At 40.6% G+C, this 72,089-nt stretch overlaps 2 long non-coding RNA genes across 2 annotated transcripts; both read right to left on the bottom strand.

Moving 5' to 3' along the window:
• Positions 1–31,590: 31,590 nt before the first annotated feature.
• LOC132599694 (uncharacterized) lies at positions 31,591–33,677 on the bottom strand. Its single transcript, XR_009566945.1, has 3 exons — positions 33,514–33,677; positions 32,653–32,703; positions 31,591–31,673 (listed from the first exon to the last, which is right to left on the bottom strand). It is a non-coding gene; the product is annotated as an uncharacterized LOC132599694 (long non-coding RNA).
• Positions 33,678–35,564: 1,887 nt separating this feature from the next.
• LOC132599695 (uncharacterized) lies at positions 35,565–37,973 on the bottom strand. The gene is made up of 3 exons (XR_009566946.1): positions 37,810–37,973; positions 36,949–36,999; positions 35,565–35,969 (listed from the first exon to the last, which is right to left on the bottom strand). It is a non-coding gene; the product is annotated as an uncharacterized LOC132599695 (long non-coding RNA).
• Between the last annotated feature and the right edge of the window lie 34,116 nt (positions 37,974–72,089).

Genomic DNA, 72,089 nt, shown 5'->3' on the forward strand with positions numbered 1-72,089 from the left:
AGAATTGAAAGAATTAAAGGCATAGTTGAAAGATTTGCTTGAGAAGGGGTTTATTAGACCCAGTTCATCACCGTGGGGAGCACCAGTTCTATTCGTGAGAAAGAAATATGGTTCCCTACGAATGTGTATCGATTATAGGCAGTTGAACAAGGTGACGATAAAGAACAAATATCCTCTCCCAAGGATTGATGATTTGTTTGATCAACTACAAGGTGCCAAGTAGTTTTCCAAAATAGACTTGAGGTCAGGTTATCGCCAAGTGAGAGTTAAAAAAGAAGATATTCCCAAGACAGTTTTCAGAACGAGATATGGCCATTATGAATTCCGGGTGATGTCATTTGGGTTGACTAATGCTCTGGCAGTGTTCATGAATTTGATGAATAACGTATTCTGGCCTGTCTTGGATTCATTCGTAATAGTGTTTATTGACGACATTCTGGTATACTCTCGTACAGAATCAGAACATGCTGACCATTTACGTATTGTTCTTGGCATTCTTCGAACGCGAGAATTGTATGCCAAATTTTCAAAGTGCGAGTTTTGGCTGAATTCTGTGACATTTTTGGGCCATGTTATATCAGATGATGGCATTCAAGTTAACACTCAAAAAATTGAAGCTGTGAAGACTTGGCCAAGGCCTCCGACGCCTACAGAAGTCCATAGTTTTCTGGGATTAGCAAGGTACTACAAAAGGTTCGTAGAAGGATTTTCCTCTATTTCATCCCTATTGACGAAGCTAACCCAAAAGTCAGCTAAGTTTCAGTGGAATGATGCTTGTGAACGCAGCTTCCAACAACTAAAGGATACATTGACCTCAGCCCCAGTCTTGACACTCCCAGAAGGGCCAGATGGCTATGTTGTATATTGTGATGCTTCCGGTGTTGGGTTAGGATGTGTGTTAATGCAACACGGTAGAGTCATTGCTTATGCTTCGAGGCAGCTGCGGAAACATGAAAAGAACTACCCAACTCATGATCTTGAATTGGCCGCAGTTATTCATGCATTAAAAATGTGGAGACATTACTTGTATGGCGTGCATGTTGATATCTATACAGATCACAAGAGTCTTCAATACATTTTCAAACAGAAGGAATTGAATCTGCGGCAGAGGCGGTGGTTAGAATTATTAATAGATTATGATGTGAGTATTTTATACCACCCCGGAAAGGAAAATGTAGTAGCTGATGCGCTTAGCCGCCGATCGATGGGCAACTTATGTGAAGTTCCTCCGGAAAAGAAAGAATTAATTCATGAGCTACACCAACTAGCTAATCTTGGAGTACGTGTGATTGATTCAGGTAGTGTAGGGATTGGTATTAATGATCCCACAGTTTCGTCCCTGAATATGGAAGTGAAAGAGCGTCAGTATGAAGATCCTCAATTGAGTCATTACAGAGACACACTTCGTGAAAAAGAAAAGTCTTCATTTGAAATTTCTATAGATGGAATTCTTAGATACCGAGGCAGGCTATGTGTTCCGAATGTTGCAGAATTATGCCGTCAAAATTCTAGAAAAAGCTCATTATTCTCGGTATTCTATTCACCCAGGTGCAACGAGGATGTATCATGATCTCAAGTCGATATATTGGTGGGATGTCATGAAGAGAGACATAGCGGAATTTGTAGCTCAATGTCCAAATTGCCAGCAAGTGAAAATCGAACATCAAAAGCCAGGAGGATTATTGCAAGCAATGGAAATACCTACTTGGAAATGGGAAGTGATCAACATGGATTTTATTGTGGGGTTACCCCGCTCCCGAGGAAAGTATGATTCTATATGGGTGATTGTGGATAGATTGAGGAAAGCGGTTCATTTTCTTCCAGTCAGAACCACATACTCAGCAGACGATTATGCAAGGTTGTATCTCAAAGAGATTGTTCGACTCCATGGTATTTCGATATCCATTATTACAGATAGAGGAGCGCAATTTACAGCCATGTTCTGGAAATCCTTCCAAGAAGGTCTAAGTACTCAAGTAAAGCTCAGCACGACATTCCATCCGCAAACTGATGGGCAAGCCGAACGTACTATTCAGACCATGGAAGATATGCTACGAGCATGTGTACTAGATTTCAGTGGTAGTTGGGATGACCACTTACCTCTATTAGGGTTTGCATATAACAATAGCTACCATTCCAGTATCCAAATGGCTTCGTATGAAGCTTTGTATGGAAGGAAGTGTAGTCCCCAATCGGATGGTTTGAAATAGGAGAAGTACAACTAATAGGCCCTGAGTTGATTCAGCAAGCGGTAGAAAAATTCAAGGTGATCCGAGACCGATTATTGACAGCCCAAAGTTGCCAAAAATCTTATGCGGATAACCGCCGGCAAGACTTAGAATTTAAAGTTGATGATCGGGTATTCTTAAAGGTGTCACCAATGAAAGGTGTGATGAGGTTTGGAAAGAAAGGAAAGTTAAGTCCTCGATACATTGGACCTTATAAGATTATCCGCAAGGTAGGTCAAATAGCTTATGAATTGGACTTGCCTCCAGAACTTGAATTGGTCCATCCGGTTTTCCATGTCTCAATGCTCCGCAAGTGTGTTGGAGATCCTACGAGAATTGTCCCAATAGATGATGATCAAGTAACAGAAAATCTAGCATATGAAGAAGTGCCCATTGCCATATTAGATAGACAAGTACGAAGACTTCGAAATAAGAAAGTAGCCTCAGTTAAAGTCTTATGGCGGAATGACAACCGAGAGGAAATGACTTGGGAAACAGAAGAGAGTATGAGGTCCAGGTACCCACACTTATTCCAACCCCCAGAAGAAATCCACAATGAAACATCGAGACTATGAGGTATGTATGCTTTCTCTTTATGCATATGGGTCGTGTGTGGCCAGCTTATATTGTTATTGTCTTGTGGCCCTGTGAGGCAATGTTATTGTGGGATGTTGTGAACGGATAGTAGTGTCATATTACGGGGGAAACTCTGGCGAAATTTTAGTAGAATTCCCGAGTACTTAACATTTTGAGGACGAATGTTCCAAAAGGGGAAAGGGGGGGGGGGGGGGGAGAATGTTACACCCCGAAAATTTTTCATTAACGTACAGTGAGTAGACTAACGAAGGGCATGATGTATACTATGTTTTCATAAATAAGAAAAGAAATTTAATGATTCTAAATAATATTTCAAAGACATGGGAGGTAGGAGACGAAAGTTGTTAAGGAAAGCAAGATGTATGTTGTGTACCGGGTAGTATTTATGAGTATCGAATTAATGATGGTTTAATAATGTTTTGGAGAAGATTTATAATATCCCTTAGATTGGTAACGAGGTGTTAAACAAGTATCAAGAAGGTTCCATAAGGATTTGAGGTCAAACGAAGTGACGAGAACAAAATCGGAGAAGGAACAGACTATACGACCAATTATACGGTTCGTAAAATATTATACGGTCCGTATAATGGTCCGCAGAATCGTCACAGTGAAGGTCCCTCAAGGATGGGATTATACGGTCACTTATACGGACCGTATAAAATTATACGGACTGTATAATGTGCCGTATAATGGTCACAGAATGAGTTGTTGAATGGGGTGATTTCACGGTCACTTATACGGATCGTATAAAATTATACGGACCGTATAATGTGCCGTAAATTGACACAGAAAGGGATGTTGCTGAAGAAATTTCATGGTCACTTATGCGTACCGTATAAATTTATACGGACGGTATAAGTGTCCGTATAATTATGTCGGGACAGATTTTTATGTTTTAAATAAAGGACCCCAAGTTCATTATTTTCATTTCATTTTCATTCTCCACAACTCAAGAATTCTCTAGAACCTTCCACACACTCTATATACAAGAACTCATGAGAAATTGATGATCAACTTCATCAAATCAACAAAACTAAGTGTGAGAAATACATCAAAGTTCATCCAAGTCAAGAAATTCCATAGGAAGTGGAACTAGGGTTTTGCTCAAGTGAAGTATTTCCCACACTATCAAAGGTACGTTTTATGGTATTTACATGTTATTTAAGGTGTTGAAAATTTGAAACACTTGGATTGTGGAAGGGTATAGGAAATGGGTCATGAAAGTGGGAATAGTGTAAATTTTGAGTAGTAGTTTGGGGTGAATCATGAATATTGATATTTTGTGATTGTAACTACGTTATGAATGACGTCAAAAGCATGATAGAAGCATTAGATGAGAACGAATGTAATGTTGTACTATGATCATGATTATGGATGACCTTGAGAGGAAATTGTGGGGATTGGATAATGACGAATTGGATAAAAGTTATTGATGATGATATTATGAATGTTGTTATTGACGTTTGGGAGTTGGTATATGATATGGAGAAAGCAATATAAACAAAGGAGATGCTGCTAAATTTTCTCTAACTTAGTTCAAATACGCTTATGTTATCGATTATCTAATGTGAGTATGAACTCTCTTGAAGGTAGAAACGTGAATATTGGAAGAAGAACGATCGAACGATAGAGTAGCTAAACGAAAAAGGTATGCAAGGCTAGTCCCTTCTTTCTAAGGCATGATTCTTATGACACGAAATTATCTATCTCTTCATGACTTTCCTACATCCCGAAAATTATGAGTCAATCTTAGTAAAGACCTTCACATGAGATAAGATAAGAGATATGTTACGAGCATGATAATGATGAGTCTAAGTCTAAAGAGTCTAAGGCCCATGATACTATGTATCTACAAAGCAAATGATTCTTATTATGATCCAATGATGTTGTTCATTGTATACACTCACCTTATATGCTAATTCCTTCAAGGTGAGGCAGAATGCTTATGAATGCTCCATAACGGAATCGGGGGTTCACGACCTTATGTCACCCCGATAGAGTATAATTGTCTTACGTTTCCAATCATGCATTATGATAATAGTATAATTAGAATATGATAAGTCTATGAGATGTACATGATACTATCACACCGCGCCTACATGGTCGGGCAGACACTGCTAAAGCGGGCATCGTATATACCATGTCTAGATGGCATGGGCAGACACCACTAGTGGGCGGCATGAGATGGTATCCCGGACGCGGGAGGCCTGGACGCAGGCTAATCATTATCACACCGTACCTATATGGTCGGGCAGCTTATACATATATGCATACATGATATGATGATGATTATGAAGTAAGTTAGCATGCATTATTTTAGTTTTAAGTGACAGTCAGTTACAGATCGCTCTTCACTCGATGTCTCCGTATTTCATTGATATATCATTAATTTTTATGCCTTACATACTCAGTACAATGTTCGTACTGACGTCCGTTTCTTTGGACGCTGTGTTCATGCCCACAGGTAGACAGGGAGGTGATCCAGACTCGTAGAAGTTATTAGCAGATCTACAGGAGCACTCCATTATTCCGGAGGTGCTATTTGGTTTATCCTTTTGTGTATATATGCATATATGTATGTTGGGCGCGACGGGGTCTTGTCCTGTCTATATGTCTAGTACTCTAGTAGAGGCTCGTGGATGAGCTAATCTATGCTCGGGAAAGGGAGAAAATGCTGAAAAGACTATAACGACCAAACAAGTCATTATATCAGATACCAATTGAACCGTCGCTTGTCCTCGAGCGAAGAAGAGAAAGGAAGCGGGAAAATACCCGAATCTGCGAACCACTAGGGTTATCGGCTACGCATGTTGGACTCGGTCTTCCAAGTAGCCTCCTCAACAGGATGGTGCTTCCATTGCTCCTTTACAGAAGCAATCTCTTTCGACCTCAACTTTCAAAACTGCCTATCCAAGATCGTGATAGGCTCCTCCTCATAAGTCAAATTCCCATCAAGTAATACAGAATCCCAATGAACAATGTAAGTACCATCGGCATGGTACTTCTTCAGCATCGAAATATGAAAAAATAGATGAACTCCTGCCAAGCCTGGTGTCAATGCTAACTCATAAGCCACATCACCCATACAAGCAACAATCTCAAATGGATCAATATACCTGGGGCTCAACTTGCCCCTCTTACCAAACCTCATAACACTTTTCATGGGTGAAACCTTCAATAGAACCTCGTCACTAACAGCAAACTCCAAATCCCGGACCTTTCGGTTCGCATACATATTTTGTCGACTCTGAGCTGCCAAAAGCTTGGCCTGAATAACTCTCACTCTATCAAGGGACTCTCTCAACAGATCTGTACTCTAAGGTCGAGCCTCAAACCCATCAAACCAGCTAATCGGAGATCTACATCTCCTACCATACAAAGCCTCAAAAGGCGCCATACCAATGCTCGAATAATAATTGTTATTGTATGCAAACACTGCCAATGGTAAGTGCTGATCCCAATGACCACCAAAATCAATAACACACACTCTCAACATGTCCTTGAGCACCTAAATGGTCTTCTCCGACTGGCCATCGATCTAGGGATGAAAAGTTGTATTGAGCTCCAACGGGGTACCCAACTCCCCATGAAATGCCCTCCAAAATCGGGAAGTGAAGATAGTACCTCGATTAGATACAACAGAAATAGGAACCCCATGCAACCTCACAATATCCCGGTACATTTTGGCTAACTTCTTCGAGGTATAGGAAATCTGAACTAGAACAAAGTGAGCGGACTTAGTCAACCGATCAACTATCACCCAAATAAAGTCAAACTTACCCAGGGTATTCGGAAGACCCACAATAAAATCCATGGTAATCCTCTCCCACTTCCACTCAGGAATGGGCATCCCCTGAAGCACACCACTGGGTCGCCGATGCTTATACTTTACCTACTAACAATTACCACACTTAGCCACGAAATCAACTATATCTCTCTTCATCCGGCGCCACCAATAGTGTTGTCTCAAATCACGGTATATCTAAGTCACCCCCAGATGAATGGAATAGCAAATGCTATGAGCCTCAGACAAGATTAACTAGATCAAATCACCAATACGAGGAACGCACACGCGTCCCTTAATCCTAAAAATGCCCTCAGAATCAATCATGGACTCCTTGGCGTCACCTCTCAAAGCTCTATCTCGAATCGTGCTCAACTGAGCATCCTCTAACTGATGAGTCTTAATCCGATCAAATAAAGATGACCTCGCCTCTATACAAGCCAAAATCCTGCCTGGGGCTGAAATATCAAGGCGAACGAAACTGTTGGCCAGAGTATGAAACTCCATGGCCAACGGACACTCGAAAACGATCAATCGAGCTAAACTTCCCATGCACACTGCCTTGCGACTCAAGGCATCAGCCACTGCATTAGCTTCCCTGGAATGGTACAATATAGAGATGTCATAGTCCTTCAGGAGCTCCATCCATCGGCGCTGCCTGGAATTAAGATCTCTCCGAGTAAACACATACTGAAGACTACGGTGATCGGTGAAAACCTCACAATGGACACCTTATAAATAAAGCCTCTAAATCTTCAAAGCGAATACCACGGCCAACAACTCCAAATCATGGGTAGGGTAATTCTTCTCGTGAATCTTCAACTGACGGGAAGCATAAGCTATCACTCTACCCTCCTGCATCAACACAACACCCAAACCCACACGGGAGGCATCACAATAGATCGCGAAATCCTTACCCTCCACGGGTAATGCTAAGATCGGGGATGTCGTCAAAAGATGCTTGAGCGTTTGAAAGCTCTCTTCACAATCATCTGACCACTGGAAGGGAACCTCCTTCTGGGTCAATCTGGTCAAAGATGAAGCAATAGCAGCAAAATCATTCACAAAGCGACGGTAATAGCTAGCCAAACCCACAAAACTACGAATCTCAGTAACAGTATTGGGCCTCGCCCAACCCCTCATAGCCTCAATCTTCTATAGATCAACCATAATCCCATCCTTAGACACAACATGGCCCAAGAAAGCTACAGACTCCAACCAGAACTCACACTTAGAAAACTTGACAAATAGACTATGCTTCTTCAACAACCCAAGAACAGAATGAAGATGGCCCTCAGGCTCAACTCTACTCTTGGAATAGACCAAGATATCATCAACGAACAGAATCACAAAGGAATTAAGGAATGACCTAAAGATGCCATTCATAAAGGTCATAAATGCAGCTGGGGCATTGGTAAGCCAAAAAAATATCACTAGAAACTCATAATGGTATATCCTCCGCCCTGATCTTCAACTGGTGATAACCTGAGCGCAAATCCATCTTCAAAAACACTGAAGCACCCTAAAGCTGGTCAAATAGATCATCAATACGAGGCATAGGGCACTTGTTCCAAATATTGACCTTGTTCAACTGGCGGTAATCAATATATAACCTTATGGTCCCATCTTTCTTCTTCCCAAATAACACAGGAGCACCCAAGGGGAGACACTCGGTCTAATGAACCCTTTTCTCAATAAATCCTGTAACATCTCCTTAAGCTCGTTCAACTTGGCAGGTGCCATCCGATATGGCAGAATAGAAATAGGGCGAGTGCTCGAATCCAAGTCAATACAGAAATTAATGTCGCGATAGGGTGGCATACCCTGCAGATCCGATAGGAATACCTCTGCGGAGCAGGACTAAGAGTACCCCTCTGCTAAAGCCTAGGAATGCCCGGCATGGCTAAGGTAACTGTCTTGGCGTGACAGTCCAAGATCGCGTGATAAGGAGAAAGCCAGGAGATCGCCAAAATAATATCAAAGTCAACCATATCGAGAATCATCAAATCTACCCAAGTGTCATACCCCATAAAAGCAATCAAACAAGACCGGTAAACTCGATCAACAACCACAGAATCTCCAAATATATCTATGCTATCCCAAGGCATATCCCAACCAACGGCATGAAATGCAGATACATACGAATAGGTCGATCCAGAGATCAAATAACACAGATGCTACTCTATAACCGACAGAAGTGGTACCTGAAATCATAGCATCTGAGGCCTCTGCCTCGGGCCTACTTGGAAATGAGTATCAATGGGCTCCACCACGCCTAGTCTGAGAACCCCCTCTCGTATTCTGAGAACCACCTCTAGCTGGCTGGGAACCACCTCTAGAACCATCAGAACCACCGCGGCCTGACTGAGCACCGCCCCTCTGAGAAGTCCCACCTCGACCACCAGATGATATAGGAGTCCTCGGCGGCTGATAATCCCGCCTGGGTCGGGGACACCTCCTAGCAACATGCCCAACCTCGCCACAAGAAAAACAGGTAATAGGAGACAAATGCTTATACACATAAACGGAAGACCCGGATGAAGCAGCCCTATCCACTGGTCTAGAGAACGAACTCTCAGGAGCTCTCTGCCTAGGTGGCTCATAGGGGGAAGCCTGTAACGCTGAATGCACAGGACAATCGGAATATGGTTGATGCGGCCTCGAAAACTGACCGTGCCCGTCAAACTAGAACTACCATAACTCCCAGTCTGACGTGGCCTTTTGTCACCACCACTAAAATCACGGGCCTTAGTGCCCTTAACCATAGAAGCATGCTCGATAATGGACTGGAAGGAAGCCCCCATAGACTCCATATGAAGATAAGGAATCTGTAGAAAGCCCACTAGTCCCCCAACAAAACGCATGATCCTATCGGCCTCAGTAGGGATAAATGGAGTAGAATAACGGGCCAGATAAAGGAAGCGGGTCACATAGGACTCTAAAGACATGCCCCTCTGCTCAAGGTGTAAAAGTTCCTCCCTACGCGCCTCTCTCAAAGACCGGGGCACATACTTCTCAAGGAAGGCCTGGTAGAACTGAGTTCAAGTCAAGAGAGGGAAACCCTCAGGTCTGCACGCCACGAAATACCTCCACCGCGTCTTCGCATCGCCGCGAAAATGGTAGGACATATAATCAATCCCGTGGGTCTCCATAATCCCTATACGGTGCAGCAACTCGTGCATATCAAGAATAAACTCAGAAACATCCTCAGACGAAGCACTACAGAACCTCGGCGGCTCAAACTTCCTGAATCTCTCAATAAGGTCCTGATTGGACACAATCATAACAGCACCCTCCATGGGCCTCAAATCATCACCAGCAGCGGGTATCACATCAATGCGAGGAGCTATAGCTGAAGCGGGATGTACTTCCCGCATAGGTCCCTGCTTAAGGGTCTGCGCCCCAACCTTAGTCTATGAAGCCCCACCAGGAGTAGTAACATTGACTGTCGCCTGCCGGGCATCAAGATGAAGTAAGACCCTAGCATAGTGTCCTGCATGGCCTGACCAGAAGTAACCTCGGGCTGGGTTTGTGTTGGAGCCACATGCTCGGGGTCAGGAGACGGAGATCTCTCTCGGTGCTGTCCTACCGCAGGAGCACTACCCTTGGCTGGGGCAGCCCCGTGGCCTCTCGCTCCGCCGCGCCCTCTAGCTGTCGCTCGCCGTCGAGTGCCAACAGTAGTTACTGGCTCTAGCACCTGAACTCGGGCCATAGTAGCTCGAGTGCTCACCATCTGTGAGAGAAGAGATAAGAGTCAGATACCAATTTGATCTTTGCAAATACTAATTAGAATAAAGTAGCATGAAAGGAAGAAAGAAAGTGAGATTTCCTAAATGTCCTATAGCCTCTCGCAGATAAGTATGAAGCTCATCATACCGATCCACGAGACTCTACTAGACATGTTCTTGTATTATAGACCGGGTAACCTAGGGCTCTAATACCAACTTGTCACGACCCATTCTTGCTTAAGCCGTGCGGGCACTCATCTCTCCCACCTCGGTAAGCGAACCCTTAACCCAACGATAATTAAGACATGAATAATTATATCAAGCAACGGAATAGAATAAATACGTAAGTCTCACATTACACACACACACACACACACACATATATATATATATATATAGTAGAATAGTGTGGAATACTACTGATAGCCCTAGGGTCTAGTCTAAGTAATACAAGAGCATCTAAAAGGGAAATAATACAAGTCTGGAATAATAATAATAATAATAATAATAATAACAATAATAATAATAATAATAATAATAATAACAATAATAATAATAATAATAATAATAATAATAATAATAATAATAATAATAATAATAATACATAACGTGTCTATGTCTCTGAATAGAAATAGGACATAATGATAGAGAAGTCTTCAAGGCAGCGAACGTCCATGCTCACCCTGGAAACTCGAAAATAATGCTGAAGCGACTATCAACCACGTGCACCGGAAGAAGATCCAACCTGATACTTTGTATTCATAAAGGAATGCAGCAAGTGCAGGTCAGTACAAAACAACAGTATTGGTAGGCATAATTGGCCGACTAAGCATAGCTAACATAATTCAGCTAATAAAGCTAGATAGACAGATAAACTAATAAGTATAAATCCAACATAATCGAAGCCAAATATGTGTCATCACCTAAATAGAGCTTCTAATCCCAAATGTGCCAAGTCTCAATATATCAAGTCTGAATCCAACATCACAAATACAATCACCAAAAATCTCAAAGTAAGCCACGGTGCAATGCAATAATGTATGGATGCAATGCAATGCCATGCAAATGCTGCGTACACACGTACTCCAGACGGAAATATCGATATCTTGGTAGCACAACCCAGTGTGACTCGCAAAGTCTAAGTGCCACCCGTCCCGGATCTTTGCCCAACAGACAGATGGGATCCCGGATCTTTGCCCACAGAGGGTTCTCACCTGCACCACTCTGGGGGACCCGCGGAGTCCATGCACTCACTCAATCAACGATTCCAGAACTAACATCGGATATCGGCCTCTCACGTCACAAAAGTAAAAATCGAGCCCAGCTCATCACAGTATTTCATCAAGTATCATTAGTATCTCAACAATATATCATGAAGAATGAGAGTGCGTGCATTGCAGGTATCCACAACAACAATCATGCTCAATATCACAAGTACCAACAATAGGTACGCCAACAATATATCCGAATCACAAGTACCAACAGTGAGTACGCAAACAATATATCTGAATCACAAATACCAATAGTGGGTATGCCAACAGTATCATAATCAAGATGGAACAAGAAATGCCAATATCTACCAGCGACACGTGGCATTAAGCCAACAATATAGAACAATCAATCACAACATAACGGGATGGCTAGTCCCAAACACACAACAGGGCCAACCTAAGATAATATCCATCCCAACTTCATACTTGAATGTTCACATGCTTTCTCACATGATATAATCTAAATATATATTTCGCTATGCGAAGTCTCATAAGGGTAAGCCATAACCTACCTGGATGGCCGAACAACAACACCAATAAATCACTCTATCGCCTTCCCCTTCCGCTGAGCCTCAATATTGATAAAGTCTAGGCATAATCAAAATCTATATTAGAATTCATGAAGAACGATACTAATATTGACATCATTCAATTTAGGTCAAATCTAACACTAGAATTTGGAAAAAACGGGCCCACAAGGTCAAAACGGGAAATTCGAAAGCAAAATATCAAATTAAGCCCTAAGTGATCATAACCCAACCACTAATTGCTAAACTAACTCATAGATTTACTCAATTTCAAATTTGAAGCAAAACCCCTAATGTGGGTATAAACCCTAACTCTTTGATTCTGAAATTCAACACTAATAATGGAAGATATATCATTAACAACATTAGATTCATCAAAATCTAGTATGAACCTCATCAATTTCACCATTAATAAGCCTAGAGAAAATGTTCATCAAAACCCACTTTCATCTTTCATTACTAAGGGATAATTAAAGTAAAGGGGGAATCTATGATGAGAAGGATTAATGGAATAGAAAAGGGATAGAAAGATTTACCTCTAAGAGGATTCCCAAAATATCTCCAAGAACAGTTCCCCAAGCTCTAATTTCGAAATGGTATAAAATGAGGGTCTAAAGGCTTATAACACTTCATTAATTATACACACTGCCCGTCACCCGCTTTGGCGACACTGGGACCGCCCTAGTTGAGCCGCTTCAGCGGTCCTTCGAACGCTTCAGTGGTCAAGCCTAAAATGCTTGGACCACTCCAGTGGCAGCGGTGCCACCAAAGCAGGCACCAGACACCAGAAAACTCACCCAAGTTTAACATTTCAATCGGATTTTCTGACTAATTCCTGAGGCCATCTGCTCATATACCATACAGATAGACACACATAAAAACACGCTGCGAACGCACTCGTGGCCTCGAAATTCTCAACGGAGGTCTTGTTGATCGAGTCAACCCCCGATACCTTAATTTCGATTTCCTAACTGAAGTCCCAAAATGCATCTGAGTGCATTGAGATTCGAACTAGATATACACACAAGTTCTAAATGACCATCCGGACCTCTCGGAATTGACGAATTCCCGAAAAAGGTCCGTCTACCCAAAAGTCAACTTTGGGTCAATTCTTTTTCACTTTAAACCTATATTACACAAAAGTTGCCCGAATCCGGTCTAGACACCTCGGGAAGCATGCCAACAGTCCCCTCGGGTCAAAAATGATGAAAAGGCTATAACGACTAAACGGGTCATTACAAATCAATATTTTTCTCGGGTTTAAAATCGGTTCAAAACATTTGCTTAAGTCTGAATGATCTTTAAAGGGAACTGAATAGAGGATTTGGGCCTTTCGTCTTTGTGGAAAATTTTTGAAATAAGTTTTGGGCCTCAAGCCCGCGTCATAACATTGAAACTATTTCTCTATGCACTTAAACGTAAATTGGAACAAAAATAAAAATAAAAAGAATTTAAAGGCTGTTTGGGATAATTGGCAAAAGGGATACCTTTCTTAGAACATGGACAAAATTTTGAGAAGGTTAAAGATTTGGAATTTCAGGATCTGAAACAGACTGTGATTGCTTAATTTTGGATAGATTATATTTTTTGGCCAAAAGCCCAACTAAAGGGAAAAATCAAAGAGAATTATACTTGGGCCATTTTGAGGAAAGATGGCTTTGGAAAGTTGAATATTGTGGGACTATGAGCTTCAAGTAAGGATAAATGGACTTAATGAACTTTCAATTCCTATTATATACTTAATGTTAAAGAATAGGAGATATACTCCATAGTTTCTTATATATATATATAATAAAACCTATAAGAACTAAACTCATTTTATTAGGAACAAAATGGTAGTGACTCTACTCGGTAGAAATCTCAGATGTGTCTTGGTCCGGTAATAAAGTGAGTTGAACACTTATACGGATTTTTGAAACAAAAAAAAAAACCTTTTCTAAGGGGAAATTTTGCCAAAATTTTGAATTTATGGTAAAGAATGACATTTTGTGATAAAGTAAACACTTTGAGCAAATAATTACAATCGTCAAACATTGAGGCTCGTAGGTTAACCGTATTTTACGGATCCTTAATATTAGGGTGCTTAAAACCTTCCCTAGGGGGATCACCAGAACCCTTACCTCGAACTCTAGTCTAAAAAGATTTTTTCTCTTGCTTGAATAAACCATTTTATCCCGATTTTTCTAATTTTCCTTAAATAAATTAGGTGGCGACTCTAAAAAATACTAAAATCCAATTAGAGCACCAACAACCTCTTAGTAGTTTTTATGCACCCGCGTAAAAGTGAATCGTAACAGCTTAAAATTGCATAACACAAGACAACAAGTCAAAAAAAGCACCAACAGAGTAACTATTACCTCAGATAAAGAAATAATCAGTAGGGTACAATTCAATACAGAAGAAAAGGGTGTTGAAGAAGCTGGTAAAAGAGCAACAATCATTCAAAGAAGCAGCTTAAAGAAGGAAAATTGGAAGATGAACTAAGCACAACAGATTCTCCTTAAAGTTTGCTATGAAAGGGAGTGCTTGAGATGGATCTAAGTGAAATAACGTCTTACATAGTCTTGTAGCTTAACTAGTCTGCACTTATGGTATGATCAATTGAGCAAAAATGAAACATACAACAAGGAAATTTTTCAACGAACTTGATTCCTATGAATATCAGGTATGCACCTCCTTCTAAAAGAAAAGACACATAAATATGTCTATACTTCCAATCCACTCGATTAAGTAATATAATCGCTTTCCTGAAAGAAACCAACTTGAATTATCCCTATACCAAGTACCCAACATTACAAATCCCCTCATTTATTTACAAGTCCATATGTATTGGTCAGTAGACACCTCAACCCACCTGAGAGGATCACCAACAAAAGATTCCTAAAGTCACATATGCTAAGAAATTGAAATATTTATTACTATAGAACACAAACAGTGACCTAGGGGAATGATACAATGAGAGTTTGAAAAAAGAAGAGAAAGATGTTAAACATGGAGAAACATTGGAAGAGTTGGTAACAACTTGGGTAAAGAGATTAAGTAACAAAAGGGGTAAATGGATTAACAAGAGAGAAGTTCTCAATCAAGAATGTGATGAAACAAGGTTGACTCCAACTAAAGTCAGTAGGTTTGAAGAAAGAAGTAGACAAGGATGGTTAAGAGGGAGAAACACATGATCTTGGAGGTTGAGAGTATATAATAGAGGGGGAAATATGTACTCATCATAAAACAAGCTATAGGGACTCACATAAACCAATTGAGCTAAAATAGAGAACATGGTCCCTATCCCCCTCACAGTCAATATCAAGCCTAAATCCTACCAAATACCAACCTGATTTCCATATATTATTTAGCAGTATGTGATTGGTGTGTAGCAATCCTTTAGTTTGGGTCTTATAACTTAATGTGGTGCATGCAAATATTACTCCAAAAGTTTTAAATTGATTAAGTTGTTAGAGCTCTTGTATTATGTTCTTGATAATGCAACCTGAGTGTCCATGACTTTGATATTGATAGAATGAACTTGATGTTATTGATACAATTTTGTTCAAAATAGCGTCGAAACAAAAAACAAACACCATATACAACCCAAACACATCCGAAACTCATTGGAATGTAACCAAAATTTGTGAACAAGTCCAAAATCATCATAAGAACCTGGTCGAACTCTCAAAACATGCAAACGGGACCTTCTTGACCCGATGTTGACCGTGGTCAACTCCAAATCATACCCGAAGCTAGTTTCTCAACCAACTACCCAAATCACACCCGAACCTCTCGGGAATCGAACCAATGACTTGACTAAGTCATAAATGATATTTTGGACCTAATAAAACTGTCGAAATTCGATTACGGGCACGTTTACCCAAAAGTCAACTTTTGGTCAAACTTCTTAAACTTAAAGCCTTTAAAATTTCAAAACTTAGATTTTCTTCTTCGATTCTCATTCGATCACCTCGGGAATGGAGTCACCCATCCTCACAAGCAATAAACATCACAACAAAACTAACAGAAATAACAAATCTCAGATCCAGGTCTAATTTCTTCCCGTGACCATCTTTTCACCATAAATAGGCGTATTAAACATTAATCAACTTAATTGTCAAAAACCAACCAGACGAACTCTAAAATTAGCCCCGTAAATTTTCACAGATCATAACTAATATTTCAAACCTAACCAAATCTTCAGATTGACAATCAGAGCACGTTTTCCCAAAGTAAATAATTTATCCAAATAATTGAATTCCGAAATTTCCAAAGTGAAACCTTCTCTCGAGGTGAACCAAATGATATTTTTTTGCTTCAAATTTGGCTAGCAAGTCAAAATAATTATAACAGAGCTTCTGGAATAGACGACACGCAAACTAGAGCACCAGTTCTCAAAACGACCAATCGAGTCGTTACACATTCTTACTGATAGGGAACACTATGTTGTGGCTGCTGTTGACACCTAATTGTCGCCATCCAATAATTTTATTTAATTATTCAAAGTTCCTAAGTTACAAATGTAGTGAAATATACATTTTTCACAAGTCAAAAATGATTTTGGTGAAACTTTGCCATTTCATTTGGATAAATATCATCAAGTATATTATTGTATATCATCCTATGTATTTTGTATATTTTCTATAATTTTGAAACATATTTATCAAGATTTTAATTCAAAATTGTGAAAACAATTCTTTAATTAATTTTTTGAACTATTAATGTTCAATTGATAAATATTTTACTCTGAGTCAAGAAAAATATATAATTAAATAAATAATCAATTACGTCTCAATTTTACAATTTATGTATTTTTAATTGCAATTACTTTCAAATTGGTTAAAAATTGAAATGTCATTTTTTTCGTAATTGTGGTTATTATTGTAAATGACCAATTAATTTCTACAAATTATTATTTGCCATAATTGAAATGATTGATCTAGTTTCAAGCTTAAATTCATAGCCAACTTTGCACAAATAGCTATTTTTCTTTTAAATTGGTTGATTCAACAAAAAATGGGCCGAGCCAAGCCCAACCTCACCTTCAGGAAACCCGGCCCAAAAAGATCCGATTTCACTTCTTTGTTGAAAAGGGTTAGAAAACCCTAGCCGTCAGTGAAAGAAATACTCTCTCTTTGTTGATGTGGCCGGAAAGGGAAAAAATACGAGTCAAAACCTGTTGCTATAGTCTTGCTCGTCCATTTTAGGAAAGAGCATTGTCACAACCCAAATTACGGATCGTGCGGGCCCCTACCTTATTTACATTTGATAGGCGAACCCTCACCAACCAACCTGTTTCGTAAAGCTGTTTTGAAAACAAATGCACCCAATAATAGTAAATAAAATAAACCTTATGAAAACATTCTTTAATTAATTAGAACGATTCAACTTTTCCAAGGACCTGGTCTAGACCGGTACAAGAGCTTCTAAATTACAATGAGATAACAAAAAAAAATTCACAACTTTCGCCTTTGGAATGAGATGTACAGAAGCTGTTGGAAGATATCCGCCACTACAACTAAGTGAAAACTTCATAGCAATATCCCAAAACACATCTACACCCGAAAAGGATGTAGCAAGAGTAGTATCAGTACACCACATGTACTGGTAAGCATCATAGGTCGACTAAGATTAGTTCACGCAACACAATATAAAATCAAACAAAATAGATAGATTAGTACAGTCGTAACACCTCTTTATATCCTACTCATAATTAAACCGTTTTCGCTTAACATGCTCATAACTCATTACCACGCCAAGCAACATTAGGAAGTAAAGACCAACAGTTAATAATGATCATCTTCAAGAAGGACTCCTAAGCTAATTTAAACCACATCAATTTGTACAGAACAGAACTCAACCTCCCTACCAACCGACACTCAGTGGGACCACTAATTCTTACCTTAGTCCCGTTACTTTAACAAAGTCGGAATTTAACGATTAGACTCATTCAAACACCTAACCCACAATGGACACCAGAATCAAACCACTTATTAAGTATTAAGTAAGAATCATAAATTAATGGGTCAATGATAGCAAATTCATATAATTCCCAAACACATAGCCACGCAAACGGGGTTAACTCAACCTACCTTCCTTTATTTAGCAACAAATGCTGAGGTTAATTGTAAATGCCTCATTTTCACAACCATGAGGAAATCAATTGTAACTTTACCTGAATGAACCATAACTCTATGCCATCCAATTAGGATCGGCCCTGCCAACGACATAAAATATGAACACACAAGTATAATGCAATCAATGTTAGTATCGTATTCGTACACACATGCTAAATGGTAATGTTTGACCCATTAGCCGTAACCTACAGGGGACCCATGGTATCCATGTGCCACTCGCTCCGGAACTAGCCTTGGATCACGAGCCCATAACTAGGATACATCCTCACCCCCTGTCAAATGTACCTTTTCGTATTTATATTATATTTCTCATCACAATGTATTTCTGTTCCACAATCAATAAAGAATGTGAACAGTCAAAAATCAATATCAGTGAACATAAATCACCATGCCACAAGTCATATCAAGACTCACGAATCAATTTATCAATATTAGAATACGAGTCACCCCATCACGAGTCATAACAAGACTTAAGAATTCACCCTCCGAGCAATTGGGATACTCTACGCAGATGCATACAGTAAGAATACACGTCATCATGCAATAGCCTTACCCAGACTCTTACTGGACTCATCAATAATACGAATAAGGAAGGTCTCTGAAATCCACTAGGGAGTAAATGCTGATGATTCCCTCATTCTCAGTACATAGAATAATGCAACATGAATACTTGATGGGGACACCTACAATTTAGGAACAGGTCACCCCTACCTATGGTACAATAAGACTCTATTGTGGACGACTCGGTAATTGCACATACCCACCCTGTTATACCCCGTATTTTTATACGTCGAATTATTCGAAAGGGAATCGACGTGAGTTAAAGGCGGAACCCTTCCCGGACACGGAATAGGAACCCTTAATTTTTAAATTCTAAATTAGAATTAATTGTTATAAATTTTATTTAGTGTAAAAATATTATTATTGGAGATTAGGAATTAATTAATCGTGATTAGATCATTAAGTGGGAATTAGTAATTAAATAAGTTAATTAAAATTAATTAAACAAGTGGGCCCCACCCGATTTTTAATTAAAAAAAACAAAAAGGGGGGGGGGGGGGGGACAAATCAACAAATTAAGGGACACCTTAGGGTGCACGTGTAGGGCTTGGAAGGATCATATATAGCAACAAGAAGTCATGAAATGATCATTTTCACAAAATTGTTCAAGAACAAAGCAAAAAAAAAAGTGTGGAAAAAGGAAAAAAAAGGCTATCGGCCAAATCCAATTTGAGCCGAGATTTGAGAAATTATGGAAGTAAAATTGAGATTGCAAAATTGTATATACATTCAAGGATTCCAACGTGAATTGATTCTCGGAGTCGAGTTGATTAAGGTAAGATTTGACCTCTTTTTATACACATTTTGGAGGCAATTTAAACTTGTATAAATTTGTAGATACGTGATGAATGTAAGAAGTTGTAGATGTTGGTGTTGAATTGTAAATTGAGCCGTGTAGGGGGCTGCTCTAATTAGGCGTGGAGAATTAATTTTAAGTCACGTTATAGTTGTTGTTATCATGGATTATATGGTGAAAGAATTAGAAAGTTAAAGTTAAAGTTGTGTTGATATGAACATATTGTCATCCTTATTGAGTTGAAAGAATTGAAGATATGGTTATGTCTATATGTTGTTGTTGGTATTTCTGTGTTACAGGAGGGTAATTGGAATGTTGGGATAGGCGAGTATATAGGGGAAGTGCTGCCGGATTTTCGCTAAATCTTTAGAGAATAGAAAACCCTAAACGAGAATACATAAGCTGAAATATAGGTTCTATAAAAAAATGGGCTATAGATTGTGAACCAAAAAAATATAGTACTAACGATAACGTTACTCTTATATAAATAGGCTAAAAGAGCGACGAGGCGAAAGGATTCACGAATAGTCGCTAACAGGTATGTAAAGCTGTCCCTTCTCTCTTTTGGCATGTCTTAGACTTAAGTGATGACTGATACGAACTTTGGGGTAACTCTATTCTTAAGTTTCGAATTTGATTTATGATTCTTATTCACTTATTGATGTTAGAACTATTAAGTGATTGGGTTTTCCCCTCGAGTCCTTTATACGTTGGATAGTAGTTGATGCGTGAAGATTCCTATACTTAAAGGATTCTATATTGATTAGTGTCCTTGACTCCTATAAGCTATTTCACACTATAATGACATGTGTCTACGATTCCTAAGACTCTTTTGATATGAACTATAATGACATTCGAGGGATACTTGCTATAATAGTCGCTATTGATACTCAGGTATTAATCTCCTCTTCTTACTCTGTTTGAGTCTTGATAATGATTTAAATTGCATATGGTTTCTCACTACTCTGCTCGTGTATGCCTCAATAGGTCCTTCACTGAGTCCCGGGCCAGGATCTGTTATCGTGCACACTTCCACTGCATTGTTCACCGAGTCCCTCACTAGAGGGCCGGGTACTGTATATATATATATTATGGTGTTATGTTGTGTTATGGTGTTATGATGTGTTATGGTGTTATGCTGTGTTATGGGGTTATGCTGTGTTACGGAGTTATGCTGTGTTATGGAGTTATACTATATTCTGGAGTATGTTGTGTTATGGCGCCAAAGACGGGGTGGCGACCATGTTCACCGAGTCCCATAATGGGCCGGATATGTTATATGATATTGATATGCATGACTTATGTTTCAAAGGCACGTATTTTGGTATTCTGGTTATTGCGCTCGTTTTCTGTACTCCTTATTTCAGATATGATCTTATTTGCTGTATTTCATGCTTTACATGCTCAGTACATATTCCGTACTGATCCCCTTCTTCGGGGGGTTGCGTTTCATGCCCGCATGTGCAAATACTCGTTTTGGTGACCCGCCAGCTTAGGACTCCCTTTCTGCTATCCTGGAAAGCTTCCGGAGCCTAGATTTGGTACAGACTCCCTTTTGATGTATGTATGTATATGTTGTCTAAGGGTACGACGGGGCCCTGCCCCATCATATTTCACTGTTGAAACACTTAGAGGTCTATAGACATGTATGTGGGTTATGTTCAGATGTGATCAGTTGTGTTTATATGATCATTATGGATGTTCTATCGCTGTAGCAGCCTTGCCGGCTTGCATATATTGTCGTTTTGTTATAGTAGCCTTGTCGGCTTGTGTAATATTCCGATATGTAGCGGCAGCCTTGTCGGTCTGCGTAGTATGATGATATATACAGTGGCAGCCTCGTCGGCGTGCGTATGTTATTACGATGTGATCAATTGAAAACCTATGGTATCAGTTCGATTATGTTTTACAGGTACATATGGGTGTCCAGCTCGGGCACTAGTCATGACCCACGGGGCTGGGTCGTGACAAAAGTGGTATCGGAGCAGTTCATCCTCGGAGTGTCTACAGACCGTGTCTAGTAGAGTCTTTTTTATCGGTGTGTTGTGCACCACATCTATAATAAGGAAGCTACGGGTCATTTAGGATATTATCCTTCCTTCTGTCTTAGATCGTGCGATAGAGCCTGAACCTAGGAAAGATTTTTTCTGACCTCTTTTCCTATAGGTAGGTGCAGATTTGCGAGAGACGAAGAGGCCAGCTTCAGATAGTGGGAGTGCTAAGAAGGCCCCTAGGGTAAATTCGGGACCCCAGGCTCCAGGATCGAGTAGGAGGAGCCTCAGTTATTCTATCGAGACTGACCCCTCGGAGGACCCAGCGACAATTCCTCCAGAGTTTTTGATATCCAAGGAGGTGGTCCCTGAAGCCATACCAGTTGCTCCTATGGCAGGGCACCACGTCAGACCGGCTACCCCGGTAAGTGTTACAGATTATTCGAGCCCCCTGTCGTGGTTATCGGTAAACCAGGAGTTGCCCGGTTATCTACATTCCCCGGATTCAGATGAAGAAGACGATGAAGGTCAGACAAGTAGATGGCGGACAGGCGATGACGAGGAGCACACTTCACTTTCTAGATCACCGGATCAGACTAGAGACTGATCGACTACAGGTATATGAGACCTTATCAAAATTTCCTGTGTATGTGCATTTGTTATAGATTGTTACCTAATAGCGGCAAGCGGAAATCAAAGGAATCAGTAACTGTAAGCAGAATATATGTTAGACATAGTATGAATGCTGCAGGTATGTTTGAAACCTGCAGTTAAAGATGGAAAGGAAAAATAAACAGGAAAGAGTGACAGGTACAGTTTGGGTTAGATACACGAGGCAAGTTCGTCATTTTCATCTTGTGACTGATATAGGAAGCCCTGTGCAGGTATGATACGATATAATATATATGTGTGTATGTTGGCCCTGTGAGGCGTTGTTGGTATTTTCTGCGTGCAGGTTTTGGGATAGTAAGAAATACAGAGGAAACTCTGCCAAAATCTTCTGAGAAATAACAAGGAAATGACATATAAGTTCGTAATATTTTTGGAAAGTCGCGCCAACAGTAACGATAAGGTTTGACTAAGTCGCAAGTGCGTCTGACTTTGAGAGATAAGGATTAACCGATGAATTGATGGTAATAGTAATTATGAGGTCGGTATCAGTATGGTAAAAAGAAATGCTAGGATAATTTGGAAGGGTTTGTGATACTAAGAGATGATTTAGAAGGGGCCGGCAAAATCTTAATAGAATGTTATATTGAGGTATTGACGGAACTGATAAGCAGGGGTAAATTACGACGAGTTTATAGTTAAAAGAAGAAATAGTATGATTGAGACAAGAGTGCGGGGGAGGAAGAATTATGACAAACACGAATGTATTGATAAGACAGCTTGTGAGATATTATGGATAAGATTGACCAAAGGTTAAGTACGCCTACTCCACAGGGTGTAATTAAACCATAGTAAGAATCGTGAATAAGGCCAAGAAGTGTTACACTATAGGATTTATTACGGACAAGATATTACGTGAATATAACAAGTATTGTGATAAGAATGAGTAAAGCCTAGTGAGGAGGCGACTAAAGAATATGACGTGATTTATGTGACTAAGGTATAAAGGCAAATATGATATGGAAAAGCAGAATATAGGATGAATGAGGAAGATTTATGAAGTTCTATAGGAAAAGACCAGAATAAAGAGTATGCGGTGACGAAAATGAAAGCAAGCACATGAAAAGAAGGATGGGTCGCTGCGAATGTGTATTGATTATAGGTAGCTGAACAAGGTGCCGATAAAGAATAGATATCCCCTTCCCAGAATTGATGACCTATTTGACCAGTTGCAGGGTGCTAAGTGTTTTTCAAAGATAGACTTACGGTCAGGCTACCACCAGGTGCGACTAACGGAGGTAGATATCCCGAAGACTGCATTCAGGACCCGATACGGGCATTATGAGTTTCGGGTAATGTCTTTGGGTTGACCAATGCCCCAGCAGTATTTGTGGATCTAATGAATCGAGTGTTCAAGCCGTTCCTAGATATGTTCGTGATTGTATTTATCGACGATATTCTAATCTATTCACGGCCAGAAGAGGAACATGCAGATCATTTAAGGACGGTACTTAGAGTGCTTCAGCACCAGAAGCTTTATGCTAAATTTTCTAAATGTGAATTCTAGCAGACTTCGGTAGCATTCTTGGGACATATTATTGGAGCTGATGGCATTCGGGTAGACTCGCAGAAGATTGAGGCAGTGAAGATTTGGCCTAGACCTACAACGCCTACCGTGGTACATAGTTTTCTGGGGCTACCTAGGTATTACAAGAAATTTGTGGAGACGTTTTCCTCAATTTCAGCGCCTTTAACAAGGCTAACACAGAAGGCAGCCAAGTTTCAGTGAACCGACGCTTGAGAGCAAAGTTTTCACTTGTTGAAGGAGAAGTTGACTACGGCTCCGGTTCTAACACTTCTTGAGGGGCCAGATGGCTATGTTATTTATGGTGATGCCTCGGGTGTTGGGTTAGGTTGTGTGTTGATGCAGCATGACAAAGTTATAGCATGTGCCTCCCGACAGCTCAGAAAGCACGAAAGAAATTATCCCACCCATGATCTGGAGTTAGCAGCGGTGATTCATGCCTTAAAGATATGGAGACATTATCTATACGGTGTGCATGTTGACATTTATACAGATCACAAGAGTCTCCAATACATCTTCAAGCAGAAGGTGCTAAATTTGCGGCAGAGGAGATGGCTAGAGTTGCTGAAAGACTATGATGTTGACATTCTATATCACCCAGGAAAGGCCAATGTTGTAGCAGATGCAGCTCTTCAAAAGGAAGAGACCCCATTCAAGGTTGCACATGATGGAGTGCTACGATACAAAGGTTGGTTATGTGTACCTGAGGTTGCAGGGTTACGACAACAGGTTATGGAAGAGGCACACTATTCCCGTTATTCTGTACACCCAGGATCAACGAAGATGTATCATGACCTCAGATGCTTGTATTGGTGGGATGGCATGAAGAAGGATATAGCAGAGTTTGTTGCTCAGTGTCCGAATTGTCAACAGGTTAAGATCGAGCACCAGAAGCCTGGTGGACTATTACAGGAGATGGAGATCCCGACTTGGAAGTGGGAAGCAATTAATATGGACTTTATTACAAGGTTACCCCGCACTCCACGGAGGTATGATTCTATATGGGTTATTATAGATAGACTGACAAAATCAGCCCATTTCCTTCCAGTCCGGACTACTTATTCGTCTGAGGATTATGCGAGGCTATATATTAAGGAGATAGTAAGACTTCACGGAGTTCCCACATCTATTGTTTCAGACAGAGGAGCTCAGTTTACAGCTAACTTCTGGAGATCATTCTAGAAGAGGTTGGGGACACAGGTGAGTCTTAGTACAACATTTCACCCTCAAACCGACGGACAGGCTGAACGTACTATTCAGACACTGGAAGATATGTTACGGGCCTGTGCTATTGACTTCAGAGGTAGCTGGGATGATCATCTGCCACTTATTGAGTTTGCTTATAATAATAACTACCATTCTAGCATCCAGATGGCACCGTATGAGGCTCTATATGGCAGAAAGTGCAGATCACCTATAGGCTGGTTTGATGTTGGTGAGACTAGGTTAATTGGCCCAGATAAGATTCAGCAAGCAGTTGATAAGGTGAAGCTTATTCAGGAAAGGTTATTAGCAGCTCAGAGTCGACAAAAGTCGTATGTAGATAATCGACGTCGACACTTAGAGTTCCCGAGTGGTGATTGGGTATTCTTGAAAGTATCACCCATGAAGGGTGTTATGAGATTCGGCAGGAAAGAGAAGCTAAGCCCGAGATACATTGGGCCTTATCAGATTGTCCGTAGAGTAGGCCAGGTTGCCTACGAGTTAGACCTACCAGCTAATTTGGAAGCAGTACATCCAGTCGTCCACGCGTCAGTGCTTCGTAGATATATAGGCAATCCTTCCAGAGTGTTTCCCGTAGATGATATCGAGGTGACAGAGGAGTTAGCCTATGAGGAGCAACCTGTAGCCATACTTGATCGACAGATTAGGAGGTTGCAAACTAAGGACGTGGCTTCCGTCAAAGTGTTATGGCGAAACAACAACAGGGAAGAGATGACCTGGAAGGTCGAGGAGGAGATGAGGAACAAGTACCCTTACTTGTTCCCTACGCCTACAGGTAACTTAAACTCCTCACTTGCTTATATTGATGGCCTGATAAAACTAAATGTTATAACGATAAGTGAAACCTTTCCAAAATTCTTATAGGACCTTACGGGACCAATTCAACATTGGAGGACGAATGTTCTAAAGGGGGGAAGGATGTTATACCCCGTATTTTTATACGTCGAATTATTGGCAAGGGAATCGACGTGAGTTAAAGGCGGAACCCTTCCCGGACACGTAATAGGAACCCTTAATTTTTAATTTCTAAATTAGAATTAATTGTTATAAATTTTATTTAGTGTAAAAATATTATTATTGGAGATTAGGAATTAATTAATTGTGATTAGATCATTAAGTGGGAATTAGTAATTAATTAAGTTAATTAAAATTAATTAAACAAGTGGGACCCACCCGATTTTTAATTAAAAAAAAACAAAAGGGGGGGAAAAATCACCAAATTAAGGTACACCTTAGGGTGCACGTGTAGGGCTTGGAAGGATCATATATAGCAACAAGAAGTCATGAAATGATCATTTTCACAAAATTGTTCAAGAACAAAGCAAAACAAAAGTGTGGAAAAAGGAAAAAAAAAGGCTCTCGGCCAAATTCAATTTGAGCCGAGATTTGAGAAATTGTGGAAGTAAAATTGAGATTGCAAAATTGTATATACATTCAAGGATTCCAACGTGAATTGATTCTCGGATTCGAGTTGATTAAGGTCAGATTTGACCTCTTTTTATACACATTTTGGAGGCAATTTAAACTTGTATAAATTTGTAGATACGTGACGAATGTAAGAAGTTGTAGATGTTGGTGTTGAATTTTAAATTGAGCCGTGTAGGGGGCTGCTCTAATTAGGCATGGAGAATTAATTTTAAGTCACGTTATAGTTGTTGTTATCATGGATTATATGGTGAAAGAATTAGAAAGTTAAAGTTAAAGTTGTATTGATATGAACATATTGTCATCCTTATTGAGTTGAAAGAATTGAAGATATGGTTATGTCTATATGTTGTTGTTGGTATTTCTGTGTTACAGGAGGGTAATTGGAAAGTTAGGATAGGCAAGTATATAGGGGAAGTGCTGCCGGATTTTCGCTAAATCTTTAGAGAATACAAAACCCTAAACGAGAATACATAAGCTGAAATATAGGTTCTATAAATAAATGGGCTATAGATTGTGAACAAAAAAAAATATAGTACTAACGATAACGTTACTCTTATATAAATAGGCTAAAAGAGCGACGAGGCGAAAGGATTCACGAATAGTCGCTAACAGGTATGTAAAGCTTTCCCTTCTCTCTTTTGGCATGTCTTAGACTTAAGTGATGACTGATACGAACTTTGGGGTAACTCTATTCATAAGTTCCGAATGTGATTCATGATTCTTATTCACTTATTGATGCTAGACCTATTAAGTGATTGGGTTTTCCCCCCGAGTCCTTTATACGTTGGATAGTAGTTGATGCGTGAAGATTCCTATACTTAAAGGATTCTGTAATGATTAGTGTCCTTGACTCCTATAAGCTATTTCACACTATAATGACATGTGTCTACGATTCCTAAGACTCTTTTGATATGAAATATAATGACATTCGAAGGATACTTGCTATAATTGTCGCTACTGGTACTCAGGTATTAATCTCTTCTTCTTACTCTGTTTGAGTCATGATAATGATTTAAATTGCATATGGTTTCTCACTACTCTACTTGTGCATGCCTCAATATGTCCTTCACTGAGTCTCGGGCCAGGATCTGTTATCGTGCACACTTCCACTGCATTGTTCACCGAGTCCCTCACTAGAGGGCCGGGTACGGTATATATATATATATATTATGGTGTTATGCTGTGTTATGGTGTTATGCTGTGTTATGGGGTTATGCTGTGTTACGGAGTTATACTATATTCTGGAGTATGCTGTGTTATGGTTCCAAAGACGGGGTGGCGACCATGTTCACTGAGTACCATAATGGGCCGGATATGTTATATGATATTGACATGCATTACTTATGTTTCAAAGGCACGTATTTTGGTATTCTGGTTATTGCGCTCATTTTCTGTACTCCTTATTTCAGATATGATCTTATTTACTGTATTTCATGCTTTACATGCTCAGTACATATTCCGTACCGACCCCCTTCTTCGAGGGGCTGCGTTTCATGCCCGCAGGTGCAGATACTCGTTTTGGTGACCCGCCGGCTTAGGACTCCCTTTCTGCTATCCTGGAAAGCTCAGTTGTTCCGGAGCCTAGATTTGTTCCGGGCCCAGTCCCGTCACATTTCACTGTTGAAAATCTTAGAGGTTTGTAGACATGTATGTGGGTTATGTTCAGATGTGATCAGTTGTGTTTATATGATCATTATGGATGTTCTGTCGATGTAGTAGCCTTGCCGGCTTGCATACATTGTCGTTTTGTTATAGTAGCCCTGTTGGCTTGCGTAATATACCGATATGTAGTTGCAGCCTTGTCGGCCTGCGTAGTATGATGATATATACAGTGGCAGCCTCGTCGGCGTGCGTATGTTATTACGATGTGATCGATTGAAAACCTATGGTATCAGTTCGATTATGTTCTACAGGTACATATGGGTGTCCAGCTCGGGCACTAGTCATGGCCCACGGGGCTGGGTCGTGACACACCCTCTAACTGGATTAATAACAAATCATAACTACTACTTCTCTTCCTTTTTCGGCATATCAACTACACATCTTGCTTCGCTTATTTACGTAATGGCACGGTGCCCACAAAAATCAGCATTCATCTTACCCTACACACTATCCATTCAAACTTCATATCTGAAGACCTAATCATGCCTTCTCCGGTCAATTCTATAACAGATATACGATTTACTAATCAAAGTATAACTTAAGTAAACCATAACCTACCTCGTTGCCAAGCAGCTTTCACGAGCGTTCAAGGAATATCCACCATCCCGTCTTTGAGCCAAAAACTGTGTAACAAAAATCTTTAAGGAAGATAATGCGAAGGATGTTTTGAGGGCTACTCCTCCCTAGTCACCAAGTGGTTTACTCATGGAATACCCTAATGACGGCTTAGAAGAGGGGTTTTGTGGACAAGAGGGGTTAAATCCCAAAATAAGTCTTTAAACGCGGGTTCTGGTCCGCAAACATCGCTGCAGCGGACTGATCCTCCGCTACAGCGGTATCGCTATAGCGGTCATTTACCCGCTGCAGCGAGAACATACTTCCCGGGCCCACAACTCTTTAGCTCCTATCTAATTTCAACTAAGATTAAATATTACACTTAAAACTCCCCCGGGGACTAATCTTATGACGATACACTGGGTTTTCATAAACGGGCTGCAGAATGTCCAATAACGACCAGGCAGGTCATTACATCAGATACCAATTAAACAACCGTTCGTCCCCAAACGGCGTCGGGCGAATTAGGGTCACAAGGTTATATTATATGGGACGTTATAATTTTATGCACCTCGTACCACATCGCAAATTTTAATTCCTTAGTCCAGTTCACTTGCCACTGGGTATCAATACCTCAATCACATGGAACACGCATCACTAGAACGACCGTACTAACGAGGGGACGAGGATCCAGACTTGAAAATCTAAGTCTGTAAAATCAGAACAACCGGGGGACCAAGGACTCATACGTGATTAAATTCCCAATGGCTGAAATGGGCAAGACCACGAGCCGTTGTCGCGATTCGGAAACTGAAATAACACACGGTCCGCTGCAGCGGTAGCATTCCCTACTATATTGGTACCGCTGCAGCGGAAATACTCCGGCAGAATTAAAACGAAGAAGTGTGATATTTCACCTCCCCACTTCATACCTCTCCCTTACCCGAAAGGCTCTCCACTCCCAACGATATTTCTCCCCCCAATCTCTCCCCTAGATTCCTAATATTCCCCCTCTTCCCTTTTTAAACTCCCCACACTCTTCATTCAACTCCCACACTTTCAAACACAAATAAAAAAGGAAAATGTCTGGGTGAAAATATTCAGGGTCAGATTTTTGGAGCAAAATCTTGCAATCTTTTGCCAACTTAAGGTATGTACTCTCCTGTACTTCTCTATGAGGCTGTTAGACTCCCTTATTTCAAAATTTCCCATGCTTAAGTTGCTGGGTAGTGTTGGGATTTTGGGACAAAGGTCTTTGATTCCTTATGGAAGAGAGATTTCAAATTATGGCATGTTATTTTGACGTTCAGAAAATCTTAGCATCACTGATAACTTAAGATCTGCTTGAAAATAGGGGTGAAAACTTGTTGGGGTAGTGGGTGCATTTGGTAGAAGTATTTATTTGATAATTCTTGAATTTGTGAGCTATTTGTTGTTTAAAGGTTTTTTCATGGGGTATAAATGACATGCATGCTAACATATTACACGATCTATGTCGAAATATGAAGAAGTTTGGTCAAAATTTTGGGTCACCATTTTTGATGAACAGGGGTTTTTCTCGTTGGGGAAGACGGGTCCCCTGCAGTGGGTTCTTCTTTGCTGGCGCGGCCCCGCTGCAGTGGTTATACTACCATTGTAGCAAAGGCTGCTCGGGCAAAATCTAGTTTCTGGCAGTTCTGTCACCTAGGTTGAGTTTTGTTGGTTTTCCTTGGCTACACATGCCCTAAGGCTAACTAAACTTGGTGTAACATTGAACTAACACAGTTTCCTTTTATAGGTACACAGTCTTATTATGTCATAGCTGATCAACAACCAGCAGCTCCCACTTATGCCAGGTTCGCCAGCATTCAGTGCCAAAGGTGCTACATAGAGCAACAAAGCAAGAGGTTACTGCATGAGAGGGGCTTTATTATGGATAGGTGGATGAGATTTCCCAGAACACTACAACAATTTACAAGAGATTGGGTGAGCAGGTTGGTCCAGGACTCCAGCAATTGCAACGCCAACTAGGTCAGGGAATTTTATGCCATACTCCCCACTGTTGATTGGACCTCTCCAGAGCCGGAGATCATAATTCAGGGCGTCCCGATGAAAGTCAGGGCGGAGGTCATTAATGAGATTTGTAGGCTGCCCAATCCTCCCGAGGATGAGATTCTTGCTAGGGGCCACAATGGTAATGGCCCTTGGTTGGTGAGTATGCCGGTAAAGGTGAACATAAGGCGTAAGGTCACTTGGGTTGTTAGCCGGACCGAGATCAAGAGTACCTACGTCACCGCCGATGCTCAAAGATGGCTGAACCTAGTTTCCTGGAGGGTTGTTTCTTCGAGTAACACTATTGATGTCACCTACCCCCGGGCCCTTGTGATTGCTTGCATAGTGGATAGTGTTTCTTTAAATGTGGGTAAGCAGGTGATCGAGCAGTGGAGGAGTTTCATGGTCAAGGCTGGCCCCAATCTGATGTTTTTTTAAGCAAAACCACCAGAAAGGTGGAACTTTATTGATAAACAAAATATGTACAAATATTCCAAAAGTGATTGATTAAATACCAAAAACAAAAACAGAAATGAAAATGAACAAGTGGAAAATGAAAATATAGATTTTGTGTCACACCCTAATTCCGCTAGGGTGTGATGGGCACCCGACCCTTACCTAGGGCCGAGCGAACCCTTAGACTCTTGCTGTACATAAAATCACGTCAAACTTTTCAAATCAAATGAGATGAAATACATCGTAAATTTATTTTCAGAAATATTCTTCCACGTAGCTTCCAAGCATAACAAATCTATAATCATACAAAATTCAGTACATAACACAGACCGACATTTCGGCTGACGGAGCCGCTTACAGACTGACAACCAATACCCACGACACTGTCTGCAAAGTCTCTAACGTATTCCAGAAAGCATAACATACCAACTTTGACTCGGCAGCACTCCGGGAACAAATGGAGCTTGCCATCTGCACTGGAACATCTTCTATACTGTCTTCAACTCACCTGGGAGTACCTGCGCGGCATGAAACGCAGCCCCCGAAGAAAGGGGGTCAGTACGAAATATGTACTGAGTATGCAAAGAATAAAGTACAGAAAACGAAGTCATAACCGAAGTAAAATGTACAGAAGGTGAGCACAATAACCAGAATACCAAAGTGTTGCATTTGACGTACAAATCATACATAGGAGGTTCCGGAAGACAAATACGGCAATCAAAATGCCAACATGCTTGCTTTCCTTTGAAAAACATTTCCGTCTCATACACACAGAAAACCAGACACACAATTACCGCGACCAAAAGTCCAGCGGTCACTATCACATAGTGCGGCATACCGCGGTCAGGAGTCTAGCGGCCAATGTCGCACACACCGCGGTCAAGAATCCAGCGGTCAACATCACAAATGCGGCATACCGCGGTCAAGAATCCAGCGGCCAATGTTGCACACACCGCGGTCAAGAATCCAGCGGTCAATAACCAAATTTATTACTTTCCAAACATAAATCACATATGTCAGAATCAGGCATTACACATACATACAACGTGCCCCGGCCCTCGGTGAGGGACTCGGTGATTAGATTCATGTATGCCAAAATCGTATATCATAAAAATACAGAAGGCAAGTAGCTTATCCAGAATATCAAAATACTTACTTTTATATCATACAAGAATAGCTCAAGTGAGACAAGCGAAGGAAGTTTCGGAACTTGTGGGCCCACCTCGGGTCAAGTCGAGGTGGCGGATATAAATTACAAACAGTGGAATCTATGGAGTCATCCAAGAAAGTTTCAAAGCAATTCGAATACGCTTGTGGAAGTTATGGATGTTTAGACACTTTTCCAACAAAACATAAGAATTATAGTTCAATTACATTGAACGAATAGTATTCAAAATCAAACTCGGGTTTCGATGGACAGAATTGTTCCCGAGGCTCAAGTCTTGACCTAGTATACATAGGACATGCCAAAAGAAGGAAGGATAAAGCCTTACATACCTTTTCCGCTTCTTACGCTACTCCAAATTCAAGTCCCAAACTCTCCAAAATCTACAAATGGTCACATTTACCAAATATTAATTAGAGCTTTTAGGAATTCAATCTTGAATTAACATTTGTCTACAGAAATTTCGGCAGCATTTCCCCTGTAAATGCGCTATCCCCGAGAATTCAACTTGGCCAAAAGTACAACAACAAACCCGAGAATGGAACTCGGCCAAATTTACCAACAACATTACCAACAATGATACTAACAAATTCAACGATCAATCCCAAAATATATTCTAACATTAAAAACTCTTGTCACACAAGTCAACAGCATTCCATTTGTATTCAATTTAATCGCATATAATCAAGCCAATACCAATGATTCCACATTCAAGTATAAATCCGAAATCATTCTAACATGATTCAAGAGTACTTCAAACAATTCACATAATATTCCAAATAGCCCGACCAACATACCACTTCACCCGAAACCGTCCAAATTCAACAAGAACAATAACAACACATTTCCTTCTTTCAAATTCATGAACTACACCAACCATTCACATGCTAACAACATTATTTTCCAAAAATACAAGAAATTGTGTTAAAATCACATTAGCTTCTAAAACAGCCCACAACGATTACAACTTCCACTTGAACCATTAAACCTTCATTTTTACCATATAATCCACAACAACAACAACCAAAATGTCACATAAAACTCATTCACCATGTTCTACAAAAACAGCCCCTACACGGCTCAAACAAAGCTTCAACATTAACCCACACAATTTTTGCATTCAATTCCACATCCACCAATTCATACCAAGATTAATCATTTCCAAAACATGGAAAAAGGGAATGAAATCTTACCTTAGAAGCAAAACTCTTAAAGGAAGCATGTGACCTCTTCAAGTGCAGCCATGGCCGTGAGTTGCCATGGCTATTGTGACCTCCATCTTTTTCCTTCAATTTGCCATGAAACCCCTCAATTTAATTATGTAGAAAGGAAGGGAGAGGGGCTGAATTTTTCTGGAAATTTCTGGAACCTTTTTTTGCTGAAAAATGAAGTTTTTTGTCCCTTTAAAGAAAAGGCCAAAGTCGGTTTACTGTAGCTACAGTACTGTAGCGGTACTGCTGAAATGCTGTTTCTGCGTCGACAGTTCAGTTTGTAACGTCTATAATTCTCTACTCCGATGTGCTATCAATGAATGGTTTGTTGCATCACAAACTAGACTCGATGAAATTCAGTTTAGGCTTTTAAAACACCTTAAAACTCCACATATACTATGAGATATGCGCCTCCAGAGTTGACTAAAATTTCGTCCAGCATTCTTTTTCAAATTTTCGTCGCACTTATTTTCTTCAATTTGCTCGATCTATAAATATTCCGAAGCTCTCCATTGCTACGGTAAGGTGCATGTCATACTTATGCTCTGAAAACGCGGGGTATAACATCCTCCCCCCCTTTAGAACATTCGTCCTCGGATGTTCAACTGGCCTCATGGGGTCTTATAATACTTTGGGAGGGTCCTTTCTTTCTTTCCAAAATTTTCCAAACTACCAAGCGTTAGTACTTTTATTATGATAATTGTTATTGTCCGCAATATCCTTTGTGCACTTAGCTTGTCGGCCTTTCTTGCTTCACATTCCTTGTCATAACCACTATTCTTTTAGGCCCACTTATTGAAATCGATTTTCAGGCTTCACATATTCCTGTTTTGTCCCATGTTACCATACTTTATCCTTTTCACATGCCTACCTCTAAATTTTCATTCAAATAGTCTTGCATCTTTATTGGTAATTTCTCTCGGGGGTTTCACTCACTGAGATTTCCTTACTTTTCACCTTTTTCCGACACTTTGATCTCTTTATCTTCCATCTACACTCTTTCCTTCTTTTCCAAATATCATTACGCTAAGACTTTTCCATTCTTAACCTATAGCGAAAATAATATCAATTTATCTTATAACACTTGCGCCATTCCTTTTTTTTTTTTGTCATTTAAGCTTCGGTACCCTTACTCGATTGTTGTCTTCTTTACCGTGGCGCCGATTTTTTGAACTCACGTGTCCACCGGTACAAGTACATATGAGATTTCGTATGCATTCACATATACATATATACAATTATTATCAACTAGCCCACAAAATACTTCCAGACGTTATTCAAGCCTACCCTAACTCCAAAGTTGCGATGCACTTTTGTCTCTTCACCAGGCTAATCTGCCTAGTCCTGCGCGACCTCTTATTACATGATTTGGGGCCAGTCGAGGTCTTACAGATTCCGAAATGTTCTCGTAACACGTCCTTCCTTGTACATTTACTATTTCACCCTTTTTGATCCTCAATATTCACCTTTCACTTTCATGTATAATTACCTCCCATCCTAGATCCCCAGATTCCCGATGGTAATGATCACACCTTCATCGCCGTTACTTATAAGTACTCAGGTATCAATATGTTCAGATTTCCACTCGCCATCCGTACATAATAATTTACAGCGGGACTAATTGTCGACTTTCTCTGAATCCTTCGACAGACCTGGTTCCTCTTATACCATTCTTTCCTCTCAAAATCTGTACACAGCAAATATCAACAATGTCTCACAGAGCATACGGCTATGTATCACATTCTAGCCATCCGGAACTGCCAATTTCAGATAACAGATCCAATATCAATACTTACTGTAGTGACTTTCCATATCGTCATTTACCTCCTTCCGTCATATGTAAGGCTTACATAAGGGATCTCGTTTCCTATGACTTGGCTCTATCGCACGATCTATGACAGAAAGAAGGTCAACAATCCCTAAATGCCCCGTAGCCTCTTGTTTATAAATGTGGCGCGCTTCACACCATAAACAGGACTCTACCGGACACAACTTTGCAGACAACCCCTAGGACAGACCTGCTCTGATACCACTTTGTCACACCCTAATTCCGCTAGGGTGTGATGGGCACCCGACCCTTACCTAGGGCCGAGCGAACCCTCAGACTCTTGCTGCACATAAAATCACGTCAAACTTTTCAAATCAAATGAGATGAAATACATCGTAATTTTTTTTTCAGAAATATTCTTCCACGTAGCTTCCAAGCATAACAAATCTATAATCATACAAAATTCAGTACATAACACAGACCGACATTTCGGCTGACGGAGCCGCTTACAGACTGACAACCAATACCCACGACGCTGTCTGCAAAGTCTCTAACGTAATCCAGAAAGCATAACATACCAACTTTAACTCGGCAGCACTCCGGGAACAAATGGAGCTTTCCATCTGCACTGGAACATCTTCTATACTGTCTTCAACTCACCTGGGAGTACCTGCATGGCATGAAACGCAGCCCTCGAAGAAAGGGGGTCAGTACGAAATATGTACTGAGTATGCAAAGCATAAAGTACAGAAAACGAAGTCATAACCGAAGTAAAATGTACAGAAGGTGAGCACAATAACCAGAATACCAAAGTGTTGCATTTGACGTACAAATCATACATAGGAGGTTCCGGAAGACAAATACGGCAATCAAAATGCCAACATGCTTGCTTTCCTTTGAAAAACATTTCCGTCTCATACACACAGAAAACCAGACACACAATTACCGCGACCAAAAGTCCAGCGGTCACTATCACATAGTGCGGCATACCGCGGTCAGGAGTCTAGCGGTCAATGTCGCACACACCGCGGTCAAGAATCCAGCGGTCAACATCACAAATGCGGCATACCGCAGTCAAGAATCCAGCGGCCAATGTCGCACACACCGCGGTCAAGAATCCAGCGGTCAATAACCAAATTTATTACTTTCCAAACATGAATCACATATGTCAGAATCAGGCATTACACATACATACAACGTGCCCCGGCCCTCTGTGAGGGACTCGGTGATTAGATTCATGTATGCCAAAATCGTATATCAGAAAAATACAGAAGGCAAGTAGCTTATCCAGAATATCAAAATACTTACTTTTATATCATACAAGAATAGCTCAAGTGAGACAAGCGAAGGAAGTTTCGGAACTTGTGGGCCCACCTCGGGTCAAGTCGAGGTGGCGGATATAAATTACAAACAGTGGACTCTATGGAGTCATCCAAGAAAGTTTCAAAGCAATTCGAATACGCTTGTGGAAGTTATGGATGTTTAGACACTTTTCCAAAAAAACATAAGAATTATAGTTCAATTACATTGAACGAATAGTATTCAAAATCAAACTCGGGTTTCGATGGACAGAATTGTTCCCGAGGCTCAAGTCTTGACCTAGTATACATAGGACATGCCAAAAGAAGGAAGGATAAAGCCTTACATACCTTTTCCGCTTCTTACGCTACTCCAAATTCAAGTCCCAAACTCTCCAAAATCTACAAATGGTCACATTTACCAAATATTAATTAGAGCTTTTAGGAATTCAATCTTGAATTAACATTTGTCTACAGAAATTTCGGCAGCATTTCCCCTGTAAATGCGCCATCCCCGAGAATTCAACTCGGCCAAAAGTACAACAACAAACCCGAGAATGGAACTCGGCCAAATTTACCAACAACATTACCAACAATGATACTAACAAATTCAACGATCAATCCCAAAATATATTCTAACATTAACAACTCTTGTCACACAAGTCAACAGCATTCCATTTGTATTCAATTTAATCGCATATAATCAAGCCAATACCAATGATTCCACATTCAAGTATAAATCTGAAATCATTCTAACATGATTCAAGAGTACTTCAAACAATTCACATAATATTCCAAATAACCCGACCAACATACCACTTCACCCGAAACCGTCCAAATTCAACAAGAACAATAACAACACATTTCCTTCTTTCAAATTCATGAACTACACCAACCATTCACATGCTAACAACATTATTTTCCAAAAATACAAGAAATTGTGTTAAAATCACATTAGCTTCTAAAACAGCCCACAACGATTACAACTTCCACTTGAACCATTAAACCTTCATTTTTACCATAGAATCCACAACAACAACAACCAAAATGTCACATAAAACTCATTCACCATGTTCTACAAAAACAGCCCCTACACGGCTCAAACAAAGCTTCAACATTAACCCACACAATTTTTGCATTCAATTCCACATCCACCAATTCATACCAAGATTAATCATTTCCAAAACATGGAAAAAGGGAATGAAATCTTACCTTAGAAGCAAAACTCTTAAAGGAAGCATGTGACCTCTTCAAGTGCAGCCATGGCCGTGAGTTGCCATGGCTATTGTGACCTCCATCTTTTTCCTTCAATTTGCCATGAAATCCCTTAATTTAATTATGTAGAAAGGAAGGGAGAGGGGCTGAATTTTTCTGGAAATTTCTGGAACCTTTTTTTGCTGAAAAATGAAGTTTTTTGTCCCTTTAAAGAAAAGGCCAAAGTCGGTTACTGTAGCTATAGTACTGTAGCGGTACTGGTGAAATGCTGTTTCTGCGTCGACAGTTCAGTTTGTAACGTCTATAATTCTCTACTCCGATGTCCTATCAATGAATGGTTTGTTGCATCACAAACTAGACTCGATGAACTTCATTTTAGGCTTTTAAAACACCTTAAAACTCCACATATACTATGAGATATGCGCCTCCAGAGTTGACTAAAAGTTCGCCCAGCATTTTTTTTTCAGATTTTCGTCGCACTTATTTTCTTCAATTTGCTCGATCTCTAAATATTCCGAAGCTCTCCATTGCTACGGTAAGGTGCATGTCATACTCATGCTCTGAAAACGCGGGGTATAACATTTTGGTTTTATGACAGACTAGCAACAACTATTAATCCAAGGGCCTTGACTTGAAAACATCTATCACACCTCCAAAGTCTCACAGGTGGCATGTTTCAAATCAGTTGAATCATTCTTCAGGTCACTTAAATATAATTATGATCCTCTGAACAAACCATCATCTGTATGGAAGCAAACCACTTTAAAATATTGTACCATTGTCCAAAGAGTATGAATCCTAGCCTAGACATATGTAGCCTATAGCTACTGCAACTGTCCATGCTATTCCATGCAGCATTTGAGTATGATTCTTGTACATTTCATGCTTATTAGCCTGGTTATCTTTCTAAATCTGTACTATTCTTTCAATATTCCTGTCCCTAGCTTAATCCTTTGCATGAAACCAGGTCTGTATGATACTTGATGCTTGGTTAGTACAGTCTGCTATCTTGACCATGAGCATCACACCATTTATACTAAGGGATGAGCATGCTTAGCACACTGATACCACCCTAATACGGATGTTGCAATTACTCACAATCAGTTGGCAAACTGTACTGAGTAATAGTTGCAATTCTGATGTCAATCTGGTGCTTTATCTTGAATGGTTCTTGTTCTCAAGTTTGGAATTCCTCTCTTCTCCATATTTAGAATCCTCTTAGCTTGACTTGACCCCAATCTGATGTTCCCCTCCTTTATTACTTTTTTGTGCCGGCGGGTAAATATGTCTGCAGAGCCTACGGACCGAAGGGTTGAGTGCGATGTTGAATTCGACCTGTTAAGGGTGAAGGGTTTACGGACTCGCAATAAGAAGAGGAAGATAGACTCGGATGACAAGAAGAATGAAGGTCAGGAGGGAGGAGGAGATAACGCTGGCCCTTCGCAGACCTCAGGCCCCTTGGAGAAAATGGCGGCCATGAGAGGTAAGATATTAGGGTTTTCATGACCTTCCATTGAGGTTGGTTAGTCTAGTGCCACTGCTGGGGCTGATGTCGATGCTGGATATTTCACCCTTGACAAGGTGAAGGGGTACATGGAGACGCAAACTAAGATAAAGGAGTTCGTGGACACCTTACAAGATGTGTATGGTTCTTTGGCCCAGGCCTATGTGGAGCTCCAGGAGGATTTGGACATGGAGAAGAAGAAGAGGCGAGCCCGAACAAGTTGTTCGCGAAGATGTGGAAGGGCATCAAGGGTATTCTGAAAAACTTGAACCCAAAGGGAAAGCTGCCCAAGGTGACCAAGCATGATGCCCAGTAGTTCTCCTTCCTGAGTGAGTCTTGGCTCGGCAGTGATGACTCCAGTTGTTCTAGTACCGGAGGTGATGGGGCGACGTACCGAGGAGTGGCCTAGTGTTCCCCCCTCCCCCCACCATTCAACATGATTTCCCTGATTTTGTTTTAAGACAATGGTTTTAGTTGTTTTGGTTGGATATTTTAGATAATTTCTTTTATTTTTCTACATTGGTTTTAGGATAACGATGTTTGGTACTGAATGGCCCTTTCCCTCGTTGGGCTATGTGCCTCTAAAAATTTGTTCTGTTAGGAATTTCTGGTTTTTCTTTGAGTTTGGATGAATTGCACTGGTTGAGAAATTTTGAGACAGGGAATCTGGTCACGGGAATTTTCTGACTGCTGCAGCGGTGTGATTTTCGCTATAGCAGATCCGTTGTGGTGAGGAAGGCTTCACGTCTACGAGGAATCTGAAAACATTAAGGTCTGCTGTAGCATGCTAAGTCCCGCTACGGTGAACCCGCCATGGCGGTGAGTACACTATTGCGGCGAAGGTTCTGGGCCAGTGAGCGATTTTCTACTATCCAATAGGATGGTTTAACAAAGGGAACTCCTTGTATATAAACATAACACACACACAACATTCACAAATCAAGGATAGGACAGCACCACTAGATACCAATTGGAATCGGCGAGATCCCAATTCGAATCAACTTAGGGGTGAAACTGACTGAGGTAGCATGATGAAAAAGAAAGAAAGGAAGTTTCCTGGATGACCCATAGCCTCTCGTGGATGGGTACGGACGTCATCATACCACTCTACGAGACTCTACTAAACATTGCTCTTGTACTCGTGAGACTAGTAACCTAGGCTCTGATACCAACTGTCACGACCCAAATTACAGATCGTGCAGGCACCTACCTTATTTACATCTGATAGGCGAACCCTCACCAATAACCCCTTTCGTAAAGCTGTTTTGAAAACAAATGCACCGAAAAATAGTAAATAAAATAAACCTTACGAAAACATTTTTTAATTAGTTAGAACAATTCAGCTTTCCGAAGGATCTAGTCTAGGCCGGTACAAGAGCTTCTAAATAACAATGAGATAACAAAATAAAAAGAAACAACTTCCGCCGTTGGAATGAGATGTACAGAAGCTGTTGGAAGACATCCGCCACTACAACTAAGTGAAACCTTCATAGCAATAACTCAAAACACACCTACACCCGAAAAGGATGTAGCAAGAATAGTATCAGTATACCACATGTACTGGTAAGCATCATAGGTCGACTAAGATTAGTTCACTCAACACGATATAAAATCAAACAGAATAGACAGATGAGTACAGTCGTAACACCTTTTTATATCCTACTCATAATTAAACCGTTTTGACTTATCATGCTCATAACTAATTACCATGTCAAGCAACATTAGGAAGTAAAAACCAACAGTCAACAATTATCCACTTCAAGAAGGACTCCTAAGCCAATTAAACCACATCAATTTGTACAGAACAGAACTCAACCTCCCCACCAACCGCCACTCAGTGGGACCACTAATTCTTACCATATTCCCCTTACTTTAACATACTCGAAATTTAACGATTAGACTCATTCAAATACCTAACCCACAATGGAAACCAGAATCAAACCACTTATTAAGTATCAAGTAAGAATTGTAAATCAATGGGTCAATGATAGCAAATTCATATAATTCCCAAACACTTAGCCATGGTAACAGGGTTAACTCAACCTACCTTCCTTTATTTAGCAACAGATGCTGAGGTTAATTGTAAACGCCTCATTTTAAAAACCCTGAGGAAATCAATTGTAACTTACCAGAATGAACCATAACTATATGCCATCCAATTAGGATCGGCCCTGCCAACGACACAAAATGTGAGCACACAAGTATAATGCAATCAATGCTAGTATCGTATCCGTACACACATGCTAAATGGTAATGTTTGACCCATTAATACCTGCAGGGGACCCATGGTGTCCATGTACCAGTCGTTCCGGAAGTAACCTCGGATCACGAGTCCATAACTAGGCCACATCCTCACCCCTGTCAAATGTGCCTTTTCATATTTATATTATCTTTCTCATCACAATGTCTTTCCATTCCACAGTCAATAAGGAATGTGAACAATAAAAAATCAATATCAATGAACATAAGTCACCATGCCACAAGTCATATCAAGACTCACAAATCAATTTATCAATATCCGAATACAAGTCACCCTATCACGAGTCACAACAAGACTTAAGAATTCCCCTTCCTAGCATTGGGGATACTCTATGCAGATGTATACAGTAAGAATACACGTCATCATGCCACAACCATACCTAGACTCAAACTCGACTCATCAATAATACGAATAAGGAATCACTCAAAAATCCACAAGCGAGTAAATACTGACGATTCCTGCATGCTCAGTACATAGCATAATGACAAAATGAATACTTGATAGGGACACCTATAATTTAGGTTTAGGTCGCCGCTACCCATGGTACAAAAAGACTCTATTATAGCTGACTTGGTAATTGCATATACCCACCCTCTAACTGGATTAATAACAAACAATAACTACTATTTTGCTTTCTTTTTCGGCATATCAACTACGCATCTTGCTTCGCTTATTTACGTAATGGCACGGTGCCCACAGAAATCAGCATTCATCTTACCCTACACACTATCCATTCAAACTTCATGTCCAAAGACCTAATCATGCCTTTTCCGGTCAATTCTATAACATATATACGATTTACCAATGAAAATATAACTCAAGTAAACCATAACCTACCTCGTTGCCGAGCAGCTTTCACGAGCGTTCAAGGAATATCCACCATCCCTGTTACACCTCGTAAGAGTCTGTGTTATTTTAATTAAGACAAGAAAGAATGAGTTAAGAAAGTTCAAGGAAAGTTAATCGAGTTAGTAAGAATATTGTTATATATATGGTTGCCTTAAGTATCCTGAGGTGACATCGTAACCTAAAGGATTTGAAATCGCGTTATGAGCGTATATGAGGTAATGTGAGTGCCCTTTTAAAGTATTTGAGATTATTAGTAATGATATAGAAGATGGATAAAAGATATGAATATATTTTTGCGATTGGAGTTTCGTCGAAGCTTCGTAAGTTCTCCAGTTACGTTTAAAGTTATGGTGATTCTCCGGACCCTTCGAGATGTGTATGGATTGTTATGTATGTATATGGGTATGTATATGTATGTATAAGAGGTTACATGAGAGTTGGAAGAGTATTAGAAGATAAACGAATCTAAACAAAATGAATCGGAACAACTTCAGTAAAATCTCGGACCAGCTTTTTATCCCATATTGTTGGGGGCATATCTCTTACTATATGAGGATTTTTAAGGTGTTTTAAAAGCCTAAAATGAAGTTCATCGAGTCTAGTTTCCAACGCAACAAACCGCTCGTCAAAATAATATTTGGATAAGGAAATATGGACGATACAATTTGGGCTGGCAGGGCAGCAAGTTTGGACCCGACCCAAACACTAATGTTTCGGCCCATGAGGCCCATTAACGTTAATATATATGGCAAATTCACTTGAGGGCTGATCATTTTCAGCTAATATCCTCCAAAAACATTAGAGAGAGAGAGAGAGAGAGAGAGAGAGAGATCCTAGGCTAAGGAAGCCATTTTGATCAAATCCCGAAGCTCATGAAGAGAAAAACGTTGTACGTTGCGTTGCCTTCAATTTGAGATAAATATTGGTCTTGGGGGATGCAATTTTCGTGGTGGAGCTTCTGATAAGGTTTTTATAAAATTCCTTTAATGTTATTAAAGTGTTTATTTAGAGTTTTAATGAATTAGAACGGAGAAAACAACATTATAAACTCGTTTGTTGTTTTGTTGAAATTTATGGGTGAGGGGCTGTTTTAATTGAAATTGATGGACTGATTTGAATTAATATTTTGGTTGTTGTAATCATGGATATGTGAGGAGAGTGAAGGAATTTAATGGTTAGAGTTGGAGTTAAATTGTTGTGGGTTGTTGTAAGGATTATAGAGATAATAATGTGGTTTTATTGCACATGAGTAGATGATGTGGTGTCGAGTGGCTGCTGTTGTATTTCCCTGAAATTTTCTGAAACTATTGCATGAAATAAGGTATAAGAAGTGCATATGGGCTTCCTGGTGTATTGCAAGTGTTCGTTAGAATTTCGGGCATCGTTATATTACAGTTAGGGGCTGTTTTGATATGTTGTTGTTGTTGTTGAAATAAAAGAATTGAAGATATGGTTGTGTCCATATGTTATTGTTGGTATTTCTGTGTCAACAGGAGAGCAATTGGAAATTCGGATAGACGAGTTTATAGGGGAAATGCTGGCCAAATATTTGTAGACAAGTGATGAGTTAAAGATTAAATACCAAAAGCCTTATAGTTAACAATTGGTAAAAATGACCATTTGTAGGTTTTGGGCGAAACGGAGATTGAGTTTGGACAAGCGTGAGTAGCGCGAAAGGTATGTAAAGCTTATCCTTTCCTTCTTTGGCATGCCCTAGGTCTACTAGGTTGAGATTTCGGCCTCGGGGACCATCCTGCTCATCGTAACCCGAGATTAGTTTTCGTTACTATTCATTCAATAGAATTGAATTATAAAAGGTGCATTTTACTAGAAAAGTGGTTGGACTTCCAAAACGTTTACAAATGTAACCCGATCGTTCTAAAACTTTCCTGGATGACTCCGTAGAGTCTAATGGGCGTGATTCTCGTCCGCCGCCTCGACTTGGCCCGAGGTGGGCCCGCTATCCCCGATGCCTCTCTTATTGTTCTGTTTGTCTTATTCCCGTACGGTAAGTCAAGGGAACTCATGGTTATTGTTCCGACTACTAAACGGGAGATATTTTATCTATCCCGAGACAGATTTTAATGATTATTGACCCAATTGTGGGGACCGAAACCCTGACATGTGATGTACGGCTTTAGCCAATGTACTCTTGTCCGGAGTTCGCAGGTAACTCCTGGTTATTATGCTGTTCACTATATGATAGGTGTTATGACCACCTTCATGAGCATTATAAAATGTTTTTGACATCTAAAGCGTTTTTAAAAATCTTACCCTGAGATTCTGGACAAACTACTTATTTTCTTTATTTTCCGATATACGATTTTGGTATACCTGAGTCCTGTGTGATGCATGATCCTGGCATGTGTGATTATGTTTGGAAAGTGATAATTTGGCATTTTGTCTGGTTATCTTCTGTGTTACCGAGTCCCGGGCCGGTTATGTGAATATGCGCATATGTGATATTGGCCGCTGGACCCTCGACCGCGGCGTGCCCGACATTGACTGCTGGACCCTTGACCGCGTCATGCCGGACGTGTGGCATTGACTGCTGGACCCTTGACCGCGTCATGCCGGACGTGTGGCATTGACTGCTGGACCCTTGACCGCGTCATGCCGGACGTGTGGCATTGACTGCTGGACCCTTGACCGCGTCTGCCGCACTTGTGATTATGCCGACATAGACCGCTGGACCCTTGACCGCGGTATGTCGAACTTGTGATAGAAAACCGCTGGATACTTGACCGCGGTATGTGTGATTGTGACCGCTGGACTTATGGCCGCGGAAATTGTGCGTTGATTCTTCTATGTGTGTGAAACAAAGATGTTTTCCAAAAGAAAGCAAACATTTTGTCATCCCGATTGCCGTGTTGATTTCTCCGGAACTTCTTTTGCCTGTTGTACGCCGGATACGACTCCTTAGTATGCTGGCTATTGTGCTCGATTTCTATATATCGTATTTCAGTTGTGACTTTGCTTTCTGTGTTGTATGCTTTACATACTCAGTACATATTTCGTACTGACCCCCTCTTTTCGGGGGGCTGCGTTTCATGCCGCGCAGGTACTCCCAGGTGAGTTGAAGACAGTATAGAAGATGTTCCAGTGCAGATGGCAAGCTCCATTTGTTCCCGGAGTGCTGCCGAGTCAGAGTTGGTATGTTATGCTTTCTGGATTACGTTAGAGACTTTGCAGACAGCGTCGTGGGTATTGGTTGTCAGTCTGTAAGCGGCTCCGTCAGCCAAAATGTCGGTCTGTGTTATGTATTGAATTTTGTATGATTATTGATTCGTTATGCTTGGAAGCTAGGTGAAAGAATATTTCTGGAAAAAAAAAATTACGATGTATTTCATCTCATTTGATTTGAAAAGTTTGACATGATTTTATGTGCAACAAGAGTCTGAGGGTTCGCTCGGCCGTAGGTAAGGGTCGGGTGCCCATCACACCCTAGCGGAATTAGGGTGTGACAAATTGGTATCAGAGCAGGTCTGTCCTAGGGGTTGTCTGCAAAGCCGTGTCTAGTAGAGTCTTGTTTATCGGTGTGTTGTGCACCACATCGATAAACAGGAGGATACAGGGCATTTAGGGTGTTACCTTTCTTTGGATCTTAGATCGTGCGATAGAGCCAGCCATAAGAAATGAAATTCCTCTTACTAACCTTTGATTTCAGCTGAAGAATGATATCGACAAAAGAAAGTGACCGATGATATTGGAAGCTACACAATACGCTAGTAAGTTATGGTACGAAAGAGGCGTGTCGGGTAAGGTAAGAATATTGGAATTTGATTGAAATGTGAGATTTGAGGATGAAAGAGAAGGTGGATAGAAAAGTACAATAGAACAGATAGTTAAAGGATCAAGTACGTCTTGAGGTGCCATATGTGAGGTAAGTCCCGACACCTTTATACTTTTATTTGAAATTGTTAGCCCTGTGTGGCTATGATACGATGTGATATGATGTGTATATACGTGTGTGTGTTGGCCCTATGAGGCATGGTCGGTATTTCCTGTGTGCAAGTTTTGGGATAGTAAGAAATACAGAGGAACCTCTGCCCAAATCTTTCCAGAAATATGAATAGGAAAATGAGATATAAGTTCTTAGCATGTTTTGAAAGTCGATACCGATAGGGAAAATCTATTATGTTGGATTAAATTCTAAGAGATACCCTCCATGTCATTCGTAAGAAGCATCATCCTTACTTGGGAAATTTTATTTTGGGAAAGCATATATGATCAGCAAATTTCTAGAGATCATTTCAGGAGGGATTGGGGACCCAGGTGAACCTGAGTAAAGGGGCGATAGAAGAGTTGAGTCAAAAATAGAGAAACGACATGAGATAATATGCTTGAAGTGTTATAAGTAGGATTAAGGGAAATTGCGAAATGGTTTAAGTGAGACGGTCAGAACGAGTTAGTTACTAGAAGACAGTGAATTTAAAGAGAACGAGCAAGAAGAACTCGACTTAAGCTTCAAGTATAGATGGATATGGTAAGTTGCAGTCGATTACGGAGGTAGCTAAATCGTGTCTACTATATTTGGAAGATCAATACTAACAGATGTCAGGTGGAGAATGGCATTAGTCTAAGTAAAGAAAGGCACAACATGATAGATGAGTTCAAGTTACAAGTGAATCGTTATAAGATCACCAGAAGCAGTATAATTATGTAGGACTAATTTGACATTCGGGAACGAATGTTCCTAAGGGGGGGAGGATGTTACACCCCGTAAGAGTCTGTGCTATTTTAATTAAGACAAGAAAGAATGAGTTAAGAAAGGTCAAGGAAAGTTAATCGAGTTAGTAAGAATATCGTTATATATATGGTTGCCTTAAGTATCCCGAGGTGACATCGTAACCTAAAGGATTTGAAATCGCGTTATGAGCGTATATGAGGTAATGTGAGTGCCCTTTTAAAGTATTTGAGATTATTAGTAATGATATAGAAGATGGATAAAAGATATGAATATATTTTTGCGATTGGAGTTTCGTCGAAGCTTCGTAAGTTCTCCAGTTACGTTTAAGGTTATGGTGATTCTCCGGACCCTTCGAGATGTGTATGGATTGTTATGTATGTATATGGGTATGTATATGTATGTATAAGAGGGTACATGAGAGTTGGAAGAGGATTAGAAGATAAACGAATCTAAACAAAATGAATCGGAACAACTTTAGTAAAATCTGGGACCAGATTTTTAGCCCATATTGTTGGGGGCATATCTCCTCGTATATGAGGAGTTTTAAGGTGTTTCAAACGCCTAAACTGAAGTTCAACGAGTCTAGTTTCCAACGCAACAAACCGCTCATCAAAATGATATTTGGATAAGGAAATATGGACGATGCAATTTGGGCTGGCAGGGCAGCAACTTTGGACCCGACCCAAACACTAATGTTTCGGCCAATGAGGCCCATTAACGTTAATATATATGGAAAATTCACTTGAGGGCTGATCATTTTCAGCTAATATCCTCCAAAAAAATTAGAGAGAGAGAGAGAGAGATCCTAGGCTAAGGAAGCCATTTTGATCAAAATCCGAGCTCCGAATCCCGAAGCTCATGAAGAGAAAAACGTTGTACGTTGCGTTGCCTTCAATTTGAGATAAATATTGGTCTTGGGGGATGAAATTTTCGTGGTGGAGCTTCTGATAAGGTATTTATAAAATTCCTTTTATGTTATTAAAGTGTTTATTTAGAGTTTTAACGAATTAGAACGGAGAAAACAACATTATAAACTCATTTGTTGTTTTGTTGAAATTTATGGGTGAGGGGCTGTTTTAATTGAAATTGATGGACTGATTTGAATTAATATTTTGGTTGTTGTAATCATGGATATGTGAGGAGAGTGATGGAATTTAATGGTTAGAGTTGGAGTTAAATTGTTGTGGGTTGTTGTAAGGATTATAGAGATAATAATGTGGTTTTATTGCACATGAGTAGATGATGTGGTGTCGAGTGGCTGTTGTTGTATTTCCCTGAAATTTTCTGAAAATATTGCATGAAATAAGGTATAAGAAGTGCATATGGGCTGCTTGGTGTATTGCAAGTGTTCGTTAGAATTTCGGGCATCGTTATGTTACAGTTGGGGGCTGTTTTGATATGTTGTTGTTGTTGTTGAAATAAAAGAATTGAAGATATGGTTGTGTCCATATGTTATTGTTGGTATTTCTGTGTCAACAGGAGAGCAATTGGAAATTCGGATAGACGAGTTTATAGGGGAGATGCTGCCCAAATTTTTGTAGACAAGTGATGAGTTAAAGATTGAATACCAAAAGCCTTATAGTTAACAATTGGTAAAAATGACCATTTGTAGGTTTTGGGCGAAACGGAGATTGAGTTTGGACAAGCGTGAGTAGCGCGAAAGGTATGTAAAGCTTATCCTTTCCTTCTTTGGCATGCCCTAGGTCTACTAGGTTGAGATTTCGGCCTCGGGGACCATCCTGCTCATCGTAACCCGAGATTAGTTTTCGTTACTATTCATTCAATAGAATTGAATTATAAAAGGTGCATTTTACTACAAAAGTGGTTGGACTTCCAAAACATTTACAAATGTAATCCGATCGTTCTAAAACTTTCCTGGATGACTCCGTAGATTCTAATGGGCGTGATTCTCGTCCGCCGCCTCGACTTGGCCCGAGGTGGGCCCGCTATCCCCGATGCCTCTCTTATTGTTCTGTTTGTCTTATTCCCGTATGGTAAGTCAAGGGAACTCATGGTTATTGTTCCGACTACTAAACGGGAGATATTTTATCTATCCCGAGACGGATTTTAATGATTATTGACCCAATTGTGGGGACCGAAACCCTGACATGTGATGTACGGCTTTAGCCAATGTACTCTTGTCCGGAGTTCGCAGGTAACTCCTGGTTATTATGCTGTTCACTATATGATAGGTGTTATGACCACCTTCATGAGCATTATAAAATGTTTTTGACATCTAAAGTGTTTTTAAAAATCTTACCCTGAGATTCTGGACAAACTACTTATTTTCTTTATTTTCCGATATACGATTTTGGTATACCTGAGTCCTGTGTGATGCATGATCCTGGCATGTGTGATTATGTTTGGAAAGTGATAATTTGGCATTTTGTCTGGTTATTTTCTGTGTTACCGAGTCCCGGGCCGGTTATGTGAATATGCGCATATGTGATATTGGCCGCTGGACCCTCGATCGCGGCGTGCCCGACATTGACTGCTAGACCCTTGACCGCGTCATGCCGGACGTGTGGCATTGACTGCTGGACCCTTGATCGCGTCATGCCGGACGTGTGGCATTGACTGCTGGACCCTTAACCGCGTCTGCCGCACTTGTGATTATGCCGACATAGACCGCTGGACCCTTGACCGCGGTATGTCGAACTTGTGATAGAAAACCGCTGGATACTTGACCGCGGTATGTGTGATTGTGACCGCTGGACTTATGGCCGCGGAAATTGTGCGTTGATTCTTCTATGTGTGTGAAACAAAGATGTTTTCCAAAAGAAAGCAAACATTTTGTCATCCCGATTGCCGTGTTGATTTCTCCGGAACTTCTTTTGCCTGTTGTACGCCGGATACGACTCCTTAGTATGCTGGCTATTGTGCTCGCTTTCTATATATCGTATTTCAGTTGTGACTTTGCTTTCTGTGTTGTATGCTTTACATACTCAGTACATATTTCGTACTGACCCCCTCTTTTCGGGGGGCTGCGTTTCATGCCGCGCAGGTACTCCCAGGTGAGTTGAAGACAGTATAGAAGATGTTCCAGTGTAGATGGCAAGCTCCATTTGTTCCCGGAGTGCTGCCGAGTCAGAGTTGGTATGTTATGCTTTCTGGATTACGTTAGAGACTTTGCAGACAGCGTCGTGGGTATTGGTTGTCAGTCTGTAAGCGGCTCCGTCAGCCAAAATGTCGGTTTGTGTTATTTATTGAATTTTGTATGATTATTGATTCGTTATGCTTGGAAGCTACGTGAAAGAATATTTCTGGAAAAAAACAATTACGATGTATTTCATCTCATTTGATTTGAATAGTTTGACATGATTTTATGTGCAGCAAGAGTCTGAGGGTTCGCTCGGCCGTAGGTAAGGTTCGGGTGCCCATCACACCCTAGCGGAATTAGAGTGTGACAATCCCGTCTTTGAGCAGAAAACTGTGTAACAGAAATCTTTAAGGAAGATAATGCGAAGGATGTTTGGAGGGATACTCCTCCCTAGTCAACAAGTGTTTTACTCATAGAATACCCTAATGACGGCTTAGAAGAGGGGTTTTGTGGACAAGAGGGGTTAAATCCCAAAATAAGTCTTTAAACATGGGTTCTGATTCGCGAACATCGCCACAGCGGACTGATCCTCCGCTACAGCGGTATCGCAATAGCGGTCATTTACCCGCTGCAGCGAGAACATACTTCCCGAGCCCACAACTCTTTAGCTCCTATCTAATTTCAACTACGATTAAATATTACACTAAAAACTCCCCCGGGGACTAATCTTATGACGATACACCGGGTTTTCATACACAGGCTGCGAAAGTTCCAATAATGACCAGGAGAATCGTTATAAGCATTTATTTCTCTTGATCTCTCTCGCTATCACCTCCGCATTTTCACCCCAAACAAAGTAGAACCCTCACCCTCTTCGCTTTTGCTTTTTCTGCTCTCAAAGATAGAAATCCTTAATGAACTTTGTGTTGTTGCTTACTAAACGTCTCAATTCTTATTGGTTTATGTTGAAATACCTGGATCCAAGAGGAATCCTTCAAAAATCACAAGGCCCACATCAGTTGGGAACCAAAATTGGGATTTTTGGGGTTCTAGATAATGAACCCCATTCCTAATGTTTTACACACACACAAAAGCATTATCTTAAGTGCGAAAAAATTGAATTTGAGTTATTTGCAAAGGATCAGACTCAAATTGGAACACTTTTCATTTTTATTTAATTTTCGTACTTAGTTTAATTCTTTTTTCTTTCTTTTCTGTGGCTCGGTACGTGTAACGGCCTAAGTTTGGTCGTTATGTGCATTTTGACCCTTTTATGCCCGTTGAACTTTCGACTAGCCCCGTTAGAGTGTTTGTTTCTCACGGGGATGGGAGACACAATTCCTGAGGTCATCGGGTGGGTTTTGATAGATTTGAGGAAGTTATAACCTTAAAGTTAAAAATATTTGACCGATAGTTGACTTTTGGGTAAACGAACCCTTTTTAGAATTTCATCAATTCCATGAGGTCTGGAGGGTCGATTATGACTTGGTGGGATGTTTGGTTCGATTACCGAGGCATTCGGGAGCATCTTGTACCCTTGGTTGGAAACTTTATTTTTGCCATTTGGGAGTTGATCGGGTCAAGGTGATCGATGTTGGGAATTTTGAGGCGACGGAAGAGTTCGTAGCATGTTTTTACATGTGTTTGCATGTTTGGTGTGTATCCGGGAGGTCTCGGATGGATGTCGGGATTTTGGGTGAAACTTAGTGAAAATCAAATTTTCTGATTTTCTGGTGTCCCGCTTCTGCGAGGATATTTCTGCCTCTAGGGGTTCGTCCATATGGGACTTCGCCCACAGACGTGAGTGCTGAGTCATTTAATGAGATCCGCCTCTACAGACAGTTATCTGTCGAGGCTGGATAGTGTAAGTAGGTCTTGCTCCGCATAAACGGAGATCGCTGCCTATATTTTCCCAATTCGAACCATTCTTTTTCCAATCACTAAATTGGTAACCTAAGGAGTTCTAAGGGAGATTTGAGGAGCATTTAGAGTTGAATCTTCATTGGGTAAGTGTCACACCCAACTAGAGGGCCATGGCGGGTACCCGGAGCTAGCTACCCTTTACCACTCATCATGCTAACTATCATACCCAACCTGAACGTACATATGTAACTCCTCAAATTAAGACTTACCATAAATAATCACTACATACCTCCCGGAAACGTATATATAAACATAGGCCCATAAGGCTACAAGGATGATGTACAAGACATATACCAAGGAGGTCACATACAACCTATTACCCACACATAAGTATCCACGAGCCTCTAACTTGAGCGCGAAAATCATTAGGACGGGATAGGACCCCGCCATGCCCCAATATGTATACAAAATAATATACCAATAGGCTGCACCTCCGGAGTAGTGGGGTGCTCCTATAAATTCACTAAATAAGCTCCTAAGCATCTACACCATCTCCCTGTCTACCTGTGAGCATGAACACAACATCCATAAAAGAAAAGGACGTCAGTACGAACAATGTACTGAGTATGTAAGGTATGCATGTCAGCATAATAAACAAAATAAGAGAACATGAGATGAAAAGATAACTTCTAACTGATTGCCTCTTAAGGCGGAATCATGCATGCTAACTTTCATAGTAAACAACATCATATCATGTATACATATATAAAATTCCCGTCCATATAGGTACGGTATGATCATCATTAGCCCACATCTTAGGTTAATATCTCAAGCCGCCCACTAGTGGTGTCTGCCCTGCCAATTAGGCACGGTGTAATCATCACCATAGCTGCCTACCAAGCCTGTCATAGTGGTGACTGCCCAGCCAACTAGGCACGATGTAACCTTACATATACATAATCTAAAGCATGCATGAGAGCTCAAGTAAAAACTATGACTCTATCGGAGTGACGTAAGGTCGGGAACCTCCGATTACATTATCGAATAATTCTCATCACTATGCCTCACCTTGAAGGAACTAATATCACGAGGTGAGATAATAACAAGAAGTAACATGAATGAAATCTTAAAGGTAAGAATATCAAGTTCATCATAGCATCATTACCATCATCATTATCATGGAACATATCTCATGTTTATCTCATAAGAAGCTCTTGAGAATCTTTAACTTTCATCTTTTGGGATGTAAGAAGGTCATGAAAATATAGAAAAGAAATCATATTATAGGAGTCATGCCTTTGAAAGAAGGGAACTAGACTTACATACCTTTATGTCTCCTTAACGACTAAGCGTTCTCTTTCCAAGCTCATAACTCTACATTCAAGAGAATTCGTACTACATTAGATCATTAGAAACATGCTTAAGGCTAAGCTAAGGCGACAAAGAGCTAATGAAATTTGGGCAGCGTTTCCTTTGTTTCAACAACTTTATCCCTATAGTAAAAAACTCCCAAACATTAATAACAACACCCATAATATCATAATACATAAACTTCTTCAAGTTAAACATTATTTAGTCCTCACAATCCCCTTTCAAAATCATCCATAAGCATAGATACAACACAACACCATGTTCATTCTCATATAATACTTCCTTAACATTATTAGTAGCATTCATGAAAAGATTATGCTCATCTCATTCTAAGAATCATGACTCCAATGAACTTACTACCTAACATACCATTACTTCCCTATTTTGAGCTCATATCCTACTTTCTTATCTAATCCAAGTCTTTCAACCACTCAATACTTTTAATAACATGAGATAGTTCTAAAAATAACCTTTGATACTCACCTTTGATTATATAGGAATGACCCTTGAATGAAGATACTTCACTTGAGAAAACCTTCAACTTCAATTCCAAAGGGAACCTTGTCTTCCACAAACCCTAGTGATTTTCTCTACAGTTGATTCTCTTGGTTGTCGATGATAAATCATTGATCTCTCTTGAATTTATGTTAATAAGGTGTATGGAATATTCTAGAGGTCTCATGAAGTGTGGAGAAGGTGGAAAATGAGAAGTAAGGACTTGGGTCTTATATTTATAAAAATTTAGAAGCTGCCCGTAATGGATTATATGGACACTTATACGGTCCGTAAAATTTTATACGGTCCGTATAAGTGACTGTATAATACTTTCAATGATGACCCTTAACCGTGACTGTTATACGGACAATATAATTGGTCATATAACTCACCCTCTTCCGAAATTGTTCTCGTTGACTCAATTGATCTCCGATCCTTCTGGAACCTTCTTAACACTTGTTTAATACTTCATTAACCGTCTAAGGAGCCCTATAACGTCTTTCTAAGACACTACTAAATAAGCATCAACTCATTACTTGCAAAAGCCTCTCCAAGCACGACTTATACCTTATTTTCTTTGACGAATTTAGTTTCTCCGAGTCATATGACTTCAAAATCTTATCGCATATACTTCCAAACTACTTAATACTCTCCTTAATGTCATAAGGACTTCATGTTTACCTTGAGCTTACACTAGCCTATTCACAGTAGGACATCCCGGAATGTCCGATGTGTAACATTCTCCCCCCCTTAAGAACATTCATCCTCGAATGTTAAGTTCTCGGGGATTCTACAGAAATTTCACAAGAGTTTCCCCTGTAATATAGTGCTACCATCCTGTCACAACAAGCCAAAATAAATCGCCTCACAGGGCTACAACAACAACAAGAATAAAACATGGGCATACACGACCAAAAGCATTAAGAGAAAGCATGACATACCTTATGTCAATGGCGTCTCGTCTTGAACTTCTTCTGCGGGTGGAAACAAATACGGATATATGGACTTAATATCTTCTTCCGCTTCCTAGGTCATTTCCTTCATGTTATTAATTCTCCAAGAGACTTTAACTGTGGCTATCTCCTTGTTTCTGAGCTTCCGCACTTGCCTATCCAATATAGCAATGTGTATCTCTTCATAAGCCAATTTGTCAGTAATTTGGACATCATCTACTGGTACGATTCTAGAAGGGTCTCCAACACACTTGCGGAGCATAAACACATGAAAAACTAGGTGGACTGACTCCAGTTCTGGAGGTAAATCTAGTTCATAAGCCACTTGGCCCACTTTGCGCACAATCTTATAAGGTCCAATATCGAGGACTAAGCTTACCCTTCTTGGAAAATCTCATTAAGCCTTTCATCAGCGACACTTTTAGGAATACCCAATCATTAACTTGGAATTCTAGGTTTCGTCGACGATTGTCCGCATAAGACTTTTGGCGACTTTGAGCTGTCAACAATCGGTCTCGGATGAGCTTGATATTTTCCATCGCTTGCTGAATCAATTTTGGACCTATCAGTTGTGTCTCTCTGACTTTGAACCATCCAATTGGCGATCTACACTTCCTTCCATACAGAGCTTCATACGAAGCCATCTGGATACTGGAATGATAACTGTTGTTATAGGCAAATTCAATAAGTGGCAAATGATCATCCCAGTTACCTCCAAAACCTAATACACATGCCTGCAACATATCTTCCAAGGTCTGAATAGTGCGTTCAGCTTGTCCATAAGTCTGTGGATGAAATGCTATACTGAGTCTCACTTGAGTTCCCAAACCATCTTGAAAAGACTTCCAGAATTTAGCTGTAAATTGTGCCCCTCTATTTGTTATTATGGATACTGGAACACCATGAAATCGCACTATCTCTTGAAGATACAACTTTGCATAATCTTCTACTGAGTATGTAGTTCTGACTGGAAGAAAATGAGCTGATTTGGTAAGTCTGTCCATGATTACCCATATGGAGTCATACTTACGCCGAGAATGAGGAAAACCTATAATAAAATCCATGTTGATCACCTACCATTTCCAGGTTGGAATTTCCATGGCTTGCAACAATCCTCCCAGCTTTTGATGCTAGATTTTCACTTGTTGGCAATTTGGACACTGAGCTATAAATTCTTCTATATCTTTCTTCATTTCATCCCACCAATACATTATCCTGAGATCGTGGTACATCTTTGTCGTTCCAAGGTGAACAAAATAACGGATGTAATGAGCTTCTTCCAGAATCTGATGACGTAATCCTGCAATATTTGGAATACATAGACTACCTTGGTACCTGAGAATTCCATCTGTAGAAACCTCAAATGGTGACTTCTCTTTCTGAGGAAGTGTATCCCTATAGTGACTCAACTGGGGATCTTCGTATTGGCGCCTTTTCACTTCTATGTTTAGGAATGAAACAGCTGGGTTGTGAATATCGACTCCTACATTGCCTGAATCGATCAAACAAACTCTTAGGCTAGCTAGCTAGTGGAGCTCATGAACTAATTCTTTCTTCTCTAACTGAACATCACATAGTTTGCCCATAGATTTACGGTTAAGAGCGTCGGCCCCCACATTCGCCCTTCCGGGGTGATATAAAATACTCACATCATAGTCCTTCAACAACTCTAACCATCACCTCTGCCGCAGATTCAACTCTTTCTGCTTGAAAATATATTGGAGACTCTTATGATCTGTATAAATATCAACATGAACACCGTACAAATAATGTCTCCATATATTCAATGCATGGATAACTGCAGCCAATTCAAGATCATAGGTCGGATAATTCTTCTCATGTTTTCGCAGCTGCTTGTAAGCATAGGCAATAACCCTACCGTGTTGCATTAACACACAGCCTAACCCAACACTAGAGGCATCACAATAAAAAACATACCCTCCCGATCCTTCTGGAAGTGTCAGGACAGGGGATGAAGTCAATCTATCTTTCAATTCCTGGAAACTATACTCACAAGCATCGGTCCATTGAAACTTTGCTGATTTCTGAGTTAACTTTGTCAATGGTGCCGAAATAGAAGAAAATCCTTCCAAAAATCTTCTATAATAGCCTGCTAATCCTAAAAAGCTATGGACCTCGGTGGGTGTTGTAGGCCTTGGTCAATTCTTCACAGCTTCAATTTTCTGAGTATCCACTCGGATGCCGTTGGCTGAGATAATATGGCCTAGAAAAGTCACAGAATTCACCAGAACTCACATTTTGAAAATTTTACATATAATTCTCGAGTTCGAAGAATTCCAAGGATAGTACGTAGAGGATCTGCATGCTCTGCTTCTGATAGGGAATATACTAGAATGTCATGGATAAACACTATCACAAATAGATCCACAAAAGGCCTGAATACATTATTCATCAAATTCATAAACACTGTCGGAGCGTTAGTCAACCCAAATGACATTACCCTAAATTCATAATGGCCATATCTTGTTCTGAAAGCTATTTTCGGAATATCTTTGTTGTCTCTAACTCTCACTTGATGATATCCCGATCTCAGATCAATCTTGGAAAACCAATTAGTACCCTGGAGTTGATTAAACAAATCATTGATTCTTGGAAGCGGATATTTATTCTTTATTGTTACCTTGTTCAACTGCTTATAATCAATGCACATTCGCTAGGAACCATCTTTCTTTCTTATGAACAAGACAGGTGCTCCCCACGGCGATGAACTAGGTCTAATAAATCCCTTCTCAAGCAAGTCCTCCAGTTGTGCCTTTAACTCTTTCACTTCTGCTGGAGCCATTCTATAAGGAGGAATAGATATAGGTTCGGTGTCCGGCAGCAAATCAATGGTAAAATCAATTTCCCGTCCCGGTGGAAGACCTAGAAGCTCATCTGGAAATACATCAGGAAACTCATTTACTACCGGGACAGATTGAAGAGTTGGCGGCTTTGCTTCGGTGTCATGAACTTGGACTAGATGATAAATGTAGCCCTTAACAATCATCTTTCTTGCATTGAGATAGGAAATATACCTACCTCTTGGAGATGATGTGTTACCTTTCCATTCACACACTGGTTCTCTGGGAAATTGGAATCGAACCACCTTGGTTCTGCAATCCACATTAGCATAACAAGAAGCTAACCAATCAATGCCTATAATAACATTGAAATCTAACATTTCCAGCTCAATCAAATCAGTTGTAGTCTGACGATCACATACCGTAATCACACAATTCCTATATACCTGTCTAGCTATTACCGGGTCACTAATAGGAGTTGACACCTCAAAAGGTTTAATTGGCTCAAATTTCACCCTAATACGACCAACAATATAAGGACTGATATACAACAAGGTACAACCTAGATCAATCAATTCATAAATATCATGAGAGAATACTGATAGGATACCTGTGACAATGTCAGGGGAGGACTTAAGATTCCATCGTCCGGCCAATGCATAAATACGAGACTGAGGGCCACCTGAACTGGATGCTCCCTCTCTGCCCCTGCCGCGGCCTGCTAAAGTCTAGAGAGTCTGCCCTAAGGGGCACACGGACGAGGAAGAACCAGCTACTGATCCAGTGGGCTGGGCCCTGACTCTACCACTCATCGATGGATAGTCACGCATCATATACCCAGTCTAACCACAGGCATAACAAGCATCTGAGCCTCGGCGACACTGACCTGAATGTAACCTACCGCACTGGCTGCATCGTGGTACCGGTCTCCTCTGACTAGAATGACCTCCAAACTAAGGACCCAAGACCCTCAAACTCTGACCCGGACTAGAATAAATGGGGCGATCAAATCTCCTGCCCACGAATCGAGGAGGTGTACTAACTGCGGACTGGCTTAAATATCTGGAGTACTATTGCCGCTGACCCCCTCTATACTCACTACTAGCGCTGGCAGATCTGGATCTCTTACTATACCCTCTGTCCATATCACGCGCACCGCTTTGCGGCTGCTGCTGCTCTTCTAGATTTTGAGCGTGGGTGTTACACCTCAAAAACAATTCCGTTGATGCACAGTGAATAGACTAACAAAGAGCACGAAGTATACGGTATTTCGATAAGTAAGGAATGACATTTGGTCACCCTAATTAAGATTTCAAAGACATTCGTAGTAAGAGGAGAAGTTTGCCAAGAGAGGGCAAGACATGCGATGTGTATCGGAAAGGATTTACGAGCAGGATCTTAATGATGATTAAATAGCATCGTGGAGAAGAATTATAACGTCCCTTAGCTTGTTAACGAGGCGATAAACAAGTGTCAGGAAGGTTCCATAAGGATTGGAGATCACACCAAGTGACGAGAACAAGATCAGTGAAAAGATGAGTCATACGATCGATTATACGGTTCGTATAATGTTATACGGTCCGTATAATGGTCCGCAGAATGGTCACAGTGAAGTCCCTCATTGGTGAGATTATACGGTCACTTATACGGACCGTATAAAGTTATACGGCCCGTATAATGTGCTATATAATGGTCACAAAGGCGAGATGTTGAAGAGGTCATTTTACGGTCACTTATACGGACCGTATAAAATTATACGGCCCATATAATGTGCCGTATAATGAGCACAGAATCGAGTGGTAAAAGGGGTGATTTTCGGTCACTTATACGGACCATATAAGTGTCCATATAATTTTCCCGACAGATCAGATTTTCACTTTATTAAAAAAGGACCAAGTAATTATTTCATTTCATTTTTCATCCAACACTTCAAGAACTCTCTAGAAACCCTCTCCACTCTTCATCCACAAGAACACAAGAGAAATTTATGATCAACTTCATTAAACTAAGCAAACCAAGTTTAAGAAACTCATTAAAGATCATCCAAGTCAAGAAATCTCATTGGAGATGAACTAGGGTTTTGGCTCAAGTGAAGTATTTCCACCCAAAGCTTGTTCCTACAACATCTAAGGTAATTTTTATGGTATTTCCATGTTGTTTGAGGTATTGAGAAGTTGAAACACTTGGATTATAAAAGGATATAGAAAATGGGTCTTGAATGCGAGAATAGTGATGTTTGTGAGTAGCAACTTGGGTTGAGTAATAATTCTTGATATGCTATGATTATAATCATGTTATAAATGATATTGGGAACATGGGATAAACATTTTATATGAGCAAAGGTAATAGTGTGCTATGACCGTGGATATGGACGATTTGAAGTGAATTGAGGAATAGGGATAATGTAGTTAAATAAAGACTATTGTTATGATATTGTGAATGTTGTTATTGATGCTTGGGAGTTGATATATGATATGGAGGAAGTCGTATAAATAAAGGAGATGCTGTCCAACTTTCTCTAGATTTAGTCATGTAAGTTAAGTTATCGACTTTCTAATGATAGTATAGCTTTAACGAAGGTAGAAACGTGAGCATTGAAGGAGAACGTGCAAGTGATAAAATAGTTGAACGAAAATCTAATCTTCTTTAATACGGCATGGTTCTTTGGCCAAATATCTAATCTTCTATAATCCTATGATGTCCCCCAAATGATGCCATCTTCAAAAGCTACTAAGCTCATGATTCTTGATATATTACGATTTTACTAAATTCCTCATATGACGAATAATCCTATAAGGATAGATCTGATGAACGACGATAATAGTGATAACGATAATGATGATGACTATAATGGTGATGATGATAATGATGACGATGATAATAGTAAAGATGCTTATGAGCTTTTATGTATATGTGCCTATGCATGACTATTATGGAACCCCGAGCTTATATGGCCGGGTAGAATATATATATTTATGTAACGCGCGCGCACCTCTACAGTTGGGTACGGATAACCCTGAGACTTGGTGGGGCCAGGTATGTGTAATCCTGAGCCTTGGTAGGGCCAGGTATGTATAATCCTGAGCCTTGGTAGGGCCAGGTATGTATGATAACCTAGCCTAGCCATGGTCGGGTACGTGAAACACCGAACCTTCGTGGTCGGGTATGCTATGTGAATGCTATGTATATGATATGGATATGTATACGATATATATATGAGTATGAATACGAATATGAATAAGAATATGATATAATTACAACTATGGATACGAAATGTAAATGAGTACGGACATGAATATGGGTACGGATACAGATGTATGTACACAATATCGTATTAGAAATAGAAAGTCACTATGAGAAGAAAGTAAGTGCTTATGACGATAATACTACCATTTCTCATCCTATGCTATTTCTATGTTGTCTATTATGCTTTCATAACGATACTGATCATGCTTTACATATTAAGTACATTCTTCGTACTAACGTCCTTTTGTTTGTGGACGCTGCGTCATGCCCGCAGGTGGCCAGGGAGACAGACTTGGTCCATGGCTACATTACTAAGGGACTATATAGCAGAGCTCCATTTCATTCGGAGCTATAACTTTTGGTATTGATTCTTTTGTGTACATAATTATGGGCATAGCGGGGTCCTATCCCGCCTATATGATATGACATACTCCCCTTAGAGGCTCGTAGGTATGTGTATATAGTTAGGTGTGTGTGGCCTTGTCGGTCTATATTTTAGATGTCATTTTGTTAGCCTCGTCGGCTTATGTAAATTGCTATGGGCATTGTTATTAATGGTGATATGTGTATATGTATTGTTGCCCAATGGAAATAGTATGATTGATGGATAGAAATTATGATTTAATATGTGGCTCACCTAGATGTAGATGTAAAGGTATGTTAAGAGGTGCCCGGGTGGGCTAGCACCGGGTGCCCGTCGCGGCCCTCCGATTGGGTCGTGACAAAAGTGGTATCAGAGCAGTTCTGTCCTAGGGTGTGTCTATGAGCCGTGTCCAGTAGAGTCTTGTTTATGGGTGTGTTGCGCGCCACACTTATAAACAAGAGGCTGCAGGCATTTTAGGAATGATTAACCTTCTTTCTTCATAACATCGTGCAATAGAGCTATGATATAAGAACTTCCTTCTCCTTAACCGTGTATTGTGTATTTCAGAAATACCTGTAAATAGAAAGGCTACGGCAGCCCAAAAGGGCAAGGCAGTGGCAAAAAAGCGGGCTAAAAGTGCACCGCCAACAGTTGTAGAGGAAAGTGAGTCCCAGAATGCGGCTCAATCTCAGTCCTCCCAGTCAGTGCCTATTTCTGAGGAGCGTGAGGGAACCTCAGCCCCAGATCCAACACCTCCGGATCCTCCACCGGATGCTTCAGGCCAAGATGTAAAAGAGGCCATTCATTTGCTTACTCAATTGGTTGCTACCCAAACTCAGCGTCAAAGTACAGGGCAACGTGATAGGGCTGTTAGTGTAAGGGCTCGTGATTTCATTAGCTTGAACCCTCCGAAATTCTTTGGATCAAAGCTGGATAAGGACCTTCAGAATTTTATTGATGGAATGTTGAGGACAATTCGCTTGATGCATGCTTCGGACACCGAATCGATAGAGTTAGCATCCTATAGATTGAGGGATGTCGCGATCCGTTGGTACACGGTTTGGATGGCTTCACGGGGAGCCAATGCGCCTCCCCCGGTATGGCAAGAATTTGTAGATGCTTTCCTCCGACACTACTTGCCTCCAGAGGTTCGGCGAGCTAGAGCTGATAAGTTTTTAAATTTGAGGCTGAGAAGCATAAGTGCTTTAGAGTATAGTCTCCGCTTCAATTCTTTGGCTAGGTATTCTTCGGCCATGGTAGCGGATATGGGTGACCGAGTGCACCGATTTGTGAAAGGCCTAGGGCCACATTTGATGGATAGGTGCTTGACTGCGTCCCTTCAGGACAATATGGATATTTCACGCATTCAGGCCCATGCTCAAAATTTGGAAAAAAGCCTACAACAACAAAGAAGTGAGTGTGAGCATGATAGGGGACATAGCAAGAGGGCTAGATCTTCGGGTCCGATGAGTGAGTTTAGAGGCGGGCACAGACAACAGTTTTCTAGGCATTCAGGCCATTCTATGACTAGTGCGCCTCCACGGTTTTCAGGCTAGAGATTTGATAGATTTACTTGTTCCGGGCCGAGTCAGAGTTTTTCGGGATCTCAGTTTAGAGGTGATTCGGGTCAGGCGAGGCCACCCGTACCACGATGTTCCCAGTATGGGAGGTTACATTGGGGTCAGTGCCGATTGGGTTCAGAGGTTTGCTATTCGTGTCGTCGACCAGGCCATATTATACGTGATTTCCCCTCAGTTGGTGGTAGAGGGAGGACCCAGCCTTCAGGGTTGGTAGTCGGATCTTTATCATCTGTACGCCCTATGGGGCCAGGTTCACATGCGCCAGTCGGCCATGGTAGAGGCAGAGGGAGAGTCCCCAGTTCTAGCGGTCCTCAGCACCATAATTATGCTTTGGCTGGACGCCAAGATCTTGAGTCTTCTACTGATGTGGTCACAGGTATATTATCGATATTTTCTCATAATGTTTATGTTTTGATAGATCTGGGCTCCACATTGTCATATATTACTCCGTATATTGCGGGTCGGTTTAGAGTCAAACGGAGTCAATCAAACCTTTTGATGTGTCTACACCCGTTGGTGAATCGGTAATAGCTAGCCAAGTATATAAAAACTTCATAGTTATGATTTCTGACCGTCGTACTATGATTGACTTGCATGAGTTAAAAATGGTAGATTTTAATGTTATTATGGGCATGGATTGGTTGGCTTTTTGATATGCCAATGTTGATTGTAGAATGAAAATGGTTCGTTTCCAATTTCCGGGAGAACAAATTTTAGAATGGAAAGGGAATACTGTGTCACCAAGAGGTAGGTTTATTTCCTATCTAAAGGCAAGGAAAATGATCACAAAAGGGTGCATTTATCATCTAATTCGAGTTCAAGATGTAGAAGCTGAACCGCTGACTCTCCAGTCAGTTCCCGTAGTGAATGAGTTTCCGGATATTCCCGGAAGAGCTTCCAGGCCTCCCTCCTGAGCGGGAGATTGATTTTGCTATTGATGTGTTGCCAGACACCAAGCCTATATTTGTTCCTCCTTATAGAATGGCTCCCGCAGAACTTAAACAGTTGAAGGAGCAATTGAAAAACTTGCTTGAGAAAGGCTTCATTAGGCCTAGTTCATCCCCGTGGGGAGCACTCGTACTGTTTGTCCGAAAGAAAGATGGTTCCTTGAGAATGTGCATTGACTATCGGCAATTGAATAAGGTGACGATTAACAACAAATATCCTTTTCCGAGGATTGATGACTTATTTAACCAATTACAAGGCGCCAAATGGTTTTCAAATATAGATTTGAGGTCCGGGTATCATCAAGTGAGAGTTAGGGAGAAAGATATCCCTAAGACAGCCTTCAGAAAAAGATATGGCCATTTTGAGTTCCGGGTAATGTCATTTGGACTAACTAATGCACCAGCAGCATTTATGGATTTGATGAACAATGTGTTCAGGCCCTTCCTAGATTTATTTGTGATTGTATTCATCGACGATATCTTGGTGTATTTTAGATCCGAGGCAGAACATGTGGATCATTTGCGTACTGTCCTTAGAGTTCTTCAAACTCGAGAGTTGTTTGCAAAATTTTCTAAGTGTGAGTTTTGGTTAAACTCAGTGACATTTTGGGGCATATTGTTGCAGCCGATGGTATTCGGATAGATAGCCAAAACATTGAGGCCGTGAAGACTTGGCCAAGGCCCACAACTCCTACGGAGGTTCTTAGCTTTCTGGGCTTAGCAGGTTATTACAGGAGATTTGTTGAAGGTTTTTCTTCTATTTCTGCACCACTTACAAAGATGACCCAGAAATCAGGAAAGTTTCAACGGGCAGATGCTTGTGAACGTAGTTTCCAAGAGCTAAAAGATAGATTGAATTCTGCCCCCGTCCTGACACTTCCAGAGGGATTGGAAGGTTATGTTGTTTATTGCGATGCTTCAGGCATTGGGCTAGGCTATGTGTTGATGCAACATGGTAAGGTGATTGCGTATGCTTCAAGGAAATTACGGAAACATGAGAAAAATTATCCAAACCATGATCTAGAATTGGCTGCAGTGATTCATGCGTTGAAGATGTGGAGACATTATTTATATGGTGTCCATGTGGATATTTACACAGATCATAAGAGCCTTCAATATATCTTCAAGCAGAAAGAATTGAATTTGCAGCAACAACGATGGTTGAAATTGCTAAAAGATTATGATGTTGATATCCTATATCACCCCGGAAAGACAAATGTTGTGGCTGATACTCTTAGCCGTAGATCCATGGAAAGTTTGTGTGATGTACGATCTGAGAAAAGAGAAATGGCTCGTGAGCTCCAGCAGTTAGCTAGTTTGGGAGTTCGAGTAGTGGACTCAGGTAGCAGGGGAACTACCATTCAAAATTCAGCAGTCTCGTCACTAGTAGTGGAAGTGAAAGAGCATCAATACGAAGATCCCATGCTAATGCATTACAGAGATACACTCCCTCAGAAGGAGAAGTCATCATTTGAGATTGCAGGAGACGGAGTTCTCCGATGCCGAGGCAAATTATGTGTTCCTGATGTGGCAGGTTTACATCACCAAATATTGAGAGAAGCTCATTGTTCTAGTTATTCTGTCCACCCTGGAGCAACGAAAATGTACCATGATCTTAAATCTATATATTGGTGGAATGGGATGAAGAAAGATGTAGCATAATTCGTAGCTCAATGTCCCAACTGTCAACAAGTGAAAATCGAGCATCAAAAGCCGGGCGGATTGTTGCAAGCTATAGAAATTCCAACTTGGAAGTGGGAAGTGATTAACATGGATTTCATAACAGGCTTACCTCATTCTCGACGTAAGTATGACTCCATATGGGTGATTGTGGATAGACTCACGAAGTCAGCCCATTTCTTACCACTCAGAATGACATATGTGGTGGAAGATTATGCAAAGCTTTATGTTAAAGAAATAGTGCGACTCCATGGTGTCCCACATCTATTATCTCAGATAGATGAACTCAGTTTACAGCTAATTTTTAAAAGTCCTTCCAAGAGGGTTTGGGAACTCAAGTGAGCCTTAGCACGACATTTCATCCGCAGACTGATGGATAAGATGAACGTACTATCCAGACTCTTGAGGATATATTACGGGCATGTATGATAGATTTTGGAGGTAATTGGGATGATCACATACCCCTTATTAAATTTTCTTATAACAATAGTTATCATTCTAGCATCCAAATGGCACCGTATGAGGCTTTATAAGGGCGAAAGTGTAGATCCCCAATTGGGTGGCTCGAGGTAGGAGAGACTAAATTGATAGGGCCAGACTTGGTCCAGCAAGCTCATACAAGACCGATTATTAGCAGCCCAAAGTCGTCAAAAGTCCTATGCGGATAATCGTCGAAGGGACTTAGAATTCCAAGTGAAAGATTGGGTATTCTTAAAAGTGTCACCAATGAAGGGTGTATTGAGATTTGGCAAAAAGGGGAAGCTCAGCCCCCGATACATTAGGCCTTATGAGATTGTGCGCAAAGTAGGCAAAGTGGCCTATGAATTAGATTTACCTCCTGATTTGGAGTCAGTTCATCCAGTTTTCCATATCTCGATGCTTCATAAATGTGTTGGAGATCCTACAAGGATCGTGCCAGTAAATGATGTTCAAGTGACAGAAAAATTGACTTAGAAAGAGGTACCCATTGCCATATTAGATAGGCAAGTACGGAGGCTTAGAAACAAAGAAGTGGCCTCAGTTAAGGTTTTGTGGAGAAACAATAACCGAGAAGAGATGACATGGGAAGCGGAAGAAAATATGAAATCCAAGTACCCACATTTATTTCAGCCCCTAGAAGAAATCCAAGACGAGACATCAAGATCATAAGGTATGTATGTTTTCCTTTTTATGCTTTTGGGTCGTGTGCGGCCAAATTCTATTGCTATTATGTTGTGTCCCCGTGAGGCATTGTTATTATGGGTTGTTGTGATAGGAAGGTAGTGCTATATTATAGAGGAAACTCTTGCAATTTTTTTATAGAATCCCCGAGAATTTAACATTCGAGGACGAATGTTCTTAACGGGGGAAGAATGTTACACCTCGGAAAATTTTTCGTTGATGCACAGTGAATAGACTAACAAAGAGCATGAAGTATACGGTATTTCGATAAGTAAGGAATGACAATTGAGGACCCTAATTAAGACTTCACAGACATTTGTAGTAAGAGCATAAGTTTGCCAAGAGAGGGCAAGGCATGCGATGTGTATCGGAAAGGATTTACGAGCAGCAAGTTAATGATGACTAAATAGCGTCTTGGAGAAGAATTATAACGTCCCTTGGATTGTTAACGAGGTGATAAACAAGTGTCAAGAAGGTTCCATAAGGATTGGAGATCACACCAAGTGACGAGAACAAGATCAGTGAAAAGATGAGTTATACGGTTCGTATAATGTTATACGGTCCGTATAATGGTCCGCAGAATGGTCACAGTGAAGTCCCTCATTGGTGAGATTATACGGTCACTTATATGGACCGTATAAAGTTATACGACCCGTATAATGTGCTGTATAATGGTCACAGAGGCGAGATGTTGAAGAGGTCATTTTACGGTCACTTATACGGACCGTATAAAATTATATGACCCGTATAATGTGCCGTATAATGAGTACAGAATCGAGTGGTAAAAGGGTTGATTTCTCGGACACTTATACGGACCGTATAAGTGTCCGTATAAGTTTTTCGACAGATCAGATTTTCACGTTATTAAAAAGGGACCAAGTCATTATTTCATTTCATTTTTCATCCAACACTTCAAGAACTCTCTAGAAACCCTCTCCACTATTCATCCACAAGAACACAAGAGAAATTTATGATCAACTTCATCAAACTAAGCAAACCAAGTGTAAGAAACTCATTAAAGAGCATCCAAGTCAAGAAATCTCATTGGAGATGAATTAGGGTTTTGGCTCAAGTGAATTATTTCCACCCAAAGCTTGTTCCTACAACATCTAAGGTAAGTTTTATGGCATTTACATGTTGTTTGAGGTATTGAGAAGTTGAAACACTTGGATTGTAAAAGGATATAGAAAATAGGTCTTCAATGTGAGAATAGTGATGTTTGTGAGTAGCAACTTGGGTTGAGTAATGATTCTTGATATGCTATGATTATAATCATGTTATAAATGATATTGGGGACATGGGATAAACATTGTATATGAGCGAAGGTAATAGTGTGCTATGACCACGGATATGGATGACTTGACGTGAATTGAGGAATAGGGATAATGTAGTTAAATAAAGACTATTGTTATGATATTGTGAATGTTGTTATTGATGCTTGGGAGTTGATATATGATATGGAGGAAGTCATATAAATAAAGGAAATGTTGTCCAACTTTCTCTAGCTTTAGTCATGTATGTTAAGTTATCGACTTTCTAATGATAGTATAACTCTAATGAAGGTAGAAACGTGAGCATTGAAGGAGAACGTAAAAGTGATAAAATAGTTGAACGAAAAGGTATGTAAGGCTAATCCTTCTTTCATAAGGCATGGTTCTTTGGCTAAATATCTAATCTTCTATAATCCAATGATGTCCCCCAAATGATGCTATCTTCAAAATCTACTAAGCTCATGATTTTTGATATATTACGATTGTACTAAATTCCTCATTTGGCAAATAATCCTATAAGGATAGATCTAATGAATGACGATAATAGTGATAACGATAATGATGACGACGATAATGGACGCTGCGTCATGCTCGTAGGTGGCCAGGGAGACAGAGTTGATCCATAGCTACATTACTCAGGGACTACATAGCGGAGCTCCATTTCATTCGGAGTTATAGCTTTTGGTATTGATTCTTTTGTGTACATAATTATGGGCATAGCGGGGTCCTGTCCCGCCTATATGATATGACATACTCTCCTTAGAGGCTCGTAGACATGTATATTTAGTTATGTGTGTGTGGCCTTGTCGGCCTATATTTTAGATGTCATTTTGTTAGCCTCGTCGGCTTATGTACGGTGCTATGGGCATTGTTATTAATGGTAATATGTGTATATGTATTGTTGCCCAATGGAAATAGTATGATTGGTGGATGGAAAGTATGATTTAATATGTGGCTCACCTAGCTGTAAATGTAAAGGTATGTTAAGAGGTGCCCGGGTGGGCTAGCACCTGGTGCCCGTCGCAGTCCTCCGGTTTTGTTGTGACAGTGGGCTTGAATACGGGAGATTGCATCCTCTCCTATAGTGAAGCAGTCAAGCACTATTTGATCAAATGTGGCCCTAAGCCACTCACAAATCGATGTACTCGGTCCCCCATATAAGCCACCATGGTCGGAGCATATCGGGCCAATTAATTGAAACGAAGACTATACTCTCGAACACTCATATTTCCTTACTTTAGATTCAGAAACCTGTCAGCTCGGGCCTTTCGAACCTCGGGTGGCAAATAGTGGCAAAGGAAAGCATCTACGAATTCCTGCCAAATCGGGAGAGGTGCATTTTCCTTTCTCGAAGATATCCAGTTATTATACCATAGAACGACGACATCCCGCAATCTATAAGATGCCAACTCCACTGACTCAGTATCCGAAGCATGTATTATTCTCAGCATCCTCAACATCGCGTCTATAAAACCCTGCGGGTCTTCATCCGGGTTTGACCCGAAAAATTCTGGCGGGTTCAAACTCATAAAATCACAAGCTCTGGCCCTAGTCATTCTATCACTGGGACCCGCACTCTGTCGCTGAGCCTGAGCAGCAACTAGCTGTGTCAACAACTAAATAACCTCGGTCATCTGCTGGCCCAAAGCACCTGGTGGAGGAACTGGAGCTGGAGCTGAGGCCCCTTCATGCTCCTCTAATATAGACGGAGTATGAGAAGTCAAAGATGGAGCCTCATTGTGTGACTCACCCTTTTCTATATTTACCGGGGACCCCTGTTCATTCCGCCTTCCAGTCGGAGTCTTGCTCTTCTGGGCGGCTGTTGCTTTCCTCTTTACCGGCATCCCTGAAATCATAACGCACAATTAGGGAAAAAAAGGAAATCTTATAACATAGCTCTATCGCACGATCTATGAAGAAAAAAAGACGGTCATTATTCCTAAATGCCCCGCAGCCTCTTGTTTATAAGTGTGGTGCTCTTCACACCCATAAACAAGACACTACTGGACACAGCTCGTAGTCACACCCTAGGACAGAACTGCTCTGATACAACTTTTGTCACAACCTAACTAGAGGGCCGTGACGGGTACCCGGAGCTGGCTACCGAGCACCACTCATCATGCTAACTATCATACCCAACCTGAACGTGTATATGTAATTCCTCAAATCAAGACTTACCATAAATAATCACTACATACATCCTGAAAATGTATATATAAACATAGGCCCATAAGGCTACAAGAATGATGTACAAGATATACACCAAGGAGGTTACATACCACCTATTACCCATACATAAGTATCCACGAGCTTCTAACTGGAGTGCAGAAATCATAAGGACGGGACAGGACCCCGCCATGCCCCAATATGCACACAAAAGAATATACCAATATGATACACCTCTGGAGTAGTGGGGTGCTCCTGTAAATCCGCTAAGTAAGCTCCTAAGCATCTGCACCATCTCCCTGCCCACTTGTGGGCATGAACACAATGTCCATAAATTAAAATAACGTCAGTACTGTCACGACCCAACTAGGGCCGCGACGGGTACCCGATACTTGTACCGAGCACCCCTTATCCATCATCTTACCTGTATTACTGAGCGGGCCGTATGAACTATACCATATATTTTTCTTGTTTACTGAACGTTAACATTAGGAGCATACTTATAAACATAGGCTAATAAGCTTTACTAGCACAGTATACAGCGACTAGGACCATCAAAAGTACAAAACATCTAACTGTACATATCTGTCTACGAGCCTCTAAACATAGTACACATATACATAGAAAGGGCCGAGTACTATCGTGCCCAAACCTATATACACAAAATAGTACCAAGAATCTGAGGCTCCGGGACAACTGGAGCGCTGCCGATAACTACTGATAGAACTCCTAGAAATCAGGTCCGTCTACCTGCTGACCTGCGCGGCATGAAACGCAGCGTCCACAAGAAGGGACGTCAGTACGAATAGTGTACCGAGTATGTAAGGCATGGAAATTAATACAAACAGGAACATAGGTTATGATTACCAATATCATGGGGTCATAGACATATAACAAGACAAGAAAGTAACCCGTACATAGGACTGCCCTTTCAGGCCGGATAACATGCATGCTTGGCTGTCTTTTGGAAACATTTCTTTTTCATATTCATAGAAAATAGAGCTTATTTCACAGTGTATCATGTCATAGCATATCATAGTATATTATGTAATATCATAGCACCGAACCATGTCGGCTCGCCCACATTGCGCCGAAATACATCGGCTCGCCCATAAATATATTTATATCCCGCGTCCGGGCATCCCGCGTCCGGGATGATAAGCCAACTGACCAGGTGGCAGTGAAACATGTTTCCCTTCCCATCCCCATGTATCCCATCCCCCACCTCATGTTCATATACATATCTTATATACATGTGTCATATAAGCATGCAAGAGAGCCCAAAGAAAAATCATGTAGCCATCGGAGTGACGTAAGGTCGGTGACCTCCGATTACATTATGGAACAATCGTGATCGCTTTGTCTCACCTTGAAGGAACAAGTATTTTGAGGCGAGACTACCAACGGAGTATAGCATTAGAAGTAAACATAGAATGAAATCATAGGCATCATAGACGTCAGTTCATAGGCTTTGAAATCCTTAGAAAATAGTGTCATAGCTAAGAAATAGAAATAAGGATCAAGAACTAGTTTGTCACCTTCGTATTCACATTGAATCCTTTGCTTAGAATTCTTGGTCATGGAATCATTCTAGTCATACTTATAGTAGGCATATTCTCTTTTCTAACATCATCGTTATCGTTATCGTCATAGAAGTATTCTCGTTGGAATAGGTATAGTACTTGTCATTTGATAATGGAATAAGGATCAAAGGTTTCTTTTGGATTCAGCTTCAAAGTAAGTCAAGCGGAACAATAAGGCAAATCCGGGAACAATGGGCACACCTCGGGTCAAATGAGGCGGCGTACCAAATTTACATATGTTACATGTCATGGCGTTACTTGTGAGGGTTTTAGGGTAGTCGGGTCCTATTTATGCGAGTTCTAGACGTATAGGAAGTTCTTCCAACATTTTACACAATTTTTAATTCAATTCTACTGAATGAAAAAGGGGAAACTTTAGGCGCGGATTCAGAGGGTAGAGTTATCCCCGAGGCTCATATCCAACATATTACGTCTAAGACATGCCATAGAAGG

The sequence above is a fragment of the Lycium barbarum genome, chromosome 6, assembly GCF_019175385.1.
Source record: "Lycium barbarum isolate Lr01 chromosome 6, ASM1917538v2, whole genome shotgun sequence".
NCBI classification, from domain to species: domain Eukaryota; kingdom Viridiplantae; phylum Streptophyta; class Magnoliopsida; order Solanales; family Solanaceae; genus Lycium; species Lycium barbarum.